The sequence below is a fragment of the Silene latifolia genome, chromosome X (assembly GCF_048544455.1).
Source record: "Silene latifolia isolate original U9 population chromosome X, ASM4854445v1, whole genome shotgun sequence".
NCBI lineage: Eukaryota > Viridiplantae > Streptophyta > Magnoliopsida > Caryophyllales > Caryophyllaceae > Silene > Silene latifolia.
Window position 1 is genome coordinate 27811027 of NC_133537.1, and position 72089 is coordinate 27883115.

Here is a 72089-nt window from a genome sequence, read left to right on the forward strand (position 1 = left end):
AAGAGTCAATACCAAGAGTAGCCTTATCAAAGCTTTTTAACCATTGTTTCACGGTACCAATCAAAGAAAAAGGAAATAAGACCCATCGAATTTGGTCTTGAGTCACTCCGGTTTGTGAAATCACATCACAATAGTCACAAAAAGTCTCCATATGAGAATGCGGGTTTTCACTAGGCATGCCCCCAAATTGACTTCTTTCGACTAATTGGATAAATGCGGATTTTGCAATGAAATTACCGGTCAAGTGTTGTGGTGTGGGAGTACCTGATGCATGTCTTTTATATGATGTTTTACATCCCATTTTACACGCATTTCAGAGCTCATTCGTGTAGTTTATGCTGCATTTCTCCCTATTTCCGTCTACTTCCGTGTTTTGTACATTATTGCAGAAATGTGAAGAATTCAACGGGAAAATCAAGCTAAATCCGTCCCCGAGTATCCTGCATTTCATTTTGACATGAAGTATTCACCCGAGGAACGAGCTTGGTGCGCCATTTAAGGCCCAAAAGACAAGTCCACGAATTTTAAGAAGTCAAGTAGCAGCTCAAGTGGTCGATCGACCATCACCCTCAGTCGATCGACCAATGTTCGGGTTCGAAGGCTATCAGACATCGAGGACGGTCGATCGACCACCATGATCGGTCGATCGACCAGGCCGCTGCTCCAGACGTGAATTAAAAGACCGAGGAACTTGAAGCCCGTTAAGTTTAGGTTTTGGAATAATTGTTACGTGAACTTTCTATATAACGTAACTGAGAATACCTAGTTTAGCATTCAGTTTTCATTCAGTTTTTACCTAAGTTTTATTCAGTAATTTTCATTAAGTTTCCGCATACGGTTCTTGATAGATAGTTAGGGTTTGGGATTATTGCGAGCATTGGATTTTTAATTCCTAGTCCTAATCTTTCCTCTGCAACTCGGTATTCTTCTGCCCTGCTTTTAGTTCATCTTTATTTTATCAATAGTTTAGAATCGCTAAGTAGATTCCCTTAAATCAACCGTTATCTTTGTTTATGTTAATTATTTGTTTTACTGTCTTAAGCATGAATTCCCCTGTTTACTTTATTAGTCTTATTATTGTTTTCACCCTTAGCATGAGTAGCTAAATAGTTTGTGCTAGGATGTAGGCGAGTTTTAGCATAGGCGGCATTAGATTATACACGGCCTGAACCCGCGTGTTGGTCGATCGACCACCTTACCCGGTCGATCGACTGACCTCGTGAGGTTACCCTTCGTTTTAATTGAATTTAATCTTGTATTTGACGAATCGAATGCATGCGACCAGTTAGATGCTTAATTTATGACAAACCCATTAGATCGAAAGATAGGGTATGTAGTTAGACCATCAATTAAATCGACTAAACTGTGCTAAGATCGAAAGATAGGTATAGTTTAGACTATTAGTCACTTTTCAGAACGAAAGTTAGTATTAGTGATATTAGGGACCTATAGCGATCGAAAGATGCTATTTGTTAAGAGTGGACCGAGAGGACCTCTTTATTTCCCGCCTCACCTGTGTTGACTCAGACCGACCTAGTTTGCTGCCGCCGAAGCTATAATGAACCGATCATCCTAGTACCCCTTCTTTATCTGTTAAACCGTCTTTTTAGTTTATTATCTTTATTTGTTCTTAGCTATAGACCATCTCAACTCAACCCCCACAATTGTTACCTTAGACTGGATATAAATAAACTAGAATTTACATCTGCCTCCTTGTGGTTCGACCCTGTTACCACTAGCCTAGGTTAGTCTTAATAGGAAATTATAAATTTATTTTTGGTACTCACAACGACGGGTATCAAATTTTGGCGCCGTTGCCGGGGAGGCAGCGCTAGTTTTAGTTGTCTTTAATTTTAGTCTTTCTTTCTTTAGTCTCAGGGAACTTCGGTTCCTTGAGACCGTTCTCATGTCGTTCCTTCTGAGTTTTCCGCAGGAAGAGAACGAAATCTTTGGTGTTTATTTAGCCAGACTTTGGGAGTTTATTGAGCCCAGACGAGATGCCTTCTCTGATCTCCAAGTATGCTGCACTATTTTCCGGCATATGAATGACCCTACGCGAGCATACCTCGAGTCTATAGGTAAGTGGGATTTCGAAGGAATCCCCGTCATTGAGGTATTAGAATTCTTTAATTGGTTTGATACTGAATCTCTTAAACCTACTTTTTCTCTTCATGTTGACTCAGATGAGGGGGTGGGTGAGACCTTAGAAACCGATCTAGGAAATGCTGACGGAGACATAGAGGAGACCATTAGCGTGGTTGACAATCCTTTTTATGAGGATAGTTTAGAACCCCTTTATGATTCGGCACCGATAGTGAGGTCGATTTGGAGGATCTCTTTGAGAATCTCCAGCTTGACGAGTCTAGCGATAAGGAGAGTGAGGAGGAAAATTTTGACAGTCTTGAGGTTAATTGGGATGTGTATGACGATATTATAGATGAACCTATTATAGAGGACCCGATTGACCCATTTGACTTTACCGTCCCATGCATTTGGGACGATTATCCACCATCTCCCTTAGTTGATCAGACTCCTCCACCTCACATTTCTTACCCGTCTGAGCATCTGGATTCTACTCGCGTTGTTTTTGAGTCAAATGCTACAGAGCTCCTTTGTTTATCACCTGCGGTTAACTTGAGCTTTTATATTCCGCCCTTAGCTGGAGGGCAGAATAGCTTTGTGGACAATTTTAGGAGCTGCCATAGGAAATTTGTTAGGCTTAAATGTTTTTACGTTTTAATTTCCTATGTTTTTACTATATTATGGTGCTACTTACAGTTTTGTGTAGCACATGCACAGCTATTTGATAGGTTGCTGAGAGCCTTGAGTTGTTTTGATTGGGCTCCATTAGAGTGAGCTGCTGAAGAAAAAAGAGGTCGAGCGGGACCTGTCTGAAACCAGCGCTAGCCGGGAGGCAACCCGGATGTGTTTTGTTTTTGTTTTGAATAAAACCTCATAGTTGTTTAGAAATAAAAACTCTTAGTCATGTGCTTGTTTTTCTTTTTAAACACTATAGACTGTTACTTTGGGTTTTGCGCAATTTTTGGGCGCGTTATTATGTGCTTTTGCAGGTTGAAGACCATGATAGCTTAATTTATTGAGCTAATTAGACGAAATCAGAAAGTTACAAAGTGATTAGTTGCCGATCGATCGGCCGATGGTCGATCGACTGAGCTGCGCATCTCTGGAGTTTTTGGTCCTGTTCACTTCAGTTGATCGACTGGGTGATGTGGTCGATCGACCACTGCCGCTGTTGTACCTATTTTCGATCATTCCCCTGCTGTGTTTGATCGTTTTGCGGAATTGAGGGAGTCTTCCCTCCACTTTGTTTTCCGTCTTATTTCTGATTTCTTCCTTTTTCGTAACTTTGCACATAATTACCATCCCAATTTTGCTTTCTCGATTTTATGCGCGGTACTCTGTTTGTCTTTTCAGGTACTTATTGGTAGCACTGCTGGCTACTGAAACCTCCTAACTCGCGCTGGTTTGGGGACGTTTCCTTTGCTGCGCTTAAAGTCTTGTAAGTTCCCGATTTTCACTTCATGTCATTTTTATTTATTTTCCCGCAATTTCCCATTTCTCTTTTCTTCATTACATGATTTTGCACAATGGGGACATTGTGCGATTTGGTTTGGGGAAGGGTTTTGCGTCGCATATCATTTGTTTGCATTCACGTTTAATTTTGTTTTGCATTGTTTTATTTCATTTCTCTTATATATACAAAAAAACAAAAAAATTAATTGAAAAATTTCAAAAATTTCAAAAAAATGCATGTTTATTTTAGCATATAGGTCGAGTCGGAACGGTAGTATTTCCATGATAATTTTGCATTTGCACCTGTTTTGCCTGAGCCTTGCTTGATTAACATGTTATTAGTAGAATCGTATAAGTGCATACCTACGAGTTTTCGTTAATTATTTGCTGAACTTGAAACTTGACTTTGAAAATTGGCAACCTACATCATATTTTATAAGGTTTAGAGCTTATAACCGGTGACATTCATGACCAGTTTATCTAGGATGTGAGTAGTTACTCCTTATGAGACATGTTACATTAATTTGCATAAATATGAACTTGATCTTCTTAATACCTGTATGCATTTGGTTTGTGGTTTGTTGACACATGTGGAAGAGGTATCCTTTATTCATTTTACCCATAAGCTCCACACTGCCAACAATAGCCTTTTTGTCCCGTCACTACATCCTACATTTAGCCTGCCCTTGTCAAGCTAGTAGTTTATGTTTTCGGGATTGTTACTTTGTTTTTGGTGGCATATGCTCATTTGAGATGATGTTGGGAAGAAAGAAAATAAAGAAGAAAAATGAAGAAGGAAAAGGAAGGAAAGAAAGAAAAAAAAAAGATAGAAAAAAAATGATTCGAAAAAAAAAATCAGTCTATCGACCGGTTCCATTGGTCGATCGACCGTTGACTGCAGCAGAAAAAAAAAATTCGAAAAAATCACATGTTGCAATTGTTATGAGTTGGTGATTTTGTACTCTCATGTATTATTTCTAATTGTTGGGGAGTTGAGTTATTATTGGAGGTTGTGAGATTTGTGCTAGTTATAGCACCGTTTCATCGATTTAATTATGAGCAAGAAGTTGGATGTTGTTATAATTTGGTTTAGTTGTTACTAGCTTGGCTAATACTCCTCATATCCAAATTTATTTTAGCCCCTTCTTACCCATACCTCACATATCCAAATTTACCTCGGCATGTGTCATGGTCATTTGTTGGTTGGAATGCATATGTACGGTTGTAGAGATTATTTTCATATTAGATTGCAGGCATGTTCTTATAGGTCGTAGTTAGGTGAGAGTCACTACAATATTACTTCTTTCTATCTTTTACATATATTCACCCATATTCATTGCGTGATATGAGCGACCCGTGAGAGTCCAATTTGATAAGTCTCTATAAGTTGACGGCTCAGCAATTTTTAACGACTTCATAACTCGTTTGCATGATTCATATTGCTAATTGATTGTTGATTTGTAGCATTAAATTGGTTTAGGCTTTACATGTTGCATTTCGCTCTGAGATTGAACTCGTTCCATTAGGTTCTAAGATCGAGTCTAGTTCTTGCTTGGGGACAAGCAAGGGTTTGGTTTGGGGAAGTTTGATGCGTGTCTAATATATGATGTTTTGCACCTCATTTTACACGCATTTCAGAGCTCAATTGAGTAGTTTATGCTACTATTTCCCTTGTTTCGTGTATTTCTTCCTTTTCTTGTGATTTTGTAGGAATATGACGATTTCAGCGGAAAATGAGCCGAATCCGTCCCTAATTACTTAGCATTGCATTTGACATGGAGTATTGACTCGAGGAATGAGCTTGGTGCGCATTTCAAGGCCTAAAGATAGCAAAAGCAAGGGTGCGTACGAGTTTAACAAGCAAAGAAGCACCTCACGACATTGCAGGCTGCTTCAGATGGCTATATCTCGAGTTCTAGGGCAGATAATCGAGTGATTCTAATTGGAGGTGAAAGCTTATCCTCTTAGCTTTCCAACGCCGTGTAGAACGCCTGATTTGACCAAGTAACGAAGAAATGGCAGCTGTTTTAAGATCATTGCGCGCTGCAGAATTCGTCAGAATGCACACATCAGATAAAGACCTTTGGTCGATCGATGACCTACTTGGTCGATCGACCAGAGCGAGTTCCGAAGCTACTTTGTTCAGCTATGCCCGGTCGATCGATCGGGTCTTGTGGTCTATTGACCAGTTTATCTTCGCAATGAGATTTGTTTGCGCGAGACTTAGTAATTAGTCTTATCTTTTATTAATTTAGGAAATAATAATTAGCTCTTGAGTATAAATAAGAGACGAATTTAGACCTAGAGACTAATTCCCCTTTGCTCAGTTTTGGGGTGACGTTACTTTGCTTATTTTCGTTCGGCGTTGCTCTTTCTTTTCTTTCTAGATTCAGTTGTAAACTTCTTCTTCCCTTAATCTTGTTCTTAATTTACTTCTCGTTCTTAATCTCTTCTTAATTACTGTTTTACTCTTAATTTCTTGTTCTCCTTTAATTAATTTATGCACTTAGTTTAGTTAATTCCTTTCGTTATGCTTTATTTAATTAATCGTTTCATTATTATTGTTAATAGATTTATAGCTATGCTTAGGTAATTTGTTGCTAGGATTAAGGGAATTGATGGAATAACGATTTTTGCTAATTAGGTTTAAGATCTGTTGATTAAATCGTTTCTATGTTGTTCATCGCTGTTTTGATTACAATTAGTCACTTGAGTTAACGCTATTCGACTGATTAGTTTCGTAAGCCTTGACCTAGATCTGACGATTGGGAAGGGTGAGACCTGCAGTGAACAATAGAATACTTTAGTAAGGGCGGAAGCTAGACTAATAGTGTTTTAGGGCGAATTGAAACCGTTAGGAGATATTCGTTGCCCCTTAGACTGATTTATGAGACTTATCTGTGACCTTAACTGCTTTTATCTGTTTCTTTTGATGACCCGAAATCCTAGTTTCCTTCTCTTATTGTTGATCGTTTATTTTATCTCCTTGCTTTAGTTAGTTTTAGTCCCTTATCTTACAAAACCCCTCAATCTTATAGACTAAATAAAGGCAACTAATAATTCCCTACCTCCCTGTGGTTCGACCCTGACTGCCGCTATCTATAGTAGTAGTTTGGAAAATTATAAATATTATTTTTGGTACTCTACGACGGTATCAGTACCATTGGGTAGGTTCTCCTCGGTTGGTACGGAATGTGATGAAAATTTAGGCATTGTGGGTTGATTTTGTGGTGAGTTTTGTGTTGGATTCTCCTCTCCTTCTCTTGCAAAAGGGTTGATGAACTCAATATTGTTTGGTTGAATATCCAAAATCTCACCAATACCTCTCAAAGTATTTCTAGCAAGTCTTCTATTGGTTGTCAAAGTTCTTTCAATTTCGTGATCAGTGGGTAACAAGTTACCTTGTGATCTTCTAGACATGCAAAATATCAAGCAACTTGAAAACGATTAGAACAAACCTTGAGGAATTTTACTTCCCCAAGGCAAAGAAAGACACAACTAAGAACAATCAAAGAAAATCAAATCAAGTTAACACCGTCTCCGGCAACGGCGCCATTTTTGGTCGGACTATCGTTTTCGGTTACTTGTCGTTAGGAGTACATAGACCAAAAGAATATTTATAACTTCACAAACTACTCTACTATTAGTAAAGAGGTAAGCAAAGGTCGGATCCCAAGGGACGGGTATTGATGTAGGATTTTCGATTGCAAGTAGTGGTGTCTAAGGGTGTCACAAGTTGGGTTGAGATAAGAAGATCACTAAACTAAATAACAATGTAAATAAACAAGAAAGATGATTAAAATGAGATGTAAACAATTGATTAAAAGCACTAGGGTGTTATGGGTTCATAGGGGATTCATGGGAATTGATCATATACAAACATATTCTCAAATTATAAGCAAGTAATTATTGTTGTGATAGGATCAAGTTGGTTTATATCTTAAAATCCTAGGAAGGTTTGGGTCGCGGAGCCGAATCGATTAGATTGTACAACACCTACAAGTCGACTTAATCCTCCCTACTCAACTATATACATGGTCTAATGAGACTCGAGTTGGTTTATGTCTTACAAGTCTCATTGAAAAGGTAAGTGATGGGTAAAAAATGCAGGGATTCATAGGCTCGCATTTCATCAAACATAACATGTGCATAAGTTGAGATCACAACAAGCAAGCAAATAAATTATGTGAACATATTAGATTAAGCATGAATCATCCCCAATGTTGGTTTCTCCTAATTCCCCATTAACCCTAGCTAAGGACACTACTCACTCATTATCAAGTTTAACATGCTAACAAGTTTGTCAAACATATTAACAAAGCAAAATATGATGAATGAATGGAAAATGATTCACAATAATTAAAACAAGGGTTAAGAGAATTATACCTAATGATGATTCCAAAATAATAAGCAAAGAATAATAGAAGTATTTGATGATTGATGGAAGGTTGTCAATCTCCCAATAATACCCAAATAATCTTCAATTACCCAAAATAAATGATGAACAATAGAGAAATTAAGAAAATGAGATTTGTATTAATGCTTAATTAAAAGTTGATTACAAGATTAAAATGATATTAGGAAGAACATAAATAATATTAAGGATTGATGATAATCTAATTAGTACAATGGGGTATTTATAGTGAGGATTAGGTACATAAATTAGGGTTACTAAGGGCTTAAATGACGATTAAGACCCTTAAGAAAAGTTGAGGAAATGCTCCTCTCGAAGGAAGATGCTAGTCTCCTTGTTGCTAGCCTTTCAAAAATATGCGCATCCCGAGTGGAACAAGGAAGAGACGTGCTGTACTGGGCAGGAATCCGAGCGGCCAAGGGGTCGGAACGAGCGGATTGCAGTGGTGCAGGACGAGCGGATTGTGTGGTGGGACGCTTGGATTGTGTGGGTCTGGGACGAGCGGACAGGGTGGTGGGACGCTCGGATAATGGAGTTGTGGAGGTGGGACGAGCGTCCCGAGGCTGCGACGGGCGGATTGTAGTCCAGCAAGCTTCTTCCTCTTTTTTCTTCTTTTCTTCTTCCAACAATCCTCAAGGATCTTGTCGGAGATGCAAGGATCTTCTTCATCATTGCCCATCTACTACATTATTTACATAGGCCTTCTAGTCTTGTCTTCACTTTGACGCTTGGTCATTAGATTCAATCAATTTAGCTCCATTTTCCTTGCACTCCTCTCCTGCCAAGGGAACAAAACCTCAAGGAATACGCAAAACAAAGGACTAAAGATAGTAAATAACCCAATTATGCACTAAAAATCATAGGAACGAGGCTAATTCGCGGACTAAATATGCTCAAATATTGGTCACATCAGCAAATAGGTCAGAATTCAGGTATTGTTACTCATGATAGAGTCAATTTTTCTATTAATGGCCTCTAACCAGAAAGTAGAGTCGATAGATTTCATGGCTTCCTTGTACATAGGCACATTGACACGACTGTTGCAACCCTATCAAAAATAAACCAACCGGCTCTAACTAATATAGCGAGGTAATTCGGGTATCGTACTACACATGGAGGCGGTCAATATCTACTTTTTATTCAATCTGTCTATGGTCACAAAGTGGGGGGTTTTGAATTGGTTATTTTGACTAAACTAATGAACTTAAATAAAAGGCAATAAAAGAAACAGTTATTAAAATAGCAAGGATGAAAGAAGATGTAATTAAATAGAGAGAAATATGCCAGGATGTCGGTTCACCATGATATTACGCAAGTCAGCTAAAGGTAGGTCAGTCGGTCTTATGTGAGAAGGGTAGTGGGAAGGTCCTTCCAGTTCGCTATCCGCCCTAGATTCTTCCTAAATAGCTTCCGTTCTGATTAGGGTAGTCTATTATTCATAGCAGGCCTGTCCATTCTAATCTTCCGATCTAGGTCTGAATTTAACACGTTTAATTACTTCAGTTGCATGCACTCAACCTAATAATTACTATTATATTGCTATAAAACAAATCTCATAACAAAAACCTCCTAAACTAATTATCGCATCATTGCTTTACTAGCATGACTCCCCTAATCCTAGCACTAAGGGAATTAGCTACTCATGACGATAAATAAAACAATAACAATTAATAAATCTATAGCAAACATGGTAAAAAGATGATTAAAGAGAAACCACATAAACATAATAACAATACTCAAAAAAACAGAAATTAAAGAATAAGAATTAAAGTGTGCAAAAGAGAAATAATACTTTGAATAAAATAGAGAAAGAAAGATTACACAAAACGAGATCCGGAAAAATGGAAGGCAAAGCAACGTTGACAAGAGTAATTGAGTTCAATGACTAATGACAGATTAAAGGTTGATAATTTGATAACCTAAACCTAATTACGTCTTTCTTTTATATAGGAAAGATATTTATTCCTCAACACGTAACTTAAAATAAATAAAATAATAAGTTCACGGGAGAAAAATCCCGCTTCAGATAGCAAAGTGCTCAATCGAGCACATTCAGACTCCTCGATCGAACACTTCCAGCCACAAACCTCTCGAGCGAGTACATAAACTACTCGATCGAGGACCTCCAAATAGCCACCTCTCGATCGAACATAGTAGGGGTTCGATCGAGTTCTTCTCCTCATCATAAAGCTCTTGATTGAGCACATTAGCCGATCAAAAATCTCGACCGAGTCAACTGCCACTGAAATATGCCAAAGGACGTATGATTTATCTTCCAAGGCAACTTCACGCATCCCGAGACAGTGATATTTCCGCACCAAATCTTCCATCTCCTAAATGTAAGCTAAAGGGACAGTAGAAGGCTCGATTCTGCTTCTTTCAGGCCCGTTCCTGCAATTAAAACCAAACGAACCAAAGTAGAATATTCGGAGCATTTTATAGCCTAAACCTACGGAAATTACTTGGAAATGCGTGCAAATAAGGCTAAAAAAGACTATATAAAACGCACGCATCACACATACCTCCTGTTCACTCAAAGATCCTGTAGATACCCAGTATCTGTCAAGTCTCCAACAAACACCCGATGATTATCAGGCTACAACATGCTTAGGAATCGCGGCGTTTAATCGACAGTTTTGTGCAACTATATATCGGAAAACTTAAAACGATTTCGAAAATAAAACAGTTCAAAACTTTTCAAAAGTACCTGGAGTGTTTAATGCATGACGACGGGGTCGCAATGACATTAACTAGAGTCACAACCGACACCGGACCAAAAACCGACTCAAAATTCAAATCCCGACTCCAACAACGAGTCAAACCGAGTCAAACACAAAAAACAAACCTTTTTAAGACTTCCATGTTAAGTATGTTGGAATATGTGTCCTCCGACAATAATGCGATCACAACTGTCGATCATGATGATCACATGTTTAAGTCTCATTTTAAGAATACATTTGGGAAGTAATTTTTATCACAATTGGTCCACACATATCGGTAATGATTGGTCGACTAGAGTTTGACATTCTTCGTCGTGCGACGGTGGTGATCAGTTGATCCTCTTAGGTCATACCTAAAGGGTAACACTCTTAATTGATTATTTAATTGATCGTATGACGATACAGGTTAATTAAATTGCTTAAAATTGACGGACGATTTTGGAAGTAATATTTACGTATCTCATTATAATTTGATTAAATGAGATACGGTCTAAGTAATCGAATTGTTTTATTACTTAGATGAAATTATTGTTTACGGAAACAATTAAAAGGAATGAATTGATTATTATAAATACAGAATGTTGTGATTTATGACTCGGGATCCCATTACGGTAAAAGTAATTATGAATTACTAGGTTAATTTTATAAGTGACATATTTTATTAATATGTTGATTTTTAATTGTTAAAAATACATTTTATATACCTAATGTCATGAAACATGTTACATGTGACAAATTGACAAAATAATGTGTAAAATGGATTTTCCATTTTACACTATATGTGCCGAAATAAGGAGGGAGTATTAGGCTTATTTTTGTGTTAATTATGTTTAGTGGAAGGCATAATCATAAGACCTAATGCATAGCCTTACATGACTAAAATTCTTGGGAAGATTTGAAGCTCATGCATTAGCCTACCCGGTTTTCCTTGTAGAAAGGCCAAGGGTCTTTTGCTTATTTTACCTAATATTCACTACATACAAACTTGTGAATTATTATTCATTCTACACATCTAAAATATATATTTTTAGAGAGATAAAATTACTTCTTATTCTTCCTTCTCTTAACCGAAATTAAGAGACCAAAATCAATATTTTTGGGTCAATTTTATTTAAGATTAATATTGTTCTCGTATAAATAATATTAATTTTATTAAGAGGTTATCTTGGGTATTATTCCTTGGGAGGGATTCTCTACTTGAATCCTTTGTTCATACATTTTAGGAAGCTCAAGAACAAGTGAGTAGGCGAACTCATTTGTGCCCATTTATCCGATTTCTCATTGTAAGAATGACGATTTCTTCTTTATCCTTATTCTTGTTTGCATCCATAAGATCAATATTTAATTTTATGACTAAATTAATTCATCACATATATGAATATGTTGAGTATAATGAGATATAGATTTCTAACAAGCGGTATCAGAGAGCCTTAGGTTGTTTGCATGCAAATCGGTTATAGTTTTTCCGAGTTATACGATTAACATATAAAACTTGTAAATTTGTGTTTATAATGATATATCATGAAATCAATTATGAATGTTAAAGTTTCTGATCCTAAAAGGTATTTAGGATATTTTGGTTAATTTTTGGATTTTTATTGTTCATTTTATATAATAATGGCATTAAAAATGTGATTTTATGATAAAAATGTCATTTTCGGACTAAAATTAGCTAAACTTCGATTTTTCCAGTGGTTTTTGGATATGTTTTCACATATTTTATATTTAGATGACTTGTAAATCTTCATAATTTTATGAGTTCTTATGCTCGAAATATGGATTTTTCATGATAAAATCGAATTTAAATGATAAAATAGTTTAATATGAGAAATATTTCGAATCTGGTCATAGAAATTTAGTATATTGTCACATGCAATTTTATAGGATGTGTGTAAAATAATAGGCTATAATGAAGTCTTTATGCAAGATTTATGAATTTTTGATGAAAGATAGCATAAATAGTGACTTTAATTAGTGAATAATTGCTAAAACATACTTCATGACTAAGGAAAAACGATACATGTTGCATTTTATTACCTATTTCAGATCTAAAATTGAAAAGTTGATAAAAATATTTTTTCTCATATTTTTATGATAATATTTGATAAATCTGATAAACCGCAACATTGTTTTTCCTCGATGAATTTCGAAATTTTTAACTGAAGTTTTTGAATATTATGAGTGTCATGGTATTTTTCCAGAATGCTAATGAATTTAAATTTCAAATTTTGAATTTATTTCAAATTTTTAGTGATTTATTTGAAGTTTATGGCTTTTATTGTAATTTTAAGTCCTTTATGAACAATATTAAGAGATATAAAGTTAATAATAGTCAATATGTTAGTGAAGACTAATTTTGAGTTCTAAGATGGTTAGAGTAATTAACTAATGCATAAATGTGACTTTATGTAATTTATTGTGATTTTAAAAGGTTAAATCACGCAAATCCGTAAAAACCGATAATATACGATATTGGCTCTTTAAAGGCGATTTAGCATAAAATTGGGTATGTTCATACATATTATAATGCTGCATTTTATTTATAATTGTCATAATTTTTATTTTATGTAATTTTTGAATTATGTAATTTTACTTAGTATGGCCTTAGTTTTTAATTGGTATTACCCGAAATGTATGGGAATATCGATTCGGTTGTAATTTATTGTGATCTCGTATCACCGTTTTCTAATTTAATAGATTTATTTTATTTTAATTACAAATGGATAATAGGAAATTATGTAATTTGTTATGTAATTTATTTATTCCGGAGATCCTTGAAGACTGTGTCACTCGAGAAGACGATCCATAAAAGACGGTGTTGCCTCCAGATGCGTGCCAAAACCGAAGTTCAAGGGACCAATAAAGTTGGTTTCCGAATTTGTAATAGTTTATTAGATTTACTTTTTTGGGAAGGCCATACTAGGATTTATTTATGCTTTGCATTTTATTTATATGTTGCATGCATCGCTAAATCGCCATAACTAAAACATGCATTATCATTTTAATCGAGTTTATCGACCGTGTCAATTACAATTATCGTAGTTCACCGCTTTAGTTCACTTAAAACGTGATAGATAATAAATTGACATGCCCTCTCGCTAAAAATAAACAATTGAGACTTAGCCTTACAAAAAAGTAGAAACCATGAAAACCTATTTCGTGAGGGAGTGCACTCGGCCACACCGGGGTACAAACCTTGTTACGTAGGGGAAGTGGGTGATAAATGTCTATCCACCGAATTCATGTTGATGAGGGTTTCATCGGCCACACCGTGCCCAAGTTAATGTGGGTTTGGATTATGGACACATTTATTCGAAATTTGGATTGAGCTCAACGGAAGTATTCGTGACCGTAGTCGCATGTGTTCCGAGCTATAGATAAATATTAGAGTAAATTTTATCGACCAAGAGTTCTAAAAGTAGAATCGATTAAAGTGTTAATCCACCGAGTTATATTGATAAGGGATTCATCGGCCACACCGTGCCCAAGTTAATATGAATTTGGGTCTTGGAATCATTTATCTAAGTTGGGTAGAGGTCACTAGATAAATGCAATAAAACTTGTTTAACTTCAATTTTTACGAGTGTTATTATTATTTTGAAAACGACATATGTTTTATTCCTTTAATATTCGTTTTGTAGATCGCACCAATTTCTCATTACAAATGGCCACTCCAAACACCAACGCCACACCTCTCACTAATACTTCATGGCTCCGATCCTTCATGGATCGTTGTAAACTTGAAAAGAATGGGTCAAATTTCTCCGATTGGGATGCCCAACTCAAATTAGCCGCCCAAGGTGACGACAAGCTTCGTTACCTCACTGAGGCCTCTCCACCCGAACCTAATGCTAGGTCGAGTGCCGCTACTAGGGAAGCATATGAGGCTTACCTCAAGGAGTCCGCCGCAAATAAAAATGTGTTGATTTTTGCGATGGAGGCGGATCTCCAAAGGATAGCCTTTAAAATGGGCACCGCTAATGAAATCTATTCCAAGCTTGTGACAATGTTTTCACAAACTCCGAGGATCGTCCAATATGAGGCGGCCACGGCATTCTTTGATCTCGACTTTAAAGAGGGCCAAAAGGTTAGCCCTCACGTGCTCAAATTGATGGAGCTAGTCGAGACTTTGAAGATTCAAAAAGTTGAAATCCCCAAAGAACTCATTGTAGATAGGATTCTACACTCCTTATCCAAAGTCAAAGCATATGTTCAATTCCGGGTGAATTTTAACATGCAAGACAAGGACGTGTCTCTCGAAGAGTTGCACAAGTTACTTGTGCAAGCCGAAAGAGACATGGGGTTAAATGTTAACCCACCTAAGGATGTGCTTAACATAAGCACAAAGAGCAAGGGTAAGTTCAAAAAGAATGGGAAGAAGGGTAAGAAGCAAGCTCCTACTTTCACCAAAGCTAAGACTTTTGAAGCTAGCACTTCCAAGACCAAGAAGGGTCCTCTTGACAAATGCCATTATTGTTGGAGTAAGTGTCCTCCGACAATAATGCGATCACAATTGTCGATCATATTGATCACATACTTAAATCTCATTATAAGAATACGGACGGGATGATACATTATATATATATAGTCAACTGGTCCACACATATCGCTAATGATTGGCTAGCTAGAGTTTGACATTACTGTCGTGCGACGGTGGTGATCAGTTGATCCCTTGAGGTCACACCTAAAGGACGATTCCCTTAATTGAAAAAGTTAATTAATTGTATGTTGATACAGATTAATTAATACCATAAAATTGAACAAATTATAATCATAAGAGAGAAAATAACATCTTATTATAATGTGATTAAATGAGATTTTATTTAGTAATTTAAGAAGTTATATTACTAAAATATTAATCGGTGTTTGCGAAACACGCGAGATGAGAATGATAAGTTAGTTATAATTACAAGATGTTGTAAATTATACTAACTAGTAATTAAATGACCATTTTATGAGAAAGTAACTTTAAATTACTAGTCAATTTGTTAAATATGATTTATTTAATTTGTTAAATATGCATTTTAAACTAAAACATGACATAAGACATGTCACATGTCATATGACATACAATTGTACAATTGACAAAAATAAAATGGACTCCATATTACTACATATAAACCGACATTGGGTGGGCATGCTTAGAAGTTTTGTCTTTTTCCATTTGTCTTATTCATTTGTCCATGACACTTGATAGTGACATGACTATGGACAAAACCTTACACTAGTTTGTCTTGTGAAGACAAAAAGCAAAATGAAAAGGGCCTAATATCCTCCTCCCCACCGTTTTTGGCAAACAACATTAGAGAGTTTTTCTCTTAATTTTTCCATTCTCTCATGTTTTGAGAAAAACATAAACTTCTCTCTCTTGTTCATCATAAAATCAAGTTTTATGAATCTAATTTGTATGAATCAATAACTAATAATACTAGTAGTAGTATATGAGTATTAGTAATCAATTTTAAGGTAAACCACATTACTAATATCTAGTACATGTTAGTTTGTGGGATTAAGGGATACTCTTGGGTGCTACTAATTGGAGGGCTTCTATTTTGAAGTCATGAATTTTCATCCAATATTGGAAAGCTCAAGAACTAACATGAAGGAGATCTTGTTGGTGCCCATTTGACCGAAATTTAGATGGTGAGAAATTGATTTCTTATCTCTTCTTATTTAGTTTGCATGCATAAGATTTAAATTAATTTTATGATTAAATTAATTTGTAACATATAAGAATATGTTGTATAATGAGATATAGATTTCCAACAAGTGGTATCGGAGCCTTAGGTTGTTTGCATGCAAATCGGTTTATAGTTTTTCCGAGTTATATGATTAACATACAAAACTAATTAAATTGGTTTTATGAAGAAAAACCTTAAAATATATTTGCATGTTAAAAGCTTCTGGTCCTAAGTGATTTATAGGATATTTTGGTTAATTTATGGATTTTATTGTTCATTTTATATATTAATGGCATTAAAAATGTGATTTTATGATAAAAATGTCATTTTCGGACTAAAATTAGCTAAACTTCGATTTTTCCAGTGGTTTTTGGATATGTTTTCACATATTTTATATTTAGATGACCTGTAAATCTTCATAATTTTATGAGTTCTTATGCTCGAAATATGGATTTTTCATGATAAAATCGAATTTAAATGATAAAATAGGTTAATATGAGAAATATTTCGAATCTGGTCATAGAAATTTAGTATATTGTCACATGCAATTTTACAAGATGTGTGTAAAATAATAGGCTATAATGAAGTCTTTATGCAAGATTTATGAATTTTTGATGAAAGATAGCATAAATAGTGACTTTAATTAGTGAATAATTGCTAAAACATACTTCATGACTAAGGAAAAACGACACATATTGCATTTTATTACCTATTTCAGATCTAAAATTGAAAAGTTGATAAATATATTTTTTCTCATATTTTTATGATAATATTTGATAAATCTGATAAACTGCAACATTGTTTTTCCTCGATGAATTTCAAAATTTTTAACCTAAGTTTTTGAACATTATGAGTGTCATGGTATTTTTCCAGAATGTTCATCAATTTAAATTTCAAATTTCAAATTTATTTGAAATTTTTAGTGATTTATTTGAAGTTTATGGCTTTTATTGTAATTTTAAGTCCTTTATGAACAATATTAAGAGATATAAAGTTAATTATAGTCAATATGTTAGTGAAGACTAATTTTGAGTTCTAAGATGGTTAGAGTAATTAACTAATACATAAATGTGATTTTATGTAATTTATTGTGATTTTAAAAGGTTAAATCACGCAAATTTGTAAAAACCCATGAAAATGCAAGGTTTGCACTCCTCTCCTACCAAGGGAACAAAACCTCAAGGAATACGCAAAACAAAGGACTAAAGATAGTAAATGACCCAATTATGCACTAAAAAGCATAGGAATGAGGCTAACTCGGGGACTAAATATGCTCAAATATTGGTCACATCAAATATCCCCAAACCAAACCTTTGCTCGTCCCGAGTAAAGAGGTGACAAAACTAAGACCCTTATTTAAACTAACCTACTAATATAACCGATATGAGACTATTAGTGGGTCTCACTCCACCCCTTCAACTCACAAAAAGACAACCATGAGGTAGGATGCCTTCTTGCAAGGCAAGGTGAGGCTTGCCAAAATGGCGACACATCCAAGCATTAAAGCACACAAAATCAAGTAATGGATGCATCTACAAAAGAATAGCCACTTTCCTCATCTAAGTGGTGGAAATTATCTAAAGGGGAAGCAATTCAAGGGCACACACTCCTTTATAGATATGGTTTCTTCAAACTACTAAGCCTAGAAGAATACCAATAAATCACCTCTAAGTTGTGTCAAGCTAGGGTACCTTTGTCCTCAATCGTTAAATGCTTTCGTCAAGAGTAGACTCCCTATGGTATTAGAAACACTGGAGGATCGTGTAATTCCCCTTCTTGCCTAGACAAGAAGAAGGGTCGTCACCTCTCTACCATTCACAAAAGTGGACTCGATGGAAAAGGGATCAATAGTATTTGAATTTCATTTGGGAGTTTGCTTTCTTGTTGTTTTTCCCCCCAATTTGTGGCATTTGACATTTTGAGAACAATTTCTTTTTTTGCCATTTCTTTTGATGTTTGGCATTTCAATACTTGACAATTTCAACTTTTCTTTGCATTTCTTTTTGAAAATTTTCAAAGTCACCCCATTTGTAGTGAGGGTTTTGGGGTTTTGGGTAGTGTTTGTGTTTTGAAATAATGAAAATAAATGGGAAAGGAGGGTTTTAAAAGACCCGTTGGTTTTGAATTGCAGAGGGAGACGAGCGGCTTCAGTATCGGGACGCTCGGATTCCTCAATTTTTGGGTTCCGAAAAAAGACGCATGGGACGAGCGGATTCCTCAGCTGAGACGAGCGTCTTTAGCCTAGGACGCTCGGATTCCTTTCCAGTGAAAAATCCCAAATTTTAGCAATAAAAAGACGATCGTCTTTCCTCTTGGACGACCGTCCTGACTGAGACGAGCGGATTCCTCTCTGGGACGCTCGGATTCACAGTCAGACCCAAAAATATTTTTTACAGCTTCATAAGACGAGCGTCTTATGCCTTGGACGCTCGGGTTCTTCATAAGACGAGCGTCTTATCCGTCGGGCCACTCGGATTCTTCCTCGACCACACGGATTCAGGTCCATCCGTGGGTGCTTCTAACCCGTGTTACTTCATTCTTCAATTCTTGTATTCTTCATTGTAGGGGCACTACAAAGGCATGAATAGCCTAGGCAATTGCTATTCCCACACTAAGGCAAAGCACTACACATCAATAAACTCATAAGTCCCTCCCTCACTTCTCTCAAAATGATGAAAATCTTGATCAAGGCATAAAAATGTAAATCCAAAAATGACAAAAAATGCAATACAATAATTGAAATGCGAGTTAGGGAGTTAGAATATTTACAAATGGTTGTTTAGGGAGGACTCTACCAAACTCTCATTCAATGTGAGATGTCAAGGGGGCATGTTCAAGGTGTTGTTGATGTTACTCAACACCTTGAAGAAGTAATCAAAAGCTTGTTCATTGTCATGATAAACGTCCTCAATAGACCTTTGCACTTGTTGTTCTCAATGATGGTCTTGGGTCATAGCATTACCAATATAGGGATTGAATATCCCCTCAAACTCATCATCCCAAAGACCGCATACTTCGTCTACTTGATCACTAAAAATGTCTTGAGTTGATGAAGACAACTCTCCTTCTTTCTTGTCTTGGCCAATGAGGCCTTCTTCTTCTCTTGTCATGGGTGAGCTTTTCAAGCTCTCAATATTGCAATTTCCTTGCTCTTTTGATGGAGCATCATCCACTTTCTTTTTCCATTGAAATTCCAACTTCTTCCTATCATCTTTCCGGCTATAGTGATCAACCATAAAACATGGCTCATGCAATCGGGGAGCTCTCATAGTCTTGTCAAGATTGAAAGTGATGGTTTCGTCTCCCACTTCAAGGGTGAGTTCTCCATGATTTACATCGATCACCGCTCCCGCGGTGTGCAAGAAAGGTCTTCCTAAAATAATAGGAATGTTGAAGTCTTCTTCCATGTAAACAATAACGAAATCCACCGGGATGAAGAATTTTCCAATTCTTACGGGAACATCTTCCCATACCCCTAAAGGTGTCTTTGTTGATCTATCCGCCATTTGAAGCGTGATGTTGGTGCATTTGAGTTCTCCCATTCCTAGCCTCTTGCTTACCGAATATGGCATGACACTCACACTTGCCCCAAGGTCACATAGAGCTTAGTTGATTGTAGTGTCACCAATAGTGCATGGAATGGAGAAACTTCCCGGATCCTTGAGCTTTGGAGGTGAACTTCCTTGAAGAATAGCACTAATTACTTTAGTAAAAGTAATAGTCTCAAGCTTCCGGATTGATTTCTTCTATGTAAGGATGTCTTTCATATACTTTGCACAGACCGGGACGTGATTGATCAATTCTGTAAATGGAATTGAGACTTCTAAATTCTTAACAATCTCCATGAATTTTCCGAGTTGGTCATCAAACTTAGGCTTAGCTTGATGACTCGGGAATGGAAGTCTAATCACAATAGGCTCCTTTTCTTTGGCCTTCTCTTCATCCTTCTTTGAAATTTCTTGAATGGTGGGTTCTTCTTCTTTAGAGTTTTCAACAACTCTTTCCTTGTCACTAGCATTCACAACATCTTCATCAACGGGTTTCTTCGGCCCTTCATACCTTGTACCACTCCTCAAATGGATGGCACTCACCGATTCTTGTCTTGGGGGATTACCTTGAGGTGGTAACTACCCCTTTTGTCTTTGTGAACTTGAAGATGCTAATTGAGACATATGGGTCTCCAACATCTTTGTTTGAGCTAGTATGATGTTAATGGTGATGTCTTTTGCTTGGCTATATTTTTGCATTTGAGTGAAAAACTCTTGTTGGTTATTTTGCATTTGGAGAACCACTTTTTGAACATCAAAACCTTGGTCATTTGATTGAGTGTATGGAGTTTTATTTTGGAAACCTTGGTTTTGGTTGTAAAAGGGTCTTTGATTTTGGTTTCTCATTGGAGGTGGGGTGTATGTTGGTTGAGGGTTTTGAACATTTTGGCTTTTGTATGAGAGATTTGCTTGGAATTTGGTGTTTTTATTGTAATAGTTGGAATAAGGGGTACCACTCTTGTATGCTTGAAAAGCATTCACCTGCTCACTTGTTCCCCTACATTCACTTTGGTCATGTCCCAAAGTTCCACAATTCTCACATATTCCACTTGGAATTGATGACGATGCCACCATGGCATTAACATGTTGCTTTGGTGATTTTGAGGCTTCTTCAAGTTTAGTCATAGCCTTCTCAAACTTCAAATTAATGGTATCAATATGAGCACTAAGTTGAGCACCCAATTGAGTAATAGAGTCCACTTCATGCTTTCCTCCTCTAGTAGCCTCGAGGTCTACTATATTGTGAGTTACGGACCGCCATTTCCTCAATCTTGTTCCATGTTTGATTATCGTCAACTTCGGCGAACATAACATTTGATCCCATGTTGAGAATGTTTCGGGAGTCTTCATGAAGACCATTCCAAAATTGTTGTACCAAGAACCACTCGCCAAGTCCATGATGAGGACATGAGCGACAAGTTCCTTTGAATCGCTCCCAAGCTTCATACAAAGATTCTTCGTCCCTTTGTTTAAAACCCGTGATTTGGGCTCTTAGCATGTTAGTCTTTTCCGGAGGGTAGAACTTTTTGTAGAAAGCAAGAGCCAATTTCTTCCAAGAGTAGCCTTATCAAAGCTTTTTAACCATTGTTTCACGGTACCAATCAAAGAAAAAGGAAATAAGACCCATCGAATTTGGTCTTGAGTCACTCCGGTTTGTGAAATCACATCACAATAGTCATAAAAAGTCTCCATATGAGAATTAGGGTTTTCACTAGGCATGCCCCCAAATTGACTTCTTTCGACTAATTGGATAAATGCGGATTTTGCAATGAAATTACCGGTCAAGTGTTGTGGTGTGGGAGTACCATTGGGTAGGTTCTCCTCGGTTGGTACGGAATGTGATGAAAATTTAGGCATTGTGGGTTGATTTTGTGGTGAGTTTTGTGTTGGGTTCTCCTCTCCTTCTCTTGCAAAAGGGTTGATGAACTCAATATTGTTTGGTTGAATATCCACAATCTCACCAATACCTCTCAAAGTATTTCTAGCAAGTCTTCTATTGGTTGTCAAAGTTCTTTCAATTTCGTGATCAATGGGTAACAAGTTACCTTGTGATCTTCTAGGCATGCAAAATATCAAGCAACTTGAAAACGAGTAGAACAAACCTTGAGGAATTTTACTTCCCCAAGGCAAAGAAAGACACAACTAAGAACAATCAAAGAAAATCAAATCAAGTTAACACCGTCTCCGGCAACGGCGCCATTTTTGGTCGGACTATCGTTTTCGGTTACTTGTCGTTAGGAGTACATAGACCAAAACAATATTTATAACTTCACAAACTACTCTACTATTAGTAAAGAGGTAAGCCAAGGTCGGATCCCAAGGGACGGGTATTGATGTAGGATTTTCGATTGCAAGTAGTGGTGTCTAAGGGTGTCACAATTTGGGTTGAGATAAGAAGATCACTAAACTAAATAACAATGTAAATAAACAAGAAAGATGATTAAAATGAGATATAAACAATTGATTAAAAGCACTAGGGTGTCATGGGTTCATAGGGGATTGATGCGAGTCCGTTTCGTGTTCACAAATTAAGATGTGGTCGTTGGATCACGGTCGAATCAAAACACAATTTATAGCTTCACAAACAACTCTACAATTAGTAAAGAGGCAAGTAAAGGTCGGATCCCAAGGGACGGGTATTGAAATGAGATTTCTATTGCAACTAGCGGTGTCTAAGGGGTGTCACAAATTGGGTTGATGTAGAAGGTCACTAAACTAAAATAGCAATGAAAATAAACAAGCAAGATGAATTAAAGGGGTGTAAACAATTGATTAAAGGCACTAGGGTGTCATGGGATCATAGGGGAATCATGGGATATGATCATACAAACATGTTCTCAAATTATAAGCAAGCAATTATTGTTGTGATGGATTGAGTTGGGTTATATCTTACAATCCTAGGAAAGTTTGGGTCCGAATCGATTAGATTGTACAACACCTACAAGTCGACTTAATCTTCCCTACTCAACAACATGCATGGTCTAATGAGACTCGAGTTGGGTTATGTCTTACAAGTCTCATTGAAAAGATAGAAGATGATAGTAAATGCAAGGATTCATAGGCTTAGCATTTCATTAAATATAACATGTGCATGAGTTGAGATCAAAACAAGCACGCAAATAAAACATGAAAGCATATTAATTTAAGCATGAATCATTCCCCATGTTGGTTTCCCCTAATCACCCATTAACCCTAGCTAAGAGACTACTCACTCATTATCATGTTGATCATGCTAGCAAGGTTGTCAATCATACCAACAATATGAAACATGATGAATAAATGAAAGTAATTAACAATAATTAAAAAGGGATTAAGAGATTATACCTACTAATGATTCCAATAATAAAGCAAAGATAAAAGAAGTACTTGAATGCTTGATTGAGAGGTTGTCAATCTCCCAACAATAACCCAAATAATCTTCAATTACCCAAAATAAAGGATGAACAAAAGAGAGATTAAAGAACTAAAACTTGGATTAAAACTTGATTAATACTTGATTACAATATTAAAGAGAGATTTGATTGATATTAACTACACTAATTATTGATAAGAAGAACATGCTCCTCTAATTAGACTAATGAGGTATTTATAGTGGAAATTAGGGAGGATGCATTAGGGTTAACTAAGGGCTAAACTAGTAATTACACTTTTTAGATTGAGCAAGGAGGACCCGGTATTTGTCGAGAGAAGGGCTTCTTTCTTCGTAGCTTGGAGAAGACAATTCGTGCTGGAGCCGAATCCGGGCGGAATAAGGTCGGGACGGGCGGATTCTGGCGTTGGAATCCGAGCGGATTCAGGGGAATCCGGTCGGATTGTGGAGGTGGAATCCGAGCGGATTCAAACAAAGTCGCACGGATTGTCTTCTTTGCGGGACGGACGGATTGGTGACAATCCGCTCGGATTGTCACTCAGCAACATATCTTCTTCTTTTCTTCCCTTTTCTTCATAAATTCCTTGGGGATTTCCTTGGGGACTCAAGGATCCTTTCTCAACATTGCTCTTCTACTATAATATGTACAAAGGCCTTCTAATCTTGTCTCTCCTTAATGCTTGGTCATTGAATTCGATCAATTTAGTCTCGTTTTGCCATGAAAATGCAAGATTCTTACTCCTTTCCTACCAAGGGATCAAAATCTCAAAGAATATGCAAAACAAAGAACTAAAGATAAGAAATGACCCAAATAAGCACTAAAAAGCATGGGAACAAGGCTAATTCGGGGGCTAAATATGCGCTAATTATGGTCACATCAAATATCCCCAAACCGAACCTTTGCTCGTCCCGAGTAAAGAGGTGACAAAGACTAGGACCAATACTAACCTATCCTAATAATATAGCCGATATGAGACAATTAGCGGGTCTCACTTCGCCCCTTCAACTCACAACAAGACAACCATGAGGTAGGATGCCTTCTTGCAAGGCAAGGTGGGTCTTGCCAAAATGGCGACACATCCAAACATTAAGCACACAAAAACACATAATGGATGCATCTACAAAAAGAATAGCCACTCCCTCATCAAGTGGCGGAGGCACTAAAGAGGAACAAATTTAAGAGCATGTAATCCTGCACAAATACTAGTTCAACAAATTACTAAGTCTAAGAGGATGGCACCAAATCACCTCCAAATGGTGTTAAACTAGACTACTTTTGTCCTCAATTTCCAAATGCTTTCGTCAAGAGCGATCAGATGGTGGTGGAATGATGATCCCTATGATGCTAGTAGCATATGACATGACAAGTCTCGAATTCTCTACAAAAGTAAAGGTCATGGATCGTCCCAAACTCGACCAAGTGGCTTGACAAAAGGCTTTTTGGGAATGAAATGCTCAAATCTTTATTCACAACGGGTGGATATGACTAGTATTCAAAATTGTCCTCATTTCACTTTCACATTTCAAAAAATTTAAGATGGGGTTTGTCCCTTCCGGGCTAGTGTCCTTTGCTTTCGCCAATCGCTTATTAGGCAACCGGTTAACCACTAGACAATAGCTTTTCGGGGTGATAGTCACTCTGTCTCTGGGCGGCCGAATTCACAACCGTATGGGGGCCCAATTCAATGGATCCCGCACCAAAGCACATCGAAGTGGTACGCCTCCATCAAAACAACTTAAATTTCTCAACTTTCAACAATTCATAACATTTGAGGTTTCCTTGGCATTACATTACTTCCACATGACAAAATTTCTTTGAAATGAGCACTTCAAGCTTATTGATAGAAAATATTTTTGGGTTGCCTTACCACAAGGTCAAACAAGGTCACCTAGACAAGTTAACCAAGTCCATATCGCATCACGGGGTTGGATAGGTGACTCACATGCAAACCCTTGAGTAGGCTTTGGGTCATGGGTCAAAAGACACTAGTATGACACTATCTAGGGTGTTTTACAACCATTCTAGTAGGCAAAGTCTTAAGTTGAACAAGTATTTGTAATGGCTTAGTTGCTCATGTCAAAGTTCCTAAATAGGCATTTTTCAAAACATTTCTAACATGCAACTACATACCATGATGCAACTAATATAAACATCCTAATGCAAGTGATTCTATCAACTAATATGACATATAAACTAAATGCAAGTCCTAAGTTCACATTGTTATACCGCATCAATCAAAACAAAGCCACATAGTCATTAACATAAAGAGAAAAAAGGAGATTGGAAAGATCATACCATGCGGTCTTCAATATCCTCATGTCTCGGATGTGGCGTAGTCAATCAATGTGAACAAGGATAGAACAAACACAATATATACAAGACAATATATACAAGACTACAAAACGAAATAAACATGTTTTTGGGTTTTCAATTTTCAAATTTTTATGATTTTTGAAATTTTTCAATTTTTTTTTTGGATTTTTGAATAAGAGTTAAATGTTAGAATTCCCATCCCCACACTAATATGGGCATTGTCCTCAATGGCCAAAATGATGGAAATTATGCAAAGATGATGCATGATTTCTATACTAAATGCAATCTACACTAAGCTACACTACATGATGCATGGTTTTTGTTATGACGGAGAGGATAATTTAGATTACCTCCCGTTGTGTATGCATTAACTTCCCCAAACCGAGTGAGACACTATTGCTAATGTCCAAGGATGGGTGTAGTTCATGAACACACTATGTTATGCATGAAACTAATTTGTCATTTTGGATTTTGAAAATGGGAAAACTAAAATGAGAACACCTCAATGGTACCGAGGTGTGAGTCCTCTAATGGTGCTAGGACTACTCCAACAATGATCAAAATTATAATTAAAACAAAGAGAGAAATAGACAAACCATGAGAGGGTAGGAGTCTCCAAGGCTTGCTAATCTTCCATCATGCTATCACCATCACTTTCCTCATTAGAAGTGGCCACATTGCCACTTCCCTTGTCATTTGCTTCTTCACTTTCTTCCTCATCTTCCTCATCATCATCTTCACCATCCTTTTCTCCTTCACTTGCTTCTTCCTCAATGTTGTCATCAACTTCTTCATCATTACCAACAACCTCATTGTCACCCAAAACGACCTTAGATGCACCCGGAAATAGGACTTCTCTATCCGCCCAACTAGACAAAGGACACAAGATGGATCAAGTAGTCCTTGCCTAGCTAAGTGTAGGAGGGGTGGATATTGAGCCAAATAAGCATTTTTCCGGTCTTCATAGGCTTGCTTGTGCATTGCTTGCATGAGAAGAGTCACATAATCTTTTCTAGCTTCAACTCCTTCCGGCTTGAACTCTTCATACTCAAAGGGGTAAGGTGGTATGACAATGGAAGAGGAGGGCATTTCAAGATCACCCTTTTGTTGTTGAATGATGTACTCGGCCTCTTTAGAAAGGGGAAGTAGATAATTGGTCCGGTGGACGCTTAGACGACAAATCTTTGAAGGCAAGGTGAACGATCTAGCTTCACTAGTGAGCCATCCATACTTAGTGTCAAGGGGGTTATGGGCAACCCACTTGAACTCGTGTATCATAGTATGCATATCAACAAGATGGCCACCCTCCTTTGCTTTGTACTTGTTATCCTTATTGAAGTTAGGATCAAAGTGCTTGGCTAGGATAGTGACTAGGCCGCCATTGACAATAACGGTTGTGCCCTTCTTCCCACAATCAATGTTGAGCCATCTATCTACCAAGAGCCTCAAAGAATTGTAAGGCTTGGTGTGTACTCTTCCGATGTTCAAAGCCGATTCAAGGAGAATAAAATCAAGTTTGGTGAAATGGTTGGTATCTTTCCTAGCAATTATGGTGTTACCCACGACCTTGTGCCATACTCTTATGCCCGGATGGTGGACCAAAAGAGCACGACTCGCATGAAAATCCTCAAAGTTCTTCCCGGAGATTGCCTCCCAAAGAGGTTCGAGGTCATACTTTCCATAATTCTTGAAATAACGCGGTTCATCACTAAGACCCAAAATTTCACTCAATTCCCTAAAGGTAATGCGTCTACTAACATTAGCTAGACGAAACTCGAGATTCTCCCTATTCTCAACTTTGGTGACTTTCAAGGAACTCAAAAATTCCAAGGTAAGGGAGGGGTATGTCAATTCCTTTGTTTCAAACAATTTCTTCAACCCTATGGCATTGAAAAAGGCTCTAGTTTGCTCAAGAACACCCAATTTTTCTAAGGTATCTTCACATATAAATTTGGTGGATTGTAATGACTTCATAGCAAACTTGACAAAGGTATTTCTATGGGTATCGGAAATAAAAGTTACCTCCGGATAATGCAAAAGTTGATCAATTACCGGAGTAGAAGGTGTTGTTGCTCCCATAGAAGGTTGTTGTTGTTGTTGCACTTCCAAGTTTGGTGTTGCTACCACCATAGCCAATGCTTTCTTTGTTTGAAGAGCCTTTTGCCTTTGTGAGAGTGCCTTAGCCTTTGGTGCCTTTGTTGCCTTTGTTGCTCCCTTAGTCCTTGCCATTGATGAACTAACCAAGAAAATAATGGAAAATCTTCAATTTGTAGTATACCCAAATCGATTTGAAGGTGAAAGGCTTTGCCTTTATGTAATCAAAAATCGACTCGAAGGTTGAAGATTTGGTGCTTGGTTTTGATTTTTATTGAAGAAGGAGTGATTGATTTGTTGTTGGAAGGATGGTTTGATTTGGTTTTGGTGAATGTTGTTGAGGGTTTTGTTTTTGTGATGGAAAGGATGAGGGTTTTGATGTTGTGGGTAGTGTTTATGAATGAATGAATGAATGAATGAAGGTGGGAGGGGTTTTAAAGAGACCGAAATTTTCGAATCTGCAGGGGCAATCCGTGCGGATTCTGCTCTTTCTGGGCTTTACAAAACTCGCCTAAAGATGGGCGGATTCAGTGGAATACGCTCGGATTTTCTTGACACGGGACGGGCGAATTTGCTTGAAGACGGACGGATTTCAGTCCAGAAAATTTTGCTTGTTTTCCTAAGCTGCAAAGACGGACGTCTTTTTTTTCAAGACGGGCGGATTCTTCAAGACGGGCGGATTTCTGCTCAGGACGCCCGGATTCAGTCACAGTCAAGAAATTTTCAAAATTCAGCTCAGTTCAGGACGGGCGGATTTTCTGCAGTACGCTCGGATTACTGAAGACGGGCGGATTATGTGGAATCCGCTCGGATTCTTCCCCTGTGTACACGGATTCAGTTCCATCCGTGCACAACGCATTTCCCTTACCATTCTTCCATTCTTTCTTCAAGTCTTGTGTTCTTCATTGTGGGGGCACTACTAGGCATGGATGGCCTAGGCAATTGTCATCCCCACACTAATCTAAAAGCACTACACATCAATTGAAATTGTTAGTCCCTCCCTCACTTATCTCAAACATGACAATTATTTTGATCAAAGTAAATAAAAATCCAAAGATGACAAAAATGCAATACAAGAATTGAAATGTAAGTTAGGGAGTTAGAAATATTTACAAGTGGTGGTTTTGGGAGGACTCCACCAAACTCTCATTCTTGATGAGATGTCAAGGGGGCATGTCCAAGGTGTTGTTAATGTTGCTCAACACCTTGAAGAAGTAATCAAAGGCTTGTTCATTATCATGGTAGAGGTCTTCAATAGACCTTGGCCTTTGTTGTTGGTCTTGATCGATGGCATTACCAATGTAGGGATTAAAAATCTCTTCAAATTCGTCGTCCCAAAGACCACAAACTTCATTAAGTTGATCATTGAAAATCTCTTGCTTAGATGGAGACAACTCTCCCAATTTCTTTTCTTGGCCAATGAGGCCATCTTCTTCTTCCTTGATTGATTTTGATGAGCTTTTCAAGCTCTCCTTGTCACAATTCACTTGCTCTTTGAATGGAGCATCTTCAATTTTCTTCTTCCATTGGAGTTCCGATTTCTTCCTCTCATCCTTTCGGCTATAATGATCAATCATGAAACATGGTTCATGCAAACGAGGAGCTCTCATAGTCTTGTCAAGATTAAAAGTTATGCTTTCATCTCCCACTTCTAGAGTGAGCTCACCATGTTTCACATCAATCACCGCCCCCGCGGTGTGTAGGAAAGGTCTTCCTAGGATGATTGGATTGTTAGAATCTTCCTCCATATCAACAATGACAAAGTCTACCGGGATGAAAAACTTCCCAATTCGCACGGGGACATCTTCCCATATCCCTAATGGTGTCTTCGTCGATCTATCGGCCATTTGGAGTGTGATATTGGTGCATTTAAGCTCTCCCATCCCCAACCTTTTACTCACCGAGCACGGCATGACACTCACACTAGCCCCTAGATCACATAAGGCTTTGTTGATCGTCGTGTCGCCAATGGTACACGGTATTGAGAAGCTTCCCGGATCCTTTAACTTTGGAGGTGAACTCCCTTGAAGTATTGCACTACTCACCTTAGTGAAGGCGATAGTCTCAAGCTTCCGGATCGACTTCTTCTTTGTGAGGATATCTTTCATGTATTTCGCATAGGCCGGCACGTGATTGATTAATTCCGTGAAAGGAATTGAGACTTCCAAATTCTTCACAATTTCCATGAACTTTCCAAGTTGATCATCAAATTTGGGCTTGGCTTGACGACTTGGAAAAGGGAGTCTAATCACAATGGGATCCTTCTCCTTGACCTTGTCTTCATTTTTCTTTGAACTTTCTTCTTTTGATGATTCTCCATCTTTGGAGCTTTGCACAATTTCTTCCTTTTCACTAGCTTCCACAACTTCATCCTCAACTTGCTTCTTGATTGCTTCATACCTTGTACCACTTCTCAAGTGAATGGCACTAACCGTTTCATGTCTAGGGGGATTACTTTGAGGTGGTAATTGCCCCTTTTGTCTTTGTGAGCTTGAAGATGCTAGTTGAGTCAATTGTGTTTCCAACATCTTGGTGTGAGCTAGAATGTTGTTGATGGTGGTTTCCTTTGCTTGGCTATCTTTTTGCATTTGAGTGAAAAATTCTTGTTGATTCTTTTGCATTTGGAGGACCGCTTTTTGGACATCAAAGCCTTGGTCATTTTGGTGATTGTATGGATTTTGATTTTGGTAACCTTGGTTTTGATTGTAAAAGGGTCTTTGATTTTGGTTTCTCATGGGTGGTGGAGTGTATGTTGTTTGAGGGTTTTGAACATTTTGGCTTTTGTATGAGAGATTTGGATGGAATTTGGTGTTTTCATTGTAAAAGTTGGAATAAGGGGTACCACTCTTGTATGCTTGGAAAGCAATTACTTGTTCATTGGTTCCCCTACATTCACCTTGGTCATGTCCCAAAGTTTCACAACTCTCACATATCCCACTTGGGATTGATGAGGATGCCGTCATGGCATTAACATGATGCTTTGATGATTTTGAGTTTTCCTCAAGTCTAGCCATAGCTTGTTCAAACTTCAAGTTGATTGTGTCAATGTGAGCACTAAGTTGAGCACCCAATTGAGTAACGGAGTCCACTTCATGCTTTCCTCCTCTAGTAGCCTTGCGAGGTCTACTATATTGTGAGTTATGGACCGCCATTTCCTCAATCTTGTTCCATGTTTGATTGTCATCAACTTCGGTGAACATTCCATTTGATCCCATATTGAGAATGTTCCTAGAATCTTCATATAAACCATTCCAAAATTGTTGTACCAAAAACCATTCGCTAAGTCCATGGTGAGGACATGAGCGACAAATTCCCTTGAACCGCTCCCAAGCTTCATACAAAGACTCTTCATCCCTTTGCTTAAAACCCGTAATTTGAGCTCTTAGCATGTTAGTCTTTTCCGGTGGGTAGAATTTTTTGTAGAAAGCTAGAGCCAACTTCTTCCAAAAATCTATTCCAAGGGTAGCCTTATCAAGGCCCTTCAATGTAACACCCCGGTTTATAAAAGAAGTCCTCGTCAAGACATTCCCTAATAAAACGGACTGTTACCATCTCGGTTTCCCGAGGTAGTGAATAACAAATTAAACTCCAAGGCAATTTATATAATATTTTAACTTAATTATTACAAATCCTCTTTTCAACTCAATTACAAGAACTGACATAAATAAAAGTGAAAGTCTTCTAGATGATGATCTAGCTACTAAGTCGTCTGATCCAGTGTCTCACGCCCATCAAGCTCCCGTCCTATCTCTTAAACCTGTCAAGTCTGCTCCCCATAAAACGGTTCATCACAGGTGTTCACGAATACACAGGGTCAACCACGAGGTTGAGTAGGGAAAACAATAAAACAATAAAATATGATATGCATGATACTCCGTCACCTCCATCTCCATCTCAACTCATCACACACATCTCATACCCTTTAACGCCCTTGACCATACCGATCCCCGATAGACTATATATCGACCGAAGCCGATCTGCCAGCTCGCAGCTGAGGACACCAGGGCAAGTCCTGCAGAACCCGCCTGGGCCTTATCACAACATCACATCGTATCTCAACATCGTCACTACCACATCATCCTCCAACTCCAATGCATATGAAATGCTCAGTGATAATTAATGCAATGCAATATGTATATAAATCATCAACCGATAAATCATAAAGTCATGCGGTTACCCGATGTTGTGATATCATACTCAATACGATCAAATCAGTCAATCACCTTTCCGAATATAAATGATAACGTAAATCAACAACCAGGAATCAAGTCAACACAATTCAACTATGACGATAATAGGACAAGTGTATTTCCCTACCTCAAAGTGCCAGCAATTCCAATTAAGCAGTTTAAGCAGTCCAGAAAGTAAAGGAATGAATTTGATTATCGATCCTTCACGAATTCGTCACCTAGAACAATTATAATATTTATAATTACTAACTACTAAATATAGAAATCTCCCAAAATAGAAACTTTCCCGATATAGTAACTTTCCACTTTAACTTGTCCGACTCAAAATCCATCTCTAATTATTTAAACGACTCGGGGATTTAAATTAAATAAATTATTTAATTGACTCGGGAATAATTTATTCAAATGACTCGGGAATTAATTAAATAACTAATGTGATAAATAAAAGATTAAACGAATTATACGATTAAGAAATACCCGAATCAAACTTTAAACAACTCCAACATCCCGACTCAAAAACCCGTCTTTAATCATTTAGATAACTCGGGAATTAAATTAATTAATTAAGAGTACGGCCAATTAACAAATTATAATGATTAAACAATGAAAACCCGTTCAAAACGATTCGAATAACCCGTCATCAACCACCGTCCCTTCACACTCACTCACGCACTCCCACGCGCCACCTCACCACCGTGTCAACCACCGGACCAACCCCGACTTGACCCACCACCGGCGACCACCCCCACTAGGGCCGACCGTCGGCGCGAGTCCAACCATGGCCGCCATTTGGCCTGGTTCACCACCACGCCTCACCAAACACCCCTGTTTTCCTTTACCACCACCGCAACCAACCACTACCCCCTGCCCAAACAACCACCATTCTACTCGCCGCCAACCCACGCACACAGACACCACAGCACCACCGTTTCGACCTCCCCCTAGTCCACGGTGGTGCCACCCAAACCTTACCCCTCTAAACTCGCCTGAAAACCCGTATTATAACCCATTTGACCACCCCTGTCATTGCCGCCTTTCACGGCCACCATTACCACCCAAAACCACCCTAACCACCACCAAAACACTCGCCCCTTACCACCCAATACCAATACCCTGCTAACAACCACCACCAACAACTCCCTAAGCCACGAAACAAAACCCAAAACCTCGACAGAAAATGCGAAAACAGAGGAAGGGTGGTTGAATGCTTACCTTTACCGCCACCAAAACAGCCACCAGGGCCACCCTAGGTCGTCAACAACCGCCCTTTGGCCTTCCTTGCTGCGCCATCACCACCCACTCTCTCTCTCTCTCTCTCTCTCTCTCTCTCGTTTTACGTGAAAGGCTGAGATTTCGGCTGGTGAAGTGAGGGAGGCGGGTTGAGGGAATCTGAGAGGAGGGAGGCGGGTTGAGGTACTATTAGGGTTAGGTTTAGGGTTAGGGTTAGGGTTTAAATGGGCTTAGGGTTAAATGGGCTGAACAGTTAATGGGCCAGCTCAATGGTTCAGCTCACATTTCGACTTCCATATAAACCCGTCACAATTAACTCACGATAGCTTAACGTAATTATCGACTAACATTTAACCCGACTAAATTAGTATTATAAAATGTATAATAATTAATATTTAATAATATCCATTTAATTTATTATATAAAAATACGGGGTATTACAGTCTTCCCCCCTTAAAATGAACTTCGTCCCGAAGTTCGCTCCCGTACCCAAACCTCAGAAGGGTATTGCATATTGTACTTACGGACGTCACGCATTTCTAACACGGTTAACACACACTTTTGACACACCAATTAAACATGACAAACACGGAATGTTACATTCTGCCCTCCTAAAAATAAACTTCGTCCCGAAGTTTAACTCATCATTACCTAACCAACTAACTATCACTAATAACTTTCTGAGAACACAAAGGTATAGCAACTATATAATCATCTGAGAACACCGCCATTTTCCATCTAAATTCCGATCTCAAACTCAAGTAACTCATTAACCATGGTCTCACTGGACCGCAAACATAACTCGGCACAAAGGCCCCACAACTCATAACTCCATACCAGTAGTTTAACTTATACTCTTCTTTTACACATCGCCCAACTAACCGAAGTAGAAAAAAAACATATAGGACTCATTTGCATAGGTACTCCACCACGAAACATCGACTTGATCAAAACTACAATCTACGAACAAGTGCAAATTAAGCCTTAAGATTTTACAATCCTCCCCAACTAGAAACATGGTTACGTCCTCGTAACCTTCATTATTATAACAAAAGTTCTCAAACTACTGCTATCAACTGAAAGAGGATGAAAGATTCACAATTCACGTTCAAGTTAACTAATCCTTACCAAAGACAATCAATATACAAACTCTCTCAAGGAAGCTACCGTTACCAGTAAAAATCGTTAGTAATTATTTATTTTACCAATCATTGTAATCTCATACCTTAGAAACATAGGGAATCAATCAACATGAGGAAAGAATTAGGGTCAAAACTTGATGAATCGATTTTTGAAAATTTATAACCTAATAGGTCCGATCTGACTTTCCTTTTCTTAATTGTACAGATTTAGGTCAAGACACAGAATCACCGATAAAATGAAGACAACCAGTTTCGCAGTACTTATCATCTCAGAAATATTTTTAATCCTCATATCAAAGGGTTGGGAATTATTCACGAATGACGAATGCACCTTGATTGACAAATTCTACAAACTTATTGGTCGAGTCAAACAAGCGAGTAAACAGCGATATTGGAAAGTTAATCATACAAGACTATCATACATAAAATTTCGTTCTTGGTTTTAGATATATTTAGACTGCTCTCCACACCATGACATACCTGATTAAATGTATTTAACTACACCCATTTTACAAGTGTTCCTTACATATCATGCTAATATTAACATACCATGTTGACACACAACTCACTTAAATCACCACATTACATTTCCCGTTTTGACATTCGTAACTAACCACAACCCACCAATTCGTTACATGAACGAACAACATGACTAAATTAACCCACCACTTGTGACTCCGTTCTAGTTTCATTCCCCCAGACTAGCAATTATCCTGAAACCATACAACCAGACACTGGCTGGAAATCTCATTCCAAATTTTATACTCACCCGACAAAATTTAACTTCATTTTCACAACTTTTACTTTCATACTGGACGGTGAATAAATTTCTTAACATAATTCTTATAACAGAGCCGTCCATAGAATTCATTTTCAGCTTACTACGAAACTCAAAATCAGGTAAACTTAATTCAATTCCTTCAAACAAACGAGCTTAGGTGTCGACTCATACATTGTAATTTACAGGTTCATCTTATTCATTTCAGTCCTATCTTTACTAATGAACGACTATTACCTCAATCATCAGGATTTTAGTTGCACTTCTTTACTCAGTTATATTCACGGCTCAATTAAACGTAGCTATAACGACTATTATTGGAACCAATGTATATCATGTGAATCATAAAAAGGGTTATCCCATTATAATTGCTAATATAATTATCATACACAATCTTCATTAGAATATAGTTGATAGCAACGACTCAAGAATTTAGATATGTCAAATGTTGTGCTACATCAAACAGTTTCCTCTATATCATGCCCATACAATTGTAAGAATCACTTTAGCATTTTATGACGATATAATAACAAACATATTCAATAATGAATAACAACACGGTTTATTATCATGTTATAGGTTTTAGGTTCAATTGAAATAATTTAATGTAATGAAAGCAATAAGTATAACTATAGGCACACAGACTCACATAAAAGGTCTTAGAACTCAGATGACATCCTACATGTGGGAACATTAGACATAATTATTATAATTATTCATGCGAGTATATTAGAACAATCAATTAACTTTTAACGCCATCAACTTACAAAGATATGACAATATTGTTTTATATTTATATATATCCGACCACTATGCAAATGTTATGAACACACCAGAGATATTACAACATGCCAAATGTATATAAAATATGCAAACAACTGGACTCTTATAAACATTTCACCCTCGATTAAAATTAAATTAAGCTACCCAAATTTTACTCATACCAGCATGCCAACAATGTTATCAACTTAAGTTTTAAATTTTGTCACTTGTTAAGATACCTAATTACTGAACATGCGTGCTACTATCGTCATATAAAACATTATAAATTCACATTAGTAAAGCTCATGAATTAACCAAACAATTGTGTGAAAACTCAACATAAAACGCGCATTTTAAATGTTTTGATTTACGTTGTAACTTCCAAAAATCATGAATAAATAACTATTCGATTAAAACTTGATTCATATTACTTTTATAAAACACGGTGAGTTCAAAACACAGGGAAAAAGAATTAGGTTTAAAGCACAAGAATTAAATTTTTTTTTTTTTTTTTTTTTATAAAGAATTTTAAAACTCAGTTGGTCCAACAAACATGTGACAGCAATTGGTCAAAAACTTGGGTCAGTTTGCAAAACTTATTATTTAATATAGAGACATCAAGATTTTTCGTGACTTATCAATTTGAAATCATATGCGAATTTTATGATCGATGGAGTTGGAATTATGCGAAAATTAATTATACCATTTAAATGAGGATTTTTACGAAATCGTTGGTCAAACATCACTGCACAGGAACTTCCTAACCACAGCTCACTAAAGTATTTATTACTCCTAATCCGTACATCATATAAGCATGAAACCAACGCCAATTGGACACTAACTCGCGAGGCTATCTCTCATAAAATTTTCATCCGTAGGCAATAAACAGAGAAGAAATGGCAGCAAGGTCAATTTAAGAGTAAAATCAACCAAAACTAGTTTTATCACTAAGTCATTCATTTTCTATGTCCCAATTCTTACAACTATACTATCGATACTAATCCATCCTAACTTAAATCTCACACTGTACAATTCGTAACATCTACCCCATAAAATTCCTTCGCATCTCGATCTACTCCGTATATCTAAATCACGATTGTTATGACTATAAACATGCAATTCGATAGTGTTTCTAATTACTATCACAAGACTATACTAGCATGGCTTTGGGATCACATAACCGAATATTACTAGATATAGTAGTACTATCAACACATCATTCATACAAATTACTTACCGTAGCGTTGTCCTGCAGAATAGTTAGAATATATGGGTCTCAAGGTATACATCAACTCGATCATGCAATATTCAATGTATCAATCAGTTAATACTTAGGCAACGACATTTGAATTTCTGTTCAACCTCAAGCAACTTTTCTACCCTTTCTCTCGTATACACTCATGGTTTCCGGTTCAACTGAGAGGACCACTGGTTCGGTGTGAGGGGGCCCCTAACTCATACCTTACCGTAGTGTGCTCCTAACAGTTCTATCCCGGGGTTCATTTTAATTAGACACAGCCTAGGTTCATTGGGCTCATTGGTTCAGGCCTGAGGATCGTTCGCTCTGATACCACTTTGTAACACCCCGGTTTATAAAAGAAGTCCTCGTCAAGACATTCCCTAATAAAACGGACTGTTACCATCTCGGTTTCCCGAGGTAGTGAATAACAAATTAAACTCCAAGGCAATTTATATAATATTTTAACTTAATTATTACAAATCCTCTTTTCAACTCAATTACAAGAACTGACATAAATAAAAGTGAAAGTCTTCTAGATGATGATCTAGCTACTAAGTCGTCGATCCAAAGTGTCTCACGCCCGTCAAGCTCCCGTCCTATCTCTTAAACCTGTCAAGTCTGCTCCCCATAAAACGGTTCATCACATGTGTTCACGAATACGGGGTCAACCACGAGGTTGAGTAGGAAAACAATAAAACAATAAAATATGATATGCATGATACTCCGTCACCTCCATCTCCATCTCAACTCATCACACACATCTCATACCCCGAACGCCCAGACCATACCGATCCCAGTAGACTATATATCGACCGAAGCCGATCGCACTCGCATTTGAGGACACCAGGGCAAGTCTGCAGAACCCGCCTGGCCTTATCACAACATCACATCGTATCTCAACATCGTCACTACCACATCATCCTCCAACTCCAATGCATATGAAATGCTCAATGATAATTAATGCAATGCAATATGTATATAAATCATCGAACCGATAAATCATAAAGTCATGCCGGTTACCCGATGTTGTGATATCATACTCAATACGATCAAAATCAATCACCTTTCCGAATATAAATGATAACGTAAATCAACAACCAGGAATCAAGTCAACACAATTCAACTATGACGATAATAGGACAAGTGTATTTCCCTACCTCAAAGTGCCAGCAATTCCAATTAAGCAGTTTAAGCAGTCCAGAAAGTAAAGGAATGAATTTGATTATCGATCCTTCACGAATTCGTCACCTAGAACAATTATAATATTTATAATTACTAACTACTAAATATAGAAATCTCCCAAAATAGAAACTTTCCCGATATAGTAACTTTCCACTTTAACCAGTCCCGACTCAAAATCCATCTCTAATTATTTAAACGACTCGGGGATTTAAATTAAATAAATTATTTAATTGACTCGGGAATAATTTATTCAAATGACTCGGGAATTAATTAAATAACTAATGTGATAAATAAAAGATTAAACGAATTATACGATTAAGAAATACCCGAATCAAACTTTAAACAACTCCAACATCCCGACTCAAAAACCCGTCTTTAATCATTTAGATAACTCGGGAATTAAATTAATTAATTAAGAGTACGGCCAATTAACAAATTATAATGATTAAACAATGAAAACCCGTTCAAAACGATTCGAATAACCCGTCATCAACCACCGTCCCTTCACACTCACTCACGCACTCCCACGCGCCACCTCACCACCGTGTCAACCACTGCACCCAACCCCGACTTGACCCACCCACCGGCGACCACCCCCACTAGGGCCGACCGTCGCCGGCGAGTCCAACCATGGCCGCCATTTGGCACGGGTTCACCACCACGGCTCACCAAACACCCCTGTTTTCCTTTACCACCACCGCAACCAACCACTACCCCCTGCCCAAACAACCACCATTCTACTCGCCGCCAACCCACGCACACAGACACCACAGCACCACCGTTTCGACCTCCCCCTAGTCCACGGTGGTGCCACCCAAACCTTACCCCTCTAAACTCGCCTGAAAACCCGTATTATAACCCATTTGACGACCCCTGTCATTGCCGCCTTTCACGGCCACCATTACCACCCAAAACCACCCTAACCACCACCAAAACACTCGCCCCTTACCACCCAATACCAATACCCTGCTAACAACCACCACCAACAACTCCCTAAGCCACGAAACAAAACCCAAAACCTCGACAGAAAATGCGAAAACAGAGGAAGGGTGGTTGAATGCTTACCTTTACCGCCACTTAAACAGCCACCAGGGCCACCCTAGGTCGTCGACAACCGCCCTTTGGCCTTCCTTGCTGCGCCGTCACCACCCACTCTCTCTCTCTCTCTCTCTCTCTCTCTCTCGTTTTACGTGAAAGGCTGAGATTTCGGCTGGTGAAGTGAGGGAGGCGGGTTGAGGGAATCTGAGAGGAGGGAGGCGGGTTGAGGTACTATTAGGGTTAGGTTTAGGGTTAGGGTTAGGGTTTAAATGGGCTTAGGGTTAAATGGGCTGAACAGTTAATGGGCCAGCTCAATGGTTCAGCTCACATTTCGACTTCCATATAAACCCGTCACAATTAACTCACGATAGCTTAACGTAATTATCGACTAACATTTAACCCGACTAAATTAGTATTATAAAATGTATAATAATTAATATTTAATAATATCCATTTAATTTATTATATAAAAATACGGGGTATTACATTCAACCATTGCTTCGCGGTGCCGATTAAGGAAAAAGGAAATAAGACCCATCTAATTTGGTCTTGAGTCACGCCCGTTTGAGAGATTGCATCACAATAGTCGCAAAAGGTTTCCATATGAGAATGAGGGTCCTCACTAGGCATCCCCCCAAATTGGCTCCTCTCAACTAATTGGATGAAGGCGGACTTGGCAATAAAATTTCCGGTTAGATGTTGCGGTGTAGGAGTACCATTTGGTAGATTCTCCTCGGTGGAGTGAGTGTGACGAGAATTTAGGCATTGTAGGTGGATTTTGTGGGGTATTGTGTAATGGGTTCTCTTCTCCTTCTATTGCGAAAGGATTGACAAACTCACTAGTGGGTTGAACAACTTCACTAATACCTCTTAAATTCCTCCTAACAAGTCTCCTATTGTTCGTCAAGGTTCTTTCGATTTCACGGTCAAAAGGTAACAAATCACCTTGTAACCTTCTAGACATGCAAAATATCAAACAACTCGAAAACAATTAGAACAAACCTTGAGGAGTTTTACTTCCCCAAGGCGAAGAAAGACACAACGAATAACAATAAAAAGAAATCTAAATCAAACAAACACCGTCCCCGGCAACGGCGCCATTTTTGATGCGAGTCCGTTTCGTGTTCACAAATTAAGATGTGGTCGTTGGATCACGGTCGAATCAAAACACAATTTATAGCTTCACAAACAACTCTACAATTAGTAAAGAGGCAAGTAAAGGTCGGATCCCAAGGGACGGGTATTGAAATGAGATTTCTATTGCAACTAGCGGTGTCTAAGGGGTGTCACAAATTGGGTTGATGTAGAAGGTCACTAAACTAAAATAGCAATGAAAATAAACAAGCAAGATGAATTAAAGGAGTGTAAACAATTGATTAAAGGCACTAGGGTGTCATGGGATCATAGGGGAATCATGGGATATGATCATACAAACATGTTCTCAAATTATAAGCAAGCAATTATTGTTGTGATGGATTGAGTTGGGTTATATCTTACAATCCTAGGAAAGTTTGGGTCCCGGAGCCGAATCGATTAGATTGTACAACACCTACAAGTCGACTTAATCTTCCCTACTCAACAACATGCATGGTCTAATGAGACTCGAGTTGGGTTATGTCTTACAAGTCTCATTGAAAAGATAGAAGATGATAGTAAATGCAAGGATTCATAGGCTTAGCATTTCATCAAATATAACATGTGCATGAGTTGAGATCAAAACAAGCAAGCAAATAAAACATGAAAGCATATTAATTTAAGCATGAATCATTCCCATGTTGGTTTCCCCTAATCACCCATTAACCCTAGCTAAGAGACTACTCACTCATTATCATGTTGATCATGCTAGCAAGGTTGTCAATCATACCAACAATATGAAACATGATGAATAAATGAAAGTAATTAACAATAATTAAAAAGGGATTAAGAGATTATACCTACTAATGATTCCAATAATAAAGCAAAGATAAAAGAAGTACTTGAATGCTTGATTGAGAGGTTGTCAATCTCCCAACAATAACCCAAATAATCTTCAATTACCCAAAATAAAGGATGAACAAAAGAGAGATTAAAGAACTAAAACTTGGATTAAAACTTGATTAATACTTGATTACAATATTAAAGAGAGATTTGATTGATATTAACTACACTAATTATTGATAAGAAGAACATGCTCCTCTAATTAGACTAATGAGGTATTTATAGTGGAAATTAGGGAGGATGCATTAGGGTTAACTAAGGGCTAAACTAGTAATTACACTTTTTAGATTGAGCAAGGAGGACCCGGTATTTTTCGAGAGAAGGGCTTCTTTCTTCGTAGCTTGGAGAAGACAATTCGTGCTGGAGCCGAATCCGGGCGGAATAAGGTCGGGACGGGCGGATTCTGGCATTGGAATCCGAGCGGATTCAGGGGAATCCGGTCGGATTGTCGAGTTGGAATCCGAGCGGATTCAAACAAAGCCGCACGGATTGTGCTGCTGCGGGACGGACGGATTGGTGACAATCCGCTCGGATTGTCACTCAGCAACATATCTTCTTCTTTTCTTCCCTTTTCTTCATAAATTCCTTGGGGATTTCCTTGGGGACTCAAGGATCCTTTTTCAACATTGCTCTTCTACTATAATATGTACAAAGGCCTTCTAATCTTGTCTCTCCTTGATGCTTGGTCATTGAATTCGATCAATTTAGTCTCGTTTTGCCATGAAAATGCAAGATTCTTACTCCTTTCCTACCAAGGGATCAAAATCTCAAAGAATATGCAAAACAAAGAACTAAAGATAAGAAATAACCCAAATAAGCACTAAAAAGCATGGGAACAAGGCTAATTCGGGGGCTAAATATGCGCTAATTATGGTCACATCAGGGATTCATGGGAATTGATCATATACAAACATATTCTCAAATTATAAGCAAGTAATTATTGTTGTGATAGGATCAAGTTGGTTTATATCTTACAATCCTAGGAAGGTTTGGGTCCCGGAGCCGAATCGATTAGATTGTACAACACCTACAAGTCGACTTAATCCTCCCTACTCAACTATATACATGGTCTAATGAGACTCGAGTTGGTTTATGTCTTACAAGTCTCATTGAAAAGGTAAGTGATGGGTAAAAAATGCAGGGATTCATAGGCTCGCATTTCATCAAACATAACATGTGCATAAGTTGAGATCACAACAAGCAAGCAAATAAATTATGTGAACATATTAGATTAATCATGAATCATCCCCAGTGTTGGTTTCTCCTAATTCCCCATTAACCCTAGCTAAGGACACTACTCACTCATTATCAAGTTTAACACGCTAACAAATTTGTCAAACATATTAACAAAGCAAAATATGATGAATGAATGGAAAATGATTCACAATAATTAAAACAAGGGTTAAGAGAATTATACCTAATGACGATTCCAAAATAATAAGCAAAGAATAATAGAAGTATTTGATGATTGATGGAAGGTTGTCAATCTCCCAATAATACCCAAATAATCTTCAATTACCCAAAATAAATGATGAACAATAGAGAAATTAAGAAAATGAGATTTGTATTAATGCTTAATTAAAAGTTGATTACAAGATTAAAATGATATTAGGAAGAATATAAATAATATTAGGGATTGATGATAATCTAATTAGTACAATGTGGTATTTTTAGTGAGGATTAGGTACATAAATTAGGGTTACTAAGGGCTTAAATGAAGATTAAGACCCTTAAGAAAAGTTGAGGAAATGCTCCTCTCGAAGGAAGATGCTAGTCTCCTTGTTGCTAGTCTTTCAAAAATATGCGCATCCCGAGTGGAACAAGGAAGAGACGTGCTGTACTGGGCAGGAATCCGAGCGGCCAAGAGGTCGGGATGAGCGGACTGCAGTGGTGCAGGACGAGCGGATTGTGTGGTGGGACGCTTGGATTGTGTGGGTCTGGGACGAGCAGACAGGGTGGTGGGACGCTCGGATAATGGAGTTGTGGAGGTGGGACGAGCGTCCCGAGGCTGCGACGGGCGGATTGTAGTCCAGCAAGCTTCTTCCTCTTTTCTTCTTTTCTTCTTCCAACAATCCTCAAGGATCTTGTCGGAGATGCAAGGATCTTCTTCATCATTGCCCATCTACTACATTATTTACATAGGCCTTCTAGTCTTGTCTTCACTTTGATGCTTGGTGATTAGATTCGATCAATTTAGCTCCATTTTCCTTACACTCCTCTCCTGCCAAGGGAACAAAACCTCAAGGAATACGCAAAACAAAGGACTAAAGATAGTAAATAACCCAATTATGCACTAAAAAGCATAGGAACGAGGCTAATTCGGGGACTAAATATGCTCAAATATTGGTCACATCAGCAAATCGATCAGAATTCAGGTATTGTTACTCATGATAGAGTCAATATCGCTATTAATGGCCTCTAACCAGAAAGTAGAGTCGATAGATTTCATGGCTTCCTTGTAATTTATGGAGTCCTCTTCGAGTACATAGGCACATTGACACGGCTGTTGCAACCCTATCAAAAATAAACCAATCGGCTCTAACTAATATAGCGAGGTAATTCGGGTATCGTACTACACATGGAGGCGGTCAATATATACTTTTTATTCAATCTGTCTATGGTCACAAAGTGGGGGGTTTTGAATTGGTTATTTTGACTAAACTAATGAACTTAAATAAAAGGCAATAAAAGAAACAGTTATTAAAATAGCAAGGATGAGAGAAGATGTAATCAAATAGAGAGAAATATGTCAGGAAGTCGGTTCACCATGATATTACGCAAGTCAGCTAAAGGTAGGTCAGTCGGTCTGAGGTGAGAAGGGTAGTGGGAAGGTCCTTCCATTTCGCTATCCGCCCTAGATTCTTCCTAAATAGCTTCCGTTCTGATTAGGGTAGTCTATTGTTCATAGCAGGCCTGTCCATTCTAATCTTTCGATCTAGGTCTGAATTTAACCAGTTTAATTACTTCAGTTGCATGCACTCAACCTAATAATTACTATTATATTGCTATAAAACAATCTCATAACAAAAACCTCCTAAACTAATTATCGCATCATTGCTTTACTAGCATGACTCCCCTAATCCTAGCACTAAGGGAATTAGCTACTCATGACGATAAATAAAACAATAACAATTAATAAATCTATATCAAACATGGTAAAAAGATTATTAAAGAGAAACCACATAAACATAATAACAATACTCATAAAAACAGAAATTAAAGAATAAGAATTAAAGTGTGCAAAAGAGAAATAATACTTTGAATAAAATAGAGAAAGAAAGATTACACAAAACGAGATCCGGAAAAATGAAAGGCAAAGCAACGTTGACAAGAGTAATTGAGTTCAAAGACTAATGACAGATTAAAGGTTGATAATTTGATAATCTAAACCTAATTATGTCTTTCTTTTATATAGGAAAGATATTTATTCCTCAACACGTAACTTAAAATAAATAAAATAATAAGTTCACGGGAGAAAAATCCCGCTTCAGATAGCAAAGTGCTCGATCGAGCACATTCAGACTCCTCGATCGAACACTTCCAGCCACAAACCTCTCGATCGAGTACATAATTTACTCGATCGAGGACCTCCAAATAGCCACCTCTCGATCGAACATAGTAGGGGTTCGATCGAGTTCTTCTCCTCATCACAAAGCTCTCGATCGAGCACATTAGCCGATCAAAAATCTCGACCGAGTCAACTGCCACTGAAATAGGCCAAAGGACGTATGATTTAGCTAAAGGGACAATAGATGGCTCGATTCTTCTTCTTTCAGTCCCGTTCCTGCAATTAAAGCCAAACGAACCAAAGTAGAATATTCGGAGCATTTTATAGCTTAAAACTACGGAAATTACTTGGAAATGCGTGCAAATAAGGCTAAAAAAGACTATATAAAACGCACGCATCACACATACCTCATGTTCACTCAAAGATCCTGTAGATACCCAGTATCTGTCAAGTCTCCAACAAACACCCGATGATTATCAGGCTACAACATGCTTAGGAATCACGGCGTTTAATCGACAATTTTGTGCAACTATACATCGGAAAACTTAAAACGATTTCGAAAATAAAACAGTTCAAAACTTTTCAAAAGTACCTGGAGTGTTTAATGCATGATGACGGGGTCGCAATGACATTAACTAGAGTCACAACCGACACCAGACCAAAAACCGACTCAAAATTTAAATCCCGACTCCAACAACGAGTCAAACCGAGTCAAACACAAAAAACAAACCTTTTTAAGACTTCCATGTTAAGTATGTTGGAATATGTGTCCTCCGACAATAATGCGATCACAACTGTCGATCATGATGATCATATGTTTAGGTCTCATTTTAAGAATACATTTGGGAAGTAATTTTTTACTGTCAACTGGTCCACACATATCGGTAATGATTGGCTGACTAGAGTTTGACATTACTGTCGTGCGACGGTGGTGATCAGTTGATCCCCTTAGGTCATACCTAAAGGGTAACACTCTTAATTGATTATTTAATTGATCGTATGACGATACGGGTTAATTAAATTGCTTAAAATTGACGGACGATTTTGGAAGTAATATTTACGTATCTCATTATAATTTGATTAAATGAGATACGGTCTAAGTAATCAAATTATTTTATTACTTAGATGAAATTATTGTTTACGGAAACAATTAAAAGGAATGAATTGATTATTATAAATACAGAATGTTGTGATTTATGACTCGGGATCCCATTACGGTACAAGTAATTATGAATTACTAGGTTAATTTTATAAGTGACATATTTTATTAATATGTTGATTTTTAATTGTTAAAAATACATTTTATATACCTAATGTCATGAAACATGTTACATGTGACAAATTGACAAAATAATGTGTAAAATGGATTTTCCATTTTACACTATATGTGCCGAAATAAGGAGGGAGTATTAGGCTTATTTTTGTGTTAATTATGTTTAGTGGAAGGCATAATCATAAGACCTAATGCATAGCCTTACATGCCTAAAATTCTTGGGAAGATTTGAAGCTCATGCATTGGCCATTTCCCACCCCTCCTACCCGGTTTTCCTTGTAAAAAGGCCAAGGGTCTTTTGCTTATTTTACCTAATATTCACTATGATACGTGCCTAATGTATAGTCTTTTTAGCCTATTTCAGCACGTATTTCTATGCATTTCTATACTGTTTTTATGGTATTTTGCCCCGAATTGGCTACTTTGGTGTATTTTGTCCTTTTTGTAGGAATGATCGCGAAAGTAGTGGAACCATACTCCTTTTCGTCCTTTTTGCATGCATTTAGAGGAGACGGGATTGTCCCAGAGTAAGATACTGCATTTGGAGGCGTCGTGGCACGCATTACGAGGCACTAAGACGCAGACGTAAGCTGAAATGAAGTCAAGTACTCGATCGAGCTCTTTTACAAGTCGATCGAATGGTTTTCTTGCCCTCTGGTGGTCGATCGAGTGGTTTTCACTCGATCCTTAGCTTGCACAAAGACCCTCTACTCGATCGAGTGCCTTTCTGGTCGATCGAGTAGAAACTGCTGAAGAGTTGCTCGATCGAGTGGTTTTAATCCACTCGATCGAGTGGTTTTTATGGGTTTGGGCTTTAATTAGCCCGCGTGATGTTTTATTTCGCATAAACTTGTTTTGTTTGCTATTTAAGCAGACATTACTAGGTTAATTGGGATTATCTATCATATTATCAAACTCTCTACTGTAACTTTAGTACGTTGCTTTGCTTTTCCCTACTGTTACTTTACTTTGGGTTATTATTGCTCGGATTCAGTTGTTCTTTACGCCGGATTCGCACTGATTGTAATCCTTTCTCTCCCTTATTTAATAATAATCATTTGTTGCTTTAATTTCTCAATTGTGTTCTTATTTCCCTTTGCCCTAATTTTCATTATTGCGATTTATTGTTTATTCATTATGTTTTCTGCTAGAAATTTGTCTGCTGTTAGTTTAATCACCGATATGAGTAGCTAAACTCCCTTCATGTTGGGATTAGGGAATCTGCGGTAGAAAGATGACGATTTAGTAGATGAATTAGACGAATTAATCACGAGACTCTGTCACTATAGCAATTTAACTGTAATTCCCGACCTAGTTGAGTGCACGCTTCTATGTCAACCATTAAACTGGCTAAAATTAATCCTGGATCGAAAGATTGGACTAAATAGGCCTGTTATAAACAGTAGACTACCCTAATGAGGACGAAAGTTAAGTTAGTGGTATTTTAGGATAGCAAGTGGACCGAAAGGACCTTTTAACATCCGTCTCACATTAGTTCGTCTGAGTCATTTACAGCTGAGTTATTGGACTACCGTAGTGAACCGAAATCCCGACATGTCCCTCTCTTCTTGATAGTTTCAACCGTTTTTATTGCCTTTACTGCTCTTCCTTTTATTTCTCTTCCTTTCAAATTTCGTAGTTTAGGACCAATTTCAAACAAACCCCCGATTGTTACTATAGTATTAGAAATAGACAGCTATAATTACATTACCTCCCTGTGGATTCGATACTCGACTGCCTCTGCTACATTTTAGTTGAGACCGTTAGGTTTTATCTTTGATAGGGTTGCGATAGCCGTGTCAAATTTTGGCGCCGTTGCCGGGGAGGCAATTGCTCAATTTATTAGTTGCTTTATTTTTAGTCCTTTTCAGTCTAAGGGACACCCGTTCCTTAGACTATTCTTATTTTCTGTTGTAGTTTCTTCTTATGCGTAGGTCGCAGGGTGGTCCACTACTACCATTCGATCCTGAGATTGAAAGATCTTTGCACGTAAAGAGGAGATTATTTCAAGACCAACAGTTAGAGGAAGAACCTAGTTCTCGTTCTAGCTTTTACGAGAACGAACTGTTCGAGGACAATCCACCTTCTTCTCCAGTTTCACACTCATCAGTTGAAACCGTTATTTTTCCGGACTTTCCCGAAATGGCCGAAGAAGCAACCATTGCTAGTCATTCTGAACTCACAGCTGAGGATCTCTATAAGGGATTTGTACTACCAGGGGAGGCAAGAAAATTCGAACCGAAACCTTCTTATATCAGCTTGATCGAGAGAAATCAGTTCGGGGGAGCTGCAACTGAAGATGCAGCTCAGCATATGGAGACCTTTATTGATTACTGCTGCTCCATACCCCCTCCTGCTGGCGTGACAGCAAATCAGATAAAAGAAACCATGATTATCTTTTCACTCCGCGATGCTGCGAGGGAGTGGTATAGGGATTTAGACCGAGCTGCCCACGGTATAACTGACTGGAATTCACTGGCTTTAGCGTTCTATAAGAAGTACTTTTCTGCATCGAGGACTATTGCCATTAGAGCTCAGATAACGAGCTTCAAACAAGGGCCTGACGAGAACTTTCACGAAGCATGGGTTCGATTTAAGAAGCTAGTGCGTACCATACCGCACCATGGTTTCGAAAAATGGAGGTTGTGCAATCATTTCTATAATGGTCTGTATGACGATCGAGAGGGCTATTTTGGATCTTTGCGACCAATGACCGATTTCTTTGAAAACTTGGGAGCAACCAAGGGGTGGAAGATCATAGATGATTTGGCCATCCATAAGGTTGAATATGGGAACTCGAGAGGAAATCAAAGAAGAGCTGCTTGAATCTTCTTTCGTCGGCGCACTTGAAGCTCTTACCGCAAGGTTTGACAAGTATGAGCTAGGAGGAGCCTCCAAAGGGGGAATGTACCAGGTTAATGCTATGACAGACGGTCCTTTCGTCTCGTAGAAGATGTGGGGGAGAGGGACATGTCTCGGATCATTGTCCCAACTCCTATGAGTCTTACGCCTTCCAACACTACGGGCGGAGAACAACGATTTACTACGAGCGAATGTCCACCCCAATTTGAGGTGGAGTAGTCAGAATGTACTCAATCCCACTGCTCCAACCCAGCAGCCGTATATTCCTCCACACAAGAATCAACAAGGCTATCAGAAGCCTCCTTCTTTCAACCCTCCTAACCAAGGTGCATCATCTTCTAGTGGGGTGAGTGAAATGGGTGAGCTTAAGTCCATGATGCAAGCCATATCGAAGCAATTGCGAATTTGAATGATCAACAAAATCAACAGCAAAACGCGTCATTTAAGGCACTTGAGACTCAAGTTGCCCAACTTGCTGCAAATCAATCCTCGAGAAAGCCGGGTCAATTACCGACTCAAAATGAGAAGAATCCACATGAGAGGGTAAACCTGATAGAATTGAGAAGCGGTCTTTCTTATGAGGGACCAGAAGTAAAGAAATCAGACCCTAGGGAAGCCATTACTGATGGTGAACAGTGTACTGTCGAGAAAAAAGGGCTCACGACAAGGGAACTACTCGATCGACTGAAAACTGGCCATCGATCGAGTGGAAATGGTGAAGAAACAGGTCGATCGAGCGGTTTTCCTGCTCGATCGAGTGAACCGGAAAGTGCAGTTGGTCGATCGATTGGAAATGTTACTCGATCGACTGACAATGAAGAAGAAACTGCTCGATCAAGTAAGGAACTTGGTCGATCGAGCAGTATTGATGACGGGAAGCTTATTCGAGAGCCTGCTAGTGCTCGTTTAAGCGAGAAATCACCGGAAAGACCTCGTTCGAGAGGTAAGAAGCGCCAAAGGATCGAACTTGCTCAGGAAGACACTTTGGAAGAGAGAAACAAGGGACTCGAGATACCAATCATGGTTCCCTTCCCGAGGCGGCAGTGAGAATACCAAAGTTAATCAACAGTTTGGCAAATTTGTCGAACTTTTGAAGAGCTTGGAAGTCTCCGTGCCGTTCATCAATTCTTGACTAAGGTACCCTCTTATTTAAAATTTATGAAAGAAATTTTAGCACGTAAGAGGACTATTAATGACAGTGAGACCGTAGCTTTGACTGAGGTGGGGTCAGCCCTATTTCAAAATAAGTTACCCCCTAAGCAATCAGACCCGGGTAGTTTTTCGATTCCGTGTCATATCGGTATGCAATTGATTGATAACGCGCTATGCGATTTAGGCGCTAGCGTAAGTGTCTTACCTTTGTCTCTGGCTAAGAGACTTGGTTTGACAAAGCTGAGTTGCACCAACATGACTGTCTAGATGGCCGACCGTAGTCTGTCACGGCCACTAGGTATAGTAGAAGACGTACCTGTTCAGATCGGGAAGTTCTTTATTCCTGTTGATTTCGTTGTCTTAGACATCCCCGAAGATGCACACACCCCTATTATTTTAGGGAGACCATTTCTATCCACTTCCCGTGCAGTTATAGACGTCAGGGGGACGACTTTGACCTTTCAGGTGGGGGACGAGGAGTTGATTTTTCATCAGTCCAAGTTCCGGAGAGCTCCCATGCTAGCTCAGCCTTGCAATGCTCTCTCTTCTATTATTCCTATTATTGACACTCCAAATGAAAGTTTGGAGAATTGTGCCGCTATTGTTGACCCTCCGCCTCAGATTGAGAGCAAAAAGGAGGAAAGTTCGTCTGTTTTCCTTACTGCAGGTGCAGATGAAAGCAAGGATGGGGCTGTCAAGGGACATAGTGCAACCATTATCAATCAAATTGGAAGAAAGGATGCCAAAGACGGTGATAGAGGAGCAAGGACGAGGAAAGCCGACGCTTACGTGGATGCGAGCTACTCTCCTCCTCCCGTTTCAAGTGATAACCAATGCTCATGGAAGATGAAGAGGATAGTCAATGTTGCTGAGGTGACGTCCTCAAGTCAGAAGCCCACGAAGGGGCTACTGAAATTTGATGGGAATTAAACGGGGAAATGCCCCGTGTAACACCTTGTAATAGACAATTTTCGAATTTCTTTTAACTTTGTTTTATTGCGTTTTAATTAGGACAATTAGTTTTAGACAATTTTTAGCATAGACGTAAGACTATAGACTGTGTTTTTGCGTATTTGGTATTTTGGGAAACTTTTGGATGTGTTTTTATGTAGGTTTGGGGAAGCTTCACGCAATTCAAGGAAGAAAAGACGAAAATTCAAGAGTCTACAAGAGGAAGTCCTCGATCGAGTACTTTTTGTACTCGATCGAGTGAAAATATGGTGGATCGAGCTGTTTTTCCAGTCGATCGAGTAAAGCCAAATAAGGGAATGGTCGATCGAGTAACAGTTTACTCGATAGGAAGCTTGAGGATCAACAGTGCTCGATCGAGCGGTTTAAAACCACTCGATCGAGTGGAATTGAGCAGGACAAGGGAGTTTTCTAACTTAAACTCCTTAATTCCTTTTCTAATTCATTCTTCCCAAATTTTCGACTAACACCCCCCTTATGTGCGATTGATTCCTTCCCCAAATCCCTAAATTTCTTGCCCAATCACCAACTCCGCCACCTACAATACCTTCCTTGTTAATTAATCTTCAAAAGCCCCTTGATTCCCCCTCTAATTGTGCTCGTTTTCTCGGTGTTTAAAGGGTTTTAGGGTTTGCGGTTTTAAGTTCGTTAAATAGCTAATTTGCTTGTTTTTTTGAAGTTTAATTGCAATTTGTAGGTCGTCTATCGTCAAGTAAGTGTTTCATTCACCCTCCTTGCATTTTTTATCTTCGATTAATTCGAATTCATGAGGTGTTATTGAACTAGGGCTTCGAAAATCCATGTTCAGTCGAATTTCTCGACCTAATTGTGTTTGTATGCCTTAGTTAGCTTGCTTGATGATCGCATCCCGTTTCCTTGCTGTTATTGCTTGCTTAATTCGAATTTTGCGCGAGATTTCCGCGATTAGGGCTCTTAAGTCGACTTTTTTTTCGATCAGGTCGAGTCTTTATTTTGCCTTGCTTTGTTTAACCTCGGTTCTTTCTTACTTACTATCTGTTGTTAATCGCTTTTCCGTCCCCTATCGCCATTACTTGCTCGAATTCTTTGGGAAATCTTGTCTTGTGAGTCGGAATTTTCGACTGCTAGGAGTCTTACATGCTTCCATATGCAGTTTTCATGCTATTTTAGCCTCCATTAGCAGTCATTACGTTGTCACATTATCACCACTCATGTGCTGCCATTTCGAATTTGTTGACGATTGTTGGGAATGCTATGCTGTAGAGTCGATTTTTTCGACTTTTAGGGACTTACATCTTTGTCACATCTTTGGTTAACGCGTTGTTTTAGCCACGGTTAGCGGCCATTCTTTCTTATCATGTCCCTTGCTTTGATTACAGGATGGAGTCTAGTACTTTACCTTCTGCCAGTACCACCTCCAGTCCGTCTTTGAGCGAGTCAGTGGCCCCTGATGTTGCCACTAGCTCCACTTTAGTCACCACTGCAGCCCCAGTATTCCTTGTTTCAGCTGCAGGGACAGTTTACGCTCCAGCCAGCTCACTGGGAGCTCGGTTCAGCTACTCCGGCCACCACTTCGCCACCACTTCTACACACTGTGGCACACTCACAGCAGCCTGTTGCCTTGAGCGCTTTAGTTCCTTACACGGTCCGAGAGCGGGCCGCGCTGCGTTCGAGACGGAGGCCGGGGTCTTCGACTAGTCAAGGCTACACCAGCTCCGATTACTTCCACCTCCACCACGGCTAGCCCTTCCACTGCTTTCGCCCCGCTTCTCGCTTCTACTTGGTGCCGACCCGCCCTACTCGAGACGATTCTTGTCCGAGGGGACACTTCCCTGGACTCTCACCCGGACTACCCGCAGGTATTATTCGTCAATGCTTTACATCGCGATAAATTTTATAACCTGCTGAAGTGTGAACATATGCCTTCCCGATTTTTAGACAAATCGGCATTAGAGAAACTTGGCCTTTACGAGTCAGTGTGTGATTTATTACGGGTCACGGGGATGCCTGGCCTCATTACCATGAGGGGCCACACCTTCTTAGAGCCGAGTCTCGAGTTTCTCAGCTCTTTTACCTTCTCCTCGGGGGCATACGCTCGACCCCGATCGCTTTCGCTCGTCAGTCTCTTTCTGGTTATTTAACCGGACCTTTCAGATGCCCCTGGCTGAGTTTGGTAGGTTGCTAGACCTTACCTCCTCGGGTGTGACGTCACACTCGAGGAAGGTTTACAAGCAGGTCTAGCGGTGCTTGGCCCAGACCCGCTTTCAGGAGCGAAAGCTCCACCAGGTCCACCACCCCCCCCCTTCCCCCCCCCCCCCCCCGTCCGTTGTTTTCTCAGACTCATGGGGAGCTCTATTTTCGGCCGAAAGGAGCCGAATAACATCACGAACCGCGAGCTCTCCATCGGGCGGTTATCCGAATGTCGATCGTGAGGGTCCTTTTACCTTCAACATTGCCTACCTCACCGCCCTTGAGCACCTCCACGACCGGGGGAAGAAGGAGACGAGAACCATTGCACTGCGGTGGCATAGCCACCATTCTTGCCCATCGCCTTTTCTCCCCTTGGCCTCGTGACTTGCAGTACCTCCCGGGGAGAGAGGTCACGAGTCCGCCGCCATGCTTGCTCGGCATTGGCTTACCCCGGACTACGGACTTGGAAGATTGACGGCTCCTTGTCTGTTGACTTACCTTGCGACACTCTCCCCCGTCCTGAGCCCTTACCTACTGTGCCAAAGGGCCACCGTCTGCCTGCCTTGCCCTTACTTCACCTTCCGCCTCATCCATCTCCCGATGAGCCCGCCGCTAAAAAGCGGCGCGTTGAGACTGGAGAGGGGTCTACACCTGCAGGGAGTACTTAGCCTTCTACGGCTACTCCCGATCCGACCCCTACTCCCGCTGTTACTACTACTTCTACTCCTACTCCTGTCCCACCTCCCACTGACCAGACCCAGACTCAGACTGAGCCGGTCTTTCCGGCCACTTTTAGACCACCTCCTCCCTTTGTAGCGCCCACGGTCCAGGACCAAGGGGGCGCAGTTTACGGTCTGTTGATTGAGCTTGCAGAGTGCCAGGCTCGTATGGAGAGGGACTTAGCCTTGACCCTACACCCTCTGTACGAGTACCACTTGAGGAGACACAGACCGATCCCCGAGGGTTGGCCACACCCTTCCTTCTTCCGGTTCCTAGTTGAGGGGTTCCCGGTGTCAGAGGACGAGGAGGAGAGCGAGGACCCAGAGGTGGCGGTGGAGAGAGCTCGCGCTGAGGAGCGGGAGAGGAGAGAGGAGGCGAGAGACCCGTTGTACCGGGGGGAGGGAGATGGAGATGACGACGACGATGACGACGAGTAGCTACTGGTCTACTCACTTCCCCAGTTTTCTGGCTGGTTTGGGGAAGTTCGTTTTTTGTATGTTTTCTTACTCTTTTATTTTGTCTCCTTTATTTATTGCTTTCACTTTATTTATAGGTTGTGTATTCCCGATCCCCTATTTTTCTGCTGGTGTATGCTGGAGGACAACGAGGGCGTTGTCCGTTTTGGTTTGGGGAAGGTATTGCATCCTTTTGAGTCTGCATTTGCATTTGGTTCACATTCACGTTTAATTTTTCAACTTGCATTGTTGTTTATTTTCAATAAAAAACAAAAATCCAAAAAATCCAAAAAATTAGAAAATTTCAAAAATTCAAAAACATTTCACGTTTATTTTTGCATATAGGTTTGAGTCGGAACGGTAGATTTCCGTGATGAAATTGCACTATAACTTGTCAATTTACTTGAGCCTTGCACTTTTATTGATAGTTTTTAGCCTTGTCATACGCATAATCTACGAATTTCTGTTTAAATATAAGCTGACTGTTTAGACTTGACCTATAAACTGGCAAACTACTTAAAAATTCTGAGTTTTTAGAGCCATAACTGGTGCCATTTATGACCAGTTTATTAGGAATTTTGAGAGTAGTACTCCTTGCATAGCATGTTCACCTCTTTTGCACATTTATGACATTCAATTTCTCGTCAAATGCACATATTCGGGTTTGTGGTTGGTGTCACATGCAGGGAGGGTCTCGCAAATTCCCCTTTCTTTATATCTTTCACCCATTTAGCTCCACATTAGCCAAAACTTGCCTTTTTGACCCATTAGCTACATTCCAAACTAAGCCTGCCTAGTCAAGCTAGTTAGTATGTTCTTTTGTGGTATGTCTTCCATTGCAGTTTGGTCCGTAATTCTTGTTGGGAGTTGGTGTTTGTACTAAGGAAGGAGGAAAGAAAAAAAAATGAAAAAAAAAATGAAAAACAACAAAAAAAAAAGCTGGAACGAAAAAAAAAAAAGGAAAGAAAAAATTGTGAAAACAGTTGTGCCCTCTTGTCAGAGTTGAGAAGATGTTTGAAGACGTACAATCGAAAAGGATTGTTTGCTTCAGTTAGTTGTTTCAGACGTTGTTTTTAAAAGGGAAGTTTGTGACCGTCTGACTCCTCCGTTCTATCCCATATTTTTTGAGGAGATTGTGCTTTGAGTCTAGTGAGTTTTGTGCCAAGTGAAGGGCACTTGTACTTAGTTTTCCAGTCAGTTGAGATCCGGATGGTTTCATTATGGTCTTGTTAGAAACTAGCTTGACGCTTTTACCTCCACATTTCCATAACTTGTTTTGCCTTTTCTCACCTGAACCTCACTATTCCCATATTATTTGCAAACCCTCGGCTGTGACGGACATTATCGGTTGGAATCTGTGCATTAGTACTTGAATTGTCTTTATTTTTTGTTGCATGCATGCAACGTAGGTCGCAGTTAGGTGAGTGACTGTCTTTTCTTCTCTCTTTTACATAATACATTTGCCCTTTGCTTCATGAGAGAACAGTGACCACGTAAGAGTCCAGTTTTGTTGGTCTTGCAAGGTCGATAGGTCAGCTTTATTTCTGAACGGCTTATAATTCGTTTGCGTATCGACTGCTTGGCTTTAATTGTTGATTTTTGTTGCATTAAATTGGTTCAAGTAGACAAGTTAAGCTAGCTCTGAGTTATCATTTCCGTTCCATTAGTTTAGTTTTGAGTTTACTCGAGGGCGAGTAAAGGTTTGGTTTGGGGAGATTTGATACGTGCCTAATGTATAGTCTTTTTAGCCTATTTCAAAGACGTATTTCTATGCATTTCTATCTTTGTTTTTATGGTATTTTGCCCCGAATTGGCTACTTTGGTGTATTTTGTCCTTTTTGTAGGAATGATCGCGAAAGTAGTGGAACCATACTCCTTTTCGTCCTTTTTGCATGCATTTAGAGGAGACGGGATTGTCCCAGAGTAAGATACTGCATTTGGAGGCGTCGTGGCACTTAGATGCGACGGGCGTGGTGAAATGAAGTCAAGTACTCGATCGAGCTCTTTACAAGTCGATCGAGTGGTTTTCTTGCCCCTCGGTGGTCGATCGAGTGGTTTTCACTCGATCCTTAGCTTGCACAAAGACCCTCTACTCGATCGAGTGCCTTTCCGGTCGATCGAGTAGAAACTATTTGAAGAGTTGCTCGATCGAGTGGTTTTAATCCACTCGATCGAGTGGTTTTTATGGGTTTGGGCTTTAATTAGCCCGCGTGATGTTTTATTTCGCATAAACTTGTTTTGTTTGCTATTTAAGCAGGCATTACTAGGTTAATTGGGATTATCTATCATATTATCAAACTCTCTACTGTAACTTTAGTACGTTTCTTTGCTTTTCCCTACTGTTACTTTACGTTGGGTTATTATTGCTCGGATTGGTTGTTCTTTAATAGGATTCGCACCGATTGTAATCCTTTCTCTCCCTTATTTAATAATAATCATTTGTTGCTTTAATTTCTCAATTGTGTTCTTATTTCCCTTTGCTCTAATTTTTATTATTGCGATTTATTGTTTATTCATTATGTTTTCTGCTGGAAATTTGTCTGCTGTTAGTTTAATCACCGATATGAGTAGCTAAACTCCCTTCATGTTGGGATTGGGGAATCTGCGGTAGAAAGATGACGATTTAGTAGATGAATTAGACGAATTAATCACGAGACTCTGTCACTATAGCAATTTAACTGTAATTCCCGACCTAGTTGAGTGCACGCTTCTATGTCAACCATTAAACTGGCTAAAATTAATCGTGGATCGAAAGATTGGACTAAATAGGCCTGCTATAAACAGTAGACTACCCTAATGAGGACGAAAGTTAAGTTAGTGGTATTTTAGGATAGAAAGTGGACCGAAAGGACCTTTTAACATCCGTCTCACATTAGTTCGTCTGAGTCATTTACAGCTGAGTTATTGGACTACCGTAGTGAACCGAAATCCCGACATGTCCCTCTCTTCTTGATAGTTTCAACCGTTTTTATTGCCTTTACTACTCTTCCTTTTATTTCTCTTCCTTTCAAATTTCGTAGTTTAGGACCAATTTCAAACAAACCCCTGATTGTTACTATAGTATTAGAAATAGACAGCTATAATTACATTACCTCCCTGTGGATTCGATACTCGACTGCCTCTGCTATATTTTAGTTGAGACCGTTAGGTTTTATCTTTGATAGGGTTGCGATAGCCGTGTCACACTACATGCAAACTTGTGAATTATTATTCATTCTACACATCTAAAATATAGATTTTTAGAGAGATAAAATTACTTCTTATTCTCCCTTCTCTTAACTGAAATTAAGAGACCAAAATCAATATATTTGGGTCAATTTTATTTACGATTAATATTGTTCTAGTATAAATAATATTAATTTTATTAAGAGGTTATCTTGGGTATTATTCCTTGGGAGGGATTCTCTACTTGAATCCTTTGTTCATACATTTTAGGAAGCTCAAGAACAAGTGAGTAGGCGAACTCATTTGTGCCCATTTATCCGATTTCTCATTGTAAGAATGACGATTTCTTCTTTAACCTTATTCTCGTTTGCATGCATAAGATCAATATTTAATTTTATGACTAAATTAATTCATCACATATATGAATATGTTGAGTATAATGAGATATAGATTTCTAACAAGCGGTATCAGAGAGCCTTAGGTTGTTTGCATGCAAATCGGTTACAGTTTTTCCGAGTTATACGATTAACATATAAAACTTGTAAATTTGTGTTTATTATGATATATCATGAAATCAATTATGCATGTTAAAGTTTCTGATCCTAAAAGGTATTTAGGATATTTTGGTTAATTTTTGGATTTTTATTGTTCATTTTATATAATAATGGCATTAAAAATGTGATTTTATGATAAAAATGTCATTTTCGGACTAAAATTAGCTAAACTTCGATTTTTCCAGTGGTTTTTGGATATGTTTTCACATATTTTATATTTAGATGACCTGTAAATCTTCATAATTTTATGAGTTCTTATGCTCGAAATATGGATTTTTCATGATAAAATCGAATTTAAATGATAAAATAGGTTAATATGAGAAATATTTCGAATCTGGTCATAGAAATCTTATCTATATAAAACCAAAAACATTTCAAGCATTGTCCTTAAGCCACGTCATCACATACATATTTTTATTTTTATTTTTTTAAAAGAAATGTGGGATCCACCGAAAAAAATCTGGAATTAATTGCTGAAAAACCTCTATGTTTAAGTTTTAGACGTAAATGTTTACGTTTATATTTTCTACACGTAAATACTAGTGAATAATAACGAATAATAAATAATTTAAAATTAAATAATTCAGCCCAAAAAATTTTACTAATAAATTACTATATATTGCACCAACTAAAAATTCGATCCAAATTTTTACTGCAATAATAAATTACAATAACTATTAAAATAAAGTACGAAAAAAATATATCAACTGATACAATCAGTATTGTTACGAAAATACTAAATACTAAATTTTAAGTTTAAATTAACCGTAAATGGAGTAAGAAATTAAAGAACAACATGCTAGAATTTCCTTTTTAAAAAACAAAAAAAAAATAAGTTATTATCTCATAAATATACTCAGTCAGATATAATTTTTCTATATGACATGAATATTATTTTATATACATTGCATTTAATATACTCTATATCATGTTTTAACACTGATTTAACATATTTTCATTATAAGAGAAATAATATTTTGGTTAATATTTTTTAAATGTTAATTATTTACGACAATGTTCAAAAAAATATACCCGTACAATTTTGTACGGGTTAAAAACTAGTTTAGTATATTGTCACATGCAATTTTAAAAGATGTGTGTAAAATAATAGGCTATAATGAAGTCTTTATGCAAGATTTATGAATTTTTGATGAAAGATAGCATAAATAGTGACTTTAATTAGTGAATAATTGCTAAAACATACTTCATGACTAAGGAAAAACGACACATGTTGCATTTTATTACCTATTTCAGATCTAAAATTGAAAAGTTGATAAATATATTTTTTCTCATATTTTTATGATAATATTTGATAAATCTGATAAACCGCAACATTGTTTTTCCTCGATGAATTTCGAAATTTTTAACCTAAGTTTTTGAACATTATGAGTGTCATGGTATTTTTCCAGAATGTTCATGAATTTAAATTTTGAATTTATTTGAAATTTTTAGTGATTTATTTGGAGTTTATGGCTTTTATTGTAATTTTAAGTCCTTTATGAACAATATTAAGAGATATAAAGTTAATTATAGTCAATATGTTAGTGAAGACTAATTTTGAGTTCTAAGATGGTTAGAGTAATTAACTAATACATAAATGTGATTTTATGTAATTTATTGTGATTTTAAAAGGTTAAATCACGCAAATCCGTAAAAACCGATTAATATACGATATTGGCTCTTTAAAGGCGATTTAGCATAAAATTGGGCATGTTCATACATATTATAATGCTGCATTTTATTTATGATTGTCATAATTTTTATTTTATGTAATTTTTGAATTATGTAATTTTACTTAGTATGGCCTTAGTTTTTAATTGGTATTACCCGAAATGTATGGGAATATCGATTCGGTTATAATTTATTGTGATCTCGTATCACCGTTTTCTAATTTAATAGATTTATTTTATTTTAATTACAAATGGATAATAGGAAATTATGTAATTTGTTATGTAATTTATTTATTCCGGAGATCCTTGAAGACGGTGTCACTCGAGAAGGCGATCCATAAAAGACGGTGTTGCCTTGAGATGCGTGCCAAAACCGAAGTTCAAGGGACCAATGGAGTTGGTTTCCGAATTTGTAATAGTTTATTAGATTTACTTTTTTAGGAAGGCCATACTAGGATTTATTTATGCTTTGCATTTTATTTATATGTTGCATGCATCGCTAAATCGCCATAACTAAAACATGCATTATCATTTTAATCGAGTTTATCGACCGTGTCAATTACAATTATCGTAGTTCACCGCTTTAGTTCACTTAAAACGTGATAGATAATAAATTGACATGCCCTCTCGCTAAAAATAAACAATTGAGACTTAGCCTTACAAAAAAGTAGAAACCATGAAAACCTATTTCGTGAGGAAGTGCACTCGGCCACACCGGGGTACAAACCTTGTTACGTAGGGGAAGTGGGTGATAAATGTCTATCCACCGAATTCATGTTGATGAGGGTTTCATCGGCCACACCGTGCCCAAGTTAATGTGGGTTTGGATTATGGACACATTTATTCGAAATTTGGATTGAGCTCAACGGAAGTATTCGTGACCGTAGTCGCATGTGTTCCGGGCTATAGATAAATATTAGAGTAAATTTTATCGACCAAGAGTTCTAAAAGTAGAATCGATTAAAGAGTTAATCCACCGAATTATATTGATAAGGGATTCATCGGTCACACCGTGCCCAAGTTATTATGAATTTGGGTCTTGGAATCATTTATCTAAGTTGGGTAGAGGTCACTAGATAAATGCAATAAAACTTGTTTAACTTAATTTTTACGAGTGTTATTATTATTTTGAAAACGACATATGTTTTATTCCTTTAATATTCGTTTTGTAGATCGCACCTATTTCTCATAACAAATGGCCACTCCAAACACCAACGCCACACCTCTCACTAATACTTCGTGGCTCCGATCCTTCATGGATCGTTGTAAACTTGAAAAGAATGGGTCAAATTTCTCTGATTGGGATGCCCAACTCAAATTAGCCGCCCAAGGTGACGACAAGCTTCATTACCTCACCGAGGCCTCTCCACCCGAACCTAATGCTAGGTCGAGTGCCGCTACTAGGGAAGCATATGAGGCTTACCACAAGGAGTCTGCCGCAATGAAAAATGTGTTGATTTTTGCGATGGAGGCGGATCTCCAAAGGAGAGCCTTTAAAATGGGCACCGCTAATGAAATCTATTCCAAACTTGTGACAATGTTTTCACAAACTCCGAGGATCGTCCAATATGAGGCGGCCGCGGCATTCTTTGATCTCGACTTTAAAGAGGGCCAAAAGGTTAGCCCTCACGTGCTCAAATTGATGGAGCTAGTCGAGACTTTGAAGATTCAAAAAGTTGAAATCCCCAAAGAACTCATTGTAGATAGGATTCTACACTCCTTATCCAAAGTCAAGGCATATGTTCAATTCCGGGTGAATTTTAACATGCAAGACAAGGATGTGTCTCTTGAAGAGTTGCACAAGTTACTTGTGCAAGCCGAAAGAGACATGGGGTTAAATGTTAACCCACTTAAGGATGTGCTTAACATAAGCACAAAGAGCAAGGGGAAGTTCAAAAAGAATGGGAAGAAGGGTAAGAAGCAAGCTCCCACTTTCACCAAAGCTAAGACTTTTGAAGCTAGCACTTCCAAGACAAAGAGGGGTCCTCTTGACATATGCCATTATTGTTGGAGTAAGTGTCCTCCGACAATAATGCGATCACTATTGTCGATCATATTGATCACATATTTAAATCTCATTACAAGAATACGGAAGGGATGATACATTATATATATAGTCAACTGGTCCACACATATCGGTAATGATTGGCTGGTTAGAGTTTGACATTACTGTCGTGCGACGGTGGTGATCAGTTGATCCCTTGAGGTCACACCTAAAGGACGATTCCCTTAATTGAAAAAGTTAATTAATTGTATGTTGATACAGATTAATTAATACCTTAAAATTGAACAAATTATAATCATAAGAGAGAAAATGACATCTTATTATAATGTGATTAAATGAGATTTTATTTAGTAATTTAAGAAGTTATATTACTAAAATATTAATCGGTGTTTGCGAAACACGCGAGATGAGAATGATAAGTTAGTTATAATTACAAGATGTTGTAAATTATACTAACTAGTAATTAAATGACCATTTTATGAGAAATTAATTTTAAATTACTAGTCAATTTGTTAAATATGATTTATTTAATTTGTAAATGATATTTAATTTGTTAAATATGCATTTTAAATTAAAACATGACATAAGACATGTCACATGTCATATTACATACAATTGTACAATTGACAAAAATAAAATGGACTCCATATTACTACATATAAACCGAAATTGGGTGGGCATGCTTAGAAGTTTTGTATTTTTCCATTTGTCTTATTCATTTGTCCATGTCACTTGATAGTGACATGACTATGGACAAAGCCTTACACTAGTTTGTCTGGTGAAGACAAAAACCAAAATGAAAAGGGCCTAATATCCTCCTCCCCACCGTTTTTGGCAAACAACATTAGAGAGTTTTTCTCTTAATTTTTCCATTCTCTCATGTTTTGAGAAAAAACATAAACTTCTCTCTCTTGTTCATCATAAAATCAAGTTTTATGAATCTAATTTTTATGAATCAATAACTAATAATACTAGTAGTAGTATATGAGTATTAGTAATAAATCTTAAGGTAAACCACATTATAAATATCTAGTACATGTTAGTTTGTGGGATTAAGGGATAGTCTTGGGTGCTACTAATTGGAGGGCTTCTATTTTGAAGTCATGAATGTTCATCCAATATTGGAAAGCTCAAGAACTAACAAGAAGGAGATCTTGTTGGTGCCCATTTGACCGAAATTTAGATGGTGAGAAATTGATTTTCTTATCTCTTCTTATTTAGTTTGCATGCATAAGATTTAAATTAATTTTATGACTAAATTAATTTGTAACATATAAGAATATGTTGTATAATGAGATATAGATTTCCGACAATTATTGTAATGGTGTTGGACATTGGAAGAGGAATTGTTCCAAGTATCTTGGTGACATCAAAGCTGGAAAGATCACTTCAGTAGGTAAATGGCTATCCTTTCTTTTATGTTTCTAAATTCAACTACGGTATTGTGATGCAAAGTTGTGATAATGTATCCCCCTTTTTTATGGTAAATAGGGCCTCCACCAAGCAAGGACAAGGGAAAGGAAAAGCAAGCTTGAGAAACCATCAAGAAGCTAGGAGTAGCTTCCATGAAGCTTGGCTTTTTATTGTCTTATTTTAATTTATGTTTCGAATTTTTAGAACCTTTTGATTTCCGTGTTCGACATGGAAATGTTTGATCCTTTGTAAACAATTGTTGTATTTTGGATTATGGTTGCTTGGTTTGCAACACAAGTCACCCGTTTTATCGTATTTTTATTGTTCTAAAAATTCGTCTATACATGCTTGCACATAGAAACATATGATCATCCACTTAAAGTGATCTAATAGACAACTATAATGATGGGATTCATTATATGTCCACAAGCTTAAGGCTTGTGTATGATCAATTATAAAATGATGATTGAGTTGATGAACTCTCTTAAAGGAATGTCAATCATCAAGTACACTTATCAAATTTAAAACTATTAGTCAACCTATGAGATAGTCCTCCTTATACTTCAAAAATCATTATTTGTGTCTCATAAGCTATCTTTGAATCTCTAGTGTATTTATTATAAAGATAGAGTGGGAGAAAAATGAAGACACAAAGAACACAAAGCAAATTTGTATACTTGTGTATATGAGATCTACGCAAGTAAGAATGATTTGTATACCTATATAGATAGTGTACACGAATAGATGAGATCTATGGTCTCGAATAGATGAAAACTACATGACAAAAGAGACCAAGTGAAGTAATCAAAAGAATATGTTCTCAAGATAACTACACGAGGAGACCAAAAGAAAGTTTTGGAAGAAGAATGACTAATGTAAAGTCTTAACAAGAGATTTTACTAGTTTATGAGCGACTTTTGACCAATAGTTTCAATATTGATATTTACTTAAGAGCCTAAATGAAACTAAGTTGCATCCTCAAAAATAAATGTGATTTATGACTAAAAGTTGCAAAGAAAGATATGCCGATATCTACAAAAGCTAAATTAATTGTTAACCACGCTAGTGTCATTACTTAACCTCATTATGAAAATGAAATGGTTAAACCTCCTTCCGAAAAGGGTATTTTGAGAAGGACGTATATTAAATGATATTCACAGTTAAATAATGACATTGCCACGCATCATTATAAAATGAATGAGTTAGAGATTAAAATCTCTTTCCATAAGTTTAAGATTGAAACCTTATCAAAATAAGTATTTTGAAAGGATATGCTGAGAACATATATGGTTTTATCTTAATAACTTGGCAAAGCAAAATATATTTCAATTCTTGAAATATTTCGATTGAGTAGTCAATTGCGAAACATGTGGAATTAAGTGGGAGTTGGAAATTATCATGTGATGACATGGAATTTAGTGGGAGCAATCATCTTGTAAAAATGTATAACTCATTACTCATTGAGAATGACGAGCTGATACTATCTTTCACAAAGAAGTATTTGAGTTTTCAATTCTGGATGAAAATGGACTATGATGAATCCAATCACATCATGAGATGTTGGATAGGTATTGAGATATACACATCGAATCAACGAGAAACGTAGGTTATTCATGTCAATGAAAATGGAATTGCCATTAGCAGTCATGGTCGTTCATTGAACCTAAGAATGGTTGATCACATGATTATTAGTTACTAATGTTTCCGCCATTAGAATAATCATTCACATGTCCAATAATGAATCATATGCATAAGAGCATGATGAATCATTGGCAAGCCATAGAAGAATCGTCATGAATTCTCGAGGAGAAGTAATGAGCGATTCCATTGATGGACAGAACACTCTGTTATGTGCCAAGAGGTTGCACGTTTTGAAGTTCGATCACACGTAAGGATTTATGAAAATCCTAAGCTATTCAAGCTAAAAGGAGAAATAAGAAGCTTTGAAAAATACTTAGTTGAAGTAAGAAGTTACTCAAAACTGATATTTTCTAATATGCTAGGACTTATGAGAAGTGCTAGGCTAATCATCTTGAAAATTGTTGCAAGACTCTACAAAACGTATACCTAGTGCATTGTGAGTTGGTAGAACACTTGACCAGTGCAAGTTATATCATCCACCACAATTCGTTGGTTATGTGATAAACAACAAGAAAGTTCTTTCAAGATAAAGAACCAAAACCTAGGTTGGGAACCTATATGTGTACTTGGTAAGGTTCATGCTATGAAAGATAACATGAATATAAAGGAAAATGCAATATAAGAAGTTTGAACACATGGACACTTGGTATGTTAAACTTCTATTGCAATCAACTAGTGTTTACACACTTTCGATATACATCACAAGGTTGTAATATGGTATTGACTACCCGAATGTGATATCGACATTTGTCGTTTGAGTTATTATTAACTCACCTTATACTTTGTTACATCCAAACGGGTTGTAGAGACAATTGAACCCCGTTAAAGTGAACACGGATTAGCATTGTATTCGCCCATAGTTACTTGCATGAGGTGACGTCTCGAAGTGACTAGAGTGTGATGTGATTGATGGCAAGTTCAAGTGCCATGGAGTCATGTGTGATGACTAGTCGATCACATAGGCAGACTGTTAGGAACACCTTGTCGGGCCTTATGGCCGGTTATAGAGTTCTGGCAAATTTATATAGCCTGGTCGTGGCGAGAGCTACTATAGTATTCTAATGAGCCGATTCTTTTGACTAAAGACTGTTCGCCTAAGATGGCACAGTTTCAGATTAACTTTGATTTGTGTTACTACGACCTTCGTAAATGGGGTCAAATGGGCATATTTTGGGTTATGATGGCTGTGGCTAGTCGAAGGGAATGAGTGCGATAGGAATTGTCCACCCCTAGTCTGGGTTATAAAATATCTCAGGGCCACTCGAGGAGTAATGAACTGGAAATGCGTGGCCACGCTCGGAAGATATCTATGGTAGATAAATCCGGTCAATCAGTTATTCTCCAGATCGAGGAAACCACTCTCAAGATGATCACTTGCAAGTACGACCTGAAAGACACCTTGCATTGAGTGGGAGATAGTAATAGGACAAGAGAATTGGTGACGCACACTTGTCGAGGACAAGTGGGAGATTGTTGGAATATGTGTCCTCCGACAATAATGCAATCACAACTGTCGATCATGATGATCACATGTTTAAGTCTCATTTTAAGAATACATTTGGGAAGTAATTTTTTACTGTCAACTGGTCCACACATATCGGTAATGATTGGCTGACTAGAGTTTGACATTACTGTTGTGCGACGGTGGTGATCAGTTGATCCCCTTAGGTCATACCTAAAAGGTAACACTCTTAATTGATTATTTAATTGATCGTATGACGATACGAGTTAATTAAATTCCTTAAAATTGACGGACGATTTTGGAAGTAATATTTACGTATCTCATTATAATTTGATTAAATGAGATACGGTCTAAGTAATCGAATTATTTTATTACTTAGATGAAATTATTGTTTACGGAAACAATTAAAAGGAATGAATTGATTATTATAAATACAGAATGTTGTGATTTATGACTCGGGATCCCATTACGGTACAAGTAATTATGAATTACTAGGTTAATTTTATAAGTGACATATTTTATTAATATGTTGATTTTTAATTGTTAAAAATACATTTTATATACCTAATTTCATGAAACATGTTACATGTGACAAATTGACAAAATAATGTGTAAAATGGATTTTCCATTTTACACTATATGTGCCGAAATAAGGAGGGAGTATTAGGCTTATTTTTGTGTTAATTTTGTTTAGTGGAAGGCATAATCATAAGACCTAATGCATAGCCTTACATGCCTAAAATTCTTGGGAAGATTTGAAGCTCATGCATTGGCCATTTCCCACCCCTCCTACCCGGTTTTCCTTGTAAAAAGGCCAAGGGTCTTTTGCTTATTTTACCTAATATTCACTACATGCAAACTTGTGAATTATTATTCATTCTACACATCTAAAATATAGATTTTTAGAGAGATAAAATTACTTCTTATTCTCCCTTCTCTTAACCGAAATTAAGAGACCAAAAGCTATATTTTTGGGTCAATTTTATTTAAGATTAATATTGTTCTAGTAAATATAATATTAATTTTATTAAGAGGTTATCTTGGGTATTATTCCTTGGGAGGGATTCTCTACTTGAATCCTTTGTTCATCCATTTTAGGAAGCTCAAGAACAAGTGAGTAGGCAAACTCATTTGTGTCCATTTATCCGATTTCTCATTGTAAGAATGACGATTTCTTCTTTATCTTTATTCTCGTTTGCATGCATAAGATCAATATTTAATTTTATGACTAAATTAATTCATCACATATATGAATATGTTGAGTATAATGAGATATAGATTTCTAACAAAGTATTCCCAGAATACTTCATGGTCAAGTACAAATCATGTCATCCAAAACATAGGATAGAACAAATCATGATTACAATTGCGTGATAGTGACAAGATACCTCGAAGACCCGCGAAATGGCTCGCGCCTCTTCGAGCAACCCATGAGGCCACATTGCTCAAAACTTAGACAACCACCCGTTTCTCTATAAATACCCACCTTCACACACCATAATACCTTACGTGAGTGTCCGCCCCCGCATTTCTCCCTTAAAATTCTAGACTCGACTTCCCAAGTCACAAACCAACACGTGTTTTCGACCTACCGATCGAAAATACAAGCCTTACACATGGTTTGGTACCATCATCGTGCATTAAATTACTTGACCGACCATCTCGACCAACTACACCACCACTAAACTTAAAACACTCTTTTACATTGCTAAAACGGTTTTCAAACCGAGTTTTCCGACCAAATAAGTTGATACACTTTCGTCGATTTCTCGTCTCAAGCCTAGCTTGTAAGTATGAGGGTGTAAAAATCCTCTTCTATCATGTTTTTCATCTGTTTTATGACTATAACATGCTAAAACATGCATAACATGATCCAAATATGGGTTAAATGAGCCAAAACCAAATTTTGGCCGGAGACAGGGGCTGCTTGTATAGAAGGGTAGCTCGCGCCTAAACCCCCTCTTAGGCCTTAATCCAGCCGTGTTTGGTTTCATCTTCCCCTTTAATTCATTTCTTATTTGTAATAGGTTTTTACCATTTCAAATATTTCAAATCATTTTTTTCATGATAAACTTTTAACCATAAAATATTTTTCACCCTTGGTTCCTAATACCATGATGGTTTAATCCGTGTTTCGGTGATAATATTTGGTTAAATACATTTTAAAAGGTATTTTAAAACCTTTTATTTCATTTCTTTACATTTTCAAAACAAATGCATTAGTCATAAATACAAAATCAACCTTGGTTCTACATACCATGTCGGATTTTAACTCGGGTACGATGATGAACATTGACTAATCACAAACAAATGAACTTAAAAAAATTAGTTCAAAATAATTTACAAAACTATTCATGTCAGGCTTGCAAAACGGAATCCGACATCGAATATTGTCAATACAATGATAATTATTCAATTCTCGTTCTTCACATCAACACAAAAGCGTTCTAAATGACCTTTTTAAACCAAGACGGGTTCAAACATCCTCTTTTCCAAACCATTTTACAAACCTTTTAATGGTCAGAAGACGTCCCTTCAACCGTCTATTGACCCGCGCCTAAAGAGGCTAATCGTTTCCCAATTTTCAAACCAAGACAGGCCTGTTTGCATCGCCTGATGGCTCGCGCCTATATAGGCTGCCAGATGTAGAACCTGTTTTCTTCCAGCATTTATCTAGGACGATCCCGACTTCGGTTAACCCGAATACAGGACGGATCAGATGACGAATCTGCCCATTTTACATTGTATTTGCAAAACGCCTTACTAGACAAATGGATGACGTTATGCACCATAAACCTAACTCGGTAAATGAATGTTTAATTTCCGTCTTGCATGCAAATCAACATTAAATCCATCTCGACATCAAATACTTGATACTTGGATTTAACAACCGACATAGAAAGCTCACATGTTAGGTTCAAACTTGTGGATGCGCATTCATGCATTTACCCGTTTTATCAACTTTTGCATTTAACCAACCAAGATCGATCTGTAGAGGCCGCTACCGCGGGCGGGATTGGGTGTCCGATTAAAGGGCTTCCCAATACGTACCTTTACCTCTTACTCAAAAATTTTGGATAGTGGACGACCTTATCCAGGGCGTACGAGAGTCATTCTAGAGATAAGATGCCAAAGAGGGACGATTCCTTATCTTTAGTACTTATGTCAAACACCGCTTTTTGCCTCGGTTGACCTAGGTATAAAGTGGATTCGAACGGGTTCCAAGCATCCCACAAATGCTTGGTGGCGACTCTGAACATCTCTTTCATCATTTTAAGACCCTTGCTGAGATGAAACCGATCCGGTCGAAAGTAGTTTTACGCCGCCGAGCGTGGCTTTCAAAAGACCGCTACACGTCCACAGATCGGCTGGGCACGTAAGTGGCTATTTCCATAGATTGGCGACTCCGCTGTGAAAAACTAGGACACTTGTGTCTTTGTGATCCCTAGATGGTGAGCCTCGAAGGAGGTCTTAGTGGAAATGCATTATTTGATATTACGCTCATAGCCGGGTTCTTTGTCCGGGCCCACAACCTAACCCTTTTCGACCAATGGGTTCGTCTCGTCGGCGTGAGTTTTCTCATCCCCGCGTTTCGAATCCCGATTGAGTCAAGCATACCGTTGACGTTACATATTTCTGTTTCGTCAAAGGGTTTTCATTTCCTTCGAGCATGAGGATAGGGCACACTCCTTACACATTTTGTTTGGATTAGTATCCCTCGCGAAAATCGGGGTTTGATCGCTTGGTGTGTAACCCACCCTTTTAAGCCAAAACCCATGTCAGCATTATGCATAATATAATGAAACTGCAAGTGCTTATGTGTTATGTGATCATAAGTCCTTCCGTGTCATTTCAAACTTTGGAAAAACACCTTTTTGCGCCGTTATAATGGCCATTTTAAAACCTCGGTCTTTCGCTGACCGTTGCACTTCAAAAACACGCCTTTCTAGGCTGTCGTAATGACAATTTCAAACCAGGTTTTCTACAACCATTTCAAAAACACGCCTTTTTAGGCCGTCATAATGACGATTTTCAAACCCGATTTTCTACAACCATTTCAAACAACACGCCTTTTTAGGCCGTCGTAATGACAATTTTCAAACGCGGTTTTCTACAACCATTTCAAAAAAAAAACACGCCTTTCTAGGCCGTCGCAATAATGATTTTCAAACTTGGTTTTCACAACCATTTCAAAAACACCTTTCTACGCCGTTATAATCGCCGCGTCAAGACACGGATTTTTACCTGTCTCGCGCCGACATAATGGCTCTTTCAAAACCCGAGAAAGGCACACACCCCTTTTTCATAACATTATCAAATCCCGAGGACCATACACCGTCCCCGAGACCTTTTCAAACTTTCCAAAACTCGATTTTCAAAACACACAATTTTGAATTTCAAAAACCGTCTTTAGGAACAACACATTGTTTTCAGAGCCGCCTCAACTCAAACTCGAACCGTCTTTTGAAAAAACTTAAGACAACTCTTCAACTGACCAACTTCTGAAGATCCCTATTCTTCGGGAGCCGTCCATAAAGCGACAAACAAATATTTTGAAAATCTCTTTTTTTGAAAGCGTCAGTCCACCATTCCAATTCCGCCTCGTGTCTATCGAGTCGAAGCAAGCGTACTTATGGGTCTTTACTTATGAGTCGTCTTACCTCAAGACTCGTTCAACGGCGTCACGCCATTACATTGGACACGAGTCAAAGTCCGGTCAACACCGTCACATTATAAATCGAGTCAGCACCGAGGCACCACACACGGTCGCCCTCGTCTTGTTGAGTCTGACCTTTTTTTCCGTCTTTTGTGTTGTCTGCATTTATGTGTTAAACCGTGTCGGATTGGGATGTAACGTGAGCCATTTTTCTGCCTCAGAGCCATGGCCCATTCCTCAGCATCATCTAACAACAACAATGACAACATAGACGTCACAATTGCTCAGCTAGCCAGCTTGCTCACCGCTCTTAAGGTCACCCTGGACCGTGTCGAGACCCGTATCGACACCCTGGAAAACAAGAAAACTGAACACAACACTCTGCCTTTGACTAAAACCGAGAAAAGCTCAAGCTTTTGGAGTAACAACTCCTAGCCCGTGGTAACAACATCTACCTTGAGAACAATCGAAGATTCGAACCCGCTGGGGATCAACTACCCGACAACTTTACCTTGACTGATGTACCCAAGTTCAAGGGAGTGGAGGACCCACTCAACCACATTCGAGCCTTTAAGGATTACATGTCCATTTAGTGGGTCAAACAAGAACTTTTCACCCGGATCTTTCCATCGTCGCTGGAACCAATTCCCTGCCAATGATATTACTCCCTCAACCCCAAGAACCTTACTATTTGGGATTAAGTTGTCGTTGAATTTGCCAACAATATGCCGATAACGTCAAAATCCAAGCAACACCCGCACTCTTGAGGTCCTGACTCAGAATTGTAAGGAGGGATTCACAGAATTCCTAACCCGTTGGAGGAGGGTAAGCACTAAATTGGTCAGTAAGCCGAGTGAATTAATTCTGGGAGAGAAGTTTGTCAATAACCTCCGCCCAGTTTATGTTAGGTTCATTAACCTATTATTAGACTCTTCTAACGGTGAACTACTTAACATATTAGTATTAGTTCTTTAGATCTAGTGCATGCATAAAAAAATAAGTGATTAAATGAGAAAAATAATGTCCCTTACATTGTTATATGGCTCGAAAGTTTGGGCACAAATAAGGTCACCTTCCTTATTTGTTCTTGAGCTTAAATGTAATGGATGATCCTCCAAAATCTCAATGTAGAGATCCTCCTTTGATTGCACCCAAGACAAATCCTCTAAACTAATATATTAATTAACTAGATTAATACAC

At 38.1% G+C, this 72089-nt stretch overlaps 2 non-coding genes across 2 annotated transcripts; both read left to right on the forward strand.

The window, feature by feature from the left end:
- The first annotated feature begins 21288 nt into the window (after positions 1-21288).
- LOC141624356 (small nucleolar RNA R71) lies at positions 21289-21395 on the forward strand. Its single transcript, XR_012534163.1, has one exon. It is a non-coding gene; the product is annotated as a small nucleolar RNA R71 (small nucleolar RNA).
- Positions 21396-30957: 9562 nt separating this feature from the next.
- On the forward strand, positions 30958-31064 carry LOC141624076 (small nucleolar RNA R71). The gene has a single exon (XR_012533886.1). It is a non-coding gene; the product is annotated as a small nucleolar RNA R71 (small nucleolar RNA).
- Positions 31065-72089: the final 41025 nt, after the last annotated feature.